The sequence below is a fragment of the Vulpes lagopus genome, chromosome X (assembly GCF_018345385.1).
Source record: "Vulpes lagopus strain Blue_001 chromosome X, ASM1834538v1, whole genome shotgun sequence".
NCBI classification, from domain to species: domain Eukaryota; kingdom Metazoa; phylum Chordata; class Mammalia; order Carnivora; family Canidae; genus Vulpes; species Vulpes lagopus.
This window is the reverse complement of record NC_054848.1, coordinates 57373044-57445132: the sequence shown is the minus strand read 5'-3', so window position 1 is coordinate 57445132 and position 72089 is coordinate 57373044. Positions and strand designations below refer to the sequence as shown.

Below are 72089 nucleotides of genomic sequence, written 5' to 3'. Positions count from 1 at the left end.
CAGCATCATACAGTATATGATCTTTGGGAATTGGCCTTTTTTCAGTCAATATTATTTCTCTGGAGATTCGTCTACATTTTTTTATGAATTGATAGTTTATTCTTTCTTATTTTGAGTAATAATGCATTATGGCTATACTACAATTTGACCATACACTCATTGAAGGGCAGCTGCATTGTTTCCATTTATTGGCAAATAAAGCTGCTATAAGCATTTGTGTACAGGTTTTTTTACGTGAAGTATTCATTATTCTGGTTACATGCCCAAGAGTACAATTGCTAGGTTGTATGGTGGTTGCATGTGTACTTTTTAAAGAAGCTGCCGAACTATTTTCAAGAGTGGCTGTACCATTTTATATTCCTACCAGCAACGTATAAATAATTCAATTTCTCTACATTCTTGCCAACATTTGATGTTGCCACTATTTTTTTTTTATTTTAGCAATCCTGATAAGTATGTTGTGATATCTTACTGTGGTTTTAGCTTGCATTTCCCTAGTGGATAATGATATTGAATATCTTAATGTTTCTTTATTTGACATCTGTATATTTTCTTTAGTGAGAAGTCTCTTCATGTGTTTTACCCATTTTGTAACTGGGTTGTTCAAATTTGCAACTGTTGAGTTTTAAGAGTTGTTTTATATATTCTAAATACTAGTCCTTTCTTGGATATGTGGTTTATAAATATTTTCTACAATTCTGCAGCTTGTCTTTTCATTCTGTCTGTTGGGTATTTCAGAGCAAAAGCTTCAAAATTTCATGTCCAATTTATCAATTTTTCCTTTGGTTGTGTTTTTGTTGTTATGCTTAGGAACTCATTACTTACCCATAGATCCCAAAAACTTTTTTTTTTCCTAAAAGTTTTATAGTTTACATTTTACAATTGAGTGTGTGGTTGCTTTTAATTGATTTTTGTGTAAGATTCCTTTTTCTTTACTCCATTAAACTGATTCTACACCTTTTTAAAAGATTTTATTTATTTGTTCATGAGAAACACACACACAGAGAGAGAGGCAGAGACACAGGAAGAGGGAGAAGCAGGCTCCATGCAAGGAGCCCAATGTGGGACTCGATCCTGGGACTCCAGGATTATGCCCTGGGCCAAAGACAGGCGCTAAACCACTGAGCCACCCAGGTATCCCCTGATTCTACACCTTTATCACAGTTCAGTTGGGCATATTTATAAGAATCGACTTCTGTGTTTTCTATTCTATTACATTGATCTACACATATCTATTTCTCCACCTATACCACTCAGTTTTGATTACTATGGCAATTAAATAAGTCTTGAAACTGGATAGACCAATTCCTCCCACTTTATTCTTGTTTTTCAAAATTGTTTTAGCTATTCTATTTCCTTTCCCTTTGCCTGTAAGTGAATAATCTATATATACAAAAAAAATCTTGCTGAGATTTCTATAGGATTTGCATCAACTTGTTTCTCCATTTATTTAGGCCTTTGATTTCTTTCATCAGCATTTGTACCTTTCAGCATACAATTGTTTTTTTTTTCAGCATACAATTATTGTACATGTTTATTAAATTGACAGATATTTCTCTCTTTTGAGTGATTAAAACTAGTATTCCTTTTTTTAGTTGCAGTATTTGTTGCTAGTATATGGAAATACAATAGATTTTTGTGTTTTTCTTCTATCTTGCAACTTTGTTGAAATTATTAGTTCTAGGAAGGGTCTTTTGGAGATTACTTGGGATTTTCTACATAGACAAGCATGTCACCTGCCAACAGGAAGAATTTTAGTTGTTTCTCTCCAATTTGTATGCCTTCCATTTCCCACTATTACCTTATTGCAGTAACTTGAACTACCCTCACTATGTTGAATAAGAGTCGTGAGAGTTGATATCCTTGCCTTTTTCTTGATCTCCAAAAAAAAGCATTCTGTCTTTCACTATTAAATATGTTAACTGTAGTTGTTTTGTAGATGTTCTTTATCATGTTGAGGAAGTTCCCCTATATTCCTATTTTTCTGAGAGCTTATATCATGAATGAATATTGGATTTTATCAAGTGCCTTTCCTGCATTAATTTACATGAGTATGTGGTTTTTTCTTTAGTTTATTTATACATTGGCTTATATTTATGGATTTTTGAGTCCTGAACCAATCTTGTGTCCTTGGGAAAAAATCTCATTTGGGTATGATATGTAATTCGTTTGATATATTGCTGAATTTTATTTGCTAATATTTTGTCAAGGGTTTTTGCATTATATTCATAAGAGATATTGATCTGTGGTTTTGTTTTTTGTTCTGTCATTGTCTAATTTTTTATTAAGGTAATTCTAGTTTTATAAAATGTATTGGGAAATGTTCCTTGCTCTTCTATTTACTATATTCCCAGGCTGTCTTCCCCTGGACCTTTGGCTAGTGAAAATGGACTTCTCTTGAGGCTTTTTATTGGTGTGAATTGGTATGAATTCTTTCTCAAAAATTTGATAGAATTTTACAGTGACATCATATGTGCCTGGAGATTTTTTTGAGGGGGAATATTTATTTACTAATTCAATTTCCTTAATAGCTGAAGAGCTAGTCACATTACCCATTTTATATTGGGTGAGTTGTGATAGCTTGTTTTTTTCAAAGAATTGGTCCATTTCATCTAAGTTGTACAATTTATGTGTGTATAGTTTCTTATCATAATCCTTTATTATTCCTTTGATGTCTGCAGGCTTGGTAGTGATATCCCCTATTTCATGCCCAATACTGATAATTTATCTCTCCTCTTTTTTTTCTTGGTTAGTTTTGCTGGAGCTTTTATCAATTTTTAAAATCTTTTCAAAAAGCCACTTCATTACTGATGGGCTTTCTCTGCACAGCACTCCAACTGAGGTGCTGGGGCACTTTGTTGCAGCATTATCAGGGTAAGCCTAGGCTCCCCATTAGGCTTTCGCTGGTGGGGGTTGGGGCCATAGTTTTACTTGTGATGTTCGGCTGAAGTAAAGCAATTATTGTATAAAAGTTTTCTATCTTTCTAGGCTGCCTCTCTCCTGGCCCTTTGGCTAGTGAAAGCAGGCTTTTGTTGGGCCTTTTTATTTCTGTGCCTGTTAAAATTTCTTCAGCTTCAAGTTCAGGATATATGAGGCAAAAAGAAAAAAAAAGAAAAGAAAAGAAAAGAAAACAGGGAACTCACTGCAATGTAGTTCCTTTGATCCAAAGGCCTTTACCCATCTTTTTCTATCTTTCAGAGTCTTCTCATGTTTGTTTTATAATGTTTGAGGTTTCTATTGCACTGAATGGGAATAGGTAAAAGTGCATCTATTCAATCTTCTTGGAAGAAGAAGCCCCATTAGCCCTATTTTAAGATTTATTTATTTATTTATTTATTTATTTATTTATTTATTTATTTAATGAGAGACACAGAGAGAGGCAGAGACATAGGCAGAGGGAGACATAGGCTCCCTGCAGGGAGCCTGATGCGGAACTTGATTCCAGCACCCTGGGATCATGACCTGAGCCAAAGGCAGACGCTCAACTCACTGAGGTGCCCCCTTATTTTAAGTTACAGAGATGTTCTGTTATTTTGTTTTTAAATTAGAAAGGAACTTGAATTTGATTAAAATTTTTTTGGCCTCTATTAAGATAATGTGCTTTCCAGTTTGTATCTACAAATATGAGAATATAAACAGCTTTAACTGAACTTCTGTGGTGAATGTTGTTTACACTGATCCCCAAGCATACAGCAAAGGTTATAGACTTAAGCAACTAGAGGAGCCTGGCAGATAAAGTTAATGAGAAAGGAACTGCTTGTTGGGTTTTTGCAAGATTATGGGGAAGAGTGGATGGGGACATGTGACCTGCCTATAGGGAGAAAATGCTACTCACCTTCAGCTGAAAGCTTCCACCCAGAAATGGGTGACTATTGCTTCCTGATCTTTATGTTCTAGAGAGATCAAAAATGAGAATTTCTACAGAAAATGTTGCAATTTTTAAATGTTGGCATCTAATTCATGAATATTGTTAAACAACATGTAGGTCAGACTAAACATAGTATGGATCTGATTTAGTAAAAGGGCTACCATTTTGTAACTTCTGACACCGGGATACTAATGAGTCAAAGTAAGGCTTCCTTTCCTCCTAAAATAGAAAAAAATGCCCAGAAGGAATGTAAAGAAGACTTCAATGTTAAATGTGTTCTTTAAAAGCAACATAGTGTATTTTCCCCCTCCAACTCTGGGCCAATCTCCTGAGGACATGGGAAATGAAACTCCAGATTGTTTGGGGGGATTCAAATGCAGAGATCTGTGTTTCTCCTTTCCTAGAGCTCAGCATGAGTCTCAGTGATAAGACTGGAGAATTGTTTGGCTCAGAGTGATGTAGGGGTTTCATGTTGCGTCTTGGAAGATTGAATGGAGGATTGCCTCACTTAGGGGCTGAGAGTGTGAGTGTGCCGGAGTTTATCTTGTTGCAACAGCACACAAAGATGGAATCAATTTCTAGGAACCCAATACAGTCACAGAAGTTGAAACTCAGCTGCATTGAAGGGATCTTTTAGATGGGAATGAAAGATTACACATGAAGTTTTATGGAGATTCATAAAAGAAATTGGCTTCAGTTATAAAATCAGTTAAATTTCCTTGACCTCATGAGTTTATAGACCAAAAATTGTACCCTGTACACTATCTTTTCTAATATAAATTCTATCATATCCTAGGCATGACATGAAGTTATTATTTTACAAATAATTTTTCCATTACAACTTCAATTATAGTTACTTCCCCATCCCAGGTTTTATTTAGAATTTAAAAGTACCTTTTCTACGTTATAGATTCTCAATTGTTTTTCAGATTTGATTTTTTTAAAGATTTTATTTATTCATGACAGACACACAGAGAGAAGCGGCTCCACGCAGGGAGCCCGATGCGGGACTGGATCCCGGGACTCCAGGATTACACCCTGGGCTGAAGGCAGACGCTTAACCACTGAACCACCCAGGCATCTCTCAGATTTGATTTTTTTAAGAATAGATTCCAGCATTTGAAACATTTTTATATCTGTGACAACACACTTTTCAGAAACTCCTAAATATAAATATAATTTTCCTATCTATGCAAATGGGTATTTTTTAATCGTCAAAGTCCCAATCAATGTTTAATGTCAATGTTTATATTTGTTTTCTTAGATTTGAAAAATATGTAAGTCCAAACTTTGTCATAAATATGTTTATGTCAACCACTTGCTGTTAAGGTTTTTTTTTCATTTCTCATTGCTCTCTCTCTCTTTCAAAACTACTTACATATATTATACACATTTTCTGGTTTATTTTCATTAAAGTGTATACTCTATGTAGGGCCAGATAGAGATATCTTTCAACATTATTTAAAAGCTAATGAAATCAGATAATTCAAAGCAATCAATATATAGTAAAGTTAAAATTACTTTGGCAAGGTCATAGACATTTTTAGAATCAGCTTTATTTATCAATGAATCTCTGAAGAAATGTCATTTCCTCAGGGTGCCTTGTGCATCTAAGACAGAAACACATGTCCCCTCCCCAGCACATTATATCCTTCTACCTGGTGTTTTTTTTCTCTGTAGCAATTTATCTCCACTGACACTCTATATTATTTGTTAATAGATTCTAGGCCTATGTTCCCAAACTTGATCTGATTTGTTCACTGATATATCCCCAATTCCTCCATAGTGGCTGGCACACAGTAGCAGTTTGTTACATGTTAAATCAAAGTATGAAGACCCTAGAAGTTGCCTAATGCCTAGTATGACTGTCCAATAATCAGGTTCACCAGTGGCGCGGAAACACATTACAGTATAAGACATCTAAAAGTGAACAACTTTTTTTGAGATTTTTCCAGCCGTTTCCTCCTTCAACGTGGTAATTAAAGCTCACTGACCTGGGATTAGCCTCCATTTATCAACTTTTGGTCAGTGAAGAGGTTTCAGAGAAAATAATACAATTATCAATCAGTAAACGGAAGAGGGGGAAGACAAAGGGGAAATATTAAGCGGTGGCCTCAATGGGGCATTCCCGGGCCAGATGTCCCGACTCGCCACAGCGGTAACAGTTGACTTCACTCGTTTTGCTGCAGTTGATGGCCACGTGGCCTGTCTCGCCACAACGGTAACACTTAACTTGGGTGCAGTCTTTCTGAATGTGGCCATATTCACCACAAGAGTAGCACTTCTGCTCTTCCTGACGGTCACAATCACGAGCCAGATGGCCTGGTCGGCCGCAAGTGTAACAGCACTGCTCTCTCTCTCTTTTAGGCTCAATACAGTCTTTAGCAATGTGGCCACTTCTCCCACAGTTGTAGCAGATGTCCTCGAGAAGGTCACAATTCTTAGCATGATGACCAGACTTACCACAGCGGTAACAGATGTCAGGTAGGTTGGTGGAACTGCACGGAGAACCTCTGCCACGGCCTCTAGCTCCGCGCCCTCGACTCCCTCCTACTCTAGGGCATCCCCTGGCCCAGTGGCCAGAGCGTCCACACCTGAAACATTCCTTACTGCTCATGGTGGCAGTGAGATCTTAGGGTGAGCGGGCCCACCACTGCCCCGGAGGCTCAGAGGCAACTCCCCTTAGGGCGGCTTAGAAACAAGTGGCCGGTTTTCTCGAGGGGCCTCAGCAACGTCACACAAGGTTTGCGCATGGCCCCAATTATGTGTCACCGGCATTCCAGCTGCCCTTCCCCCCTGACTTTTTCTATCCTTGAAGCCAAAAGCAGGGCTGAGTGTTGGTGTGTTTTTTAAAATGATAAACACTTGGATCTTTAAGTTTGTTTGAATCCCTCCCAGTCCAGAAAATATACCCTGTACGGTTCCTTGTAATTAAGAGTTAGGTCTTCTTTGTGATCTAGCGGATGATGTTTTTGTATATTCCCTACGGACATAGGAAAAATCTGTATGAGATTAATCTAGTAAAGGAAAGAAACAAATTATAGCAAATTAGACTAACGTCCTTTTTGTTTTAAAAAATAAAATACAAATGTTCATAAAGATATAAGTAAGGTATGTAAGGTAGAAAAAATCTTTAATATGCCACGGTAAGGGGTACCTGGGTGGCTGAGTCAGTTAAGCGCCATAGGCTCAGGTCATTATCACTGGGTTCCTGGATCCAGCCCCCAGTCAGATTCCCTGCTTAACGGGGGATCTGCTTCTCACTCTGCCTCTCCCCCTGCTTCCTGCTCTCCCCCTCTCTCTCTGTCAAATAAATAAAATCTTTAAAAATAAATAAGGGACATCCCATGTGGCTCAGCGGTTTAGCTCCGACTTCAGTCCAGGGTGTGATCCTGGAGTCTCGGAATCAGTCCCATGTCAGACTTCCTGCGTGGAGCCTGTTTCTCCCTCTGCCTGTGTCTCTGCTTCTCTCTCTCTCTCTGTCTCTCATGAATAAATAAATAAAATATTTTTTAAAAATTAAAAATAAATAAATAAATAAATAAAATGCCACAGTGGGATTTACTCACAATCTTTCATATTTTATTGAAGGAATCCTAGTTTTCAACACAATCACCACCACTTAAGTTAAAAAACATAACAGGGGTGAAGCAGTCAGTATAAAGAACAGATTATTAATTGGAAAATAAGTTATACAACCATAATTTAAAATTGGACACATTTCCTCTTTATTGTTTTCTAAATTGTTTGTCTTATATAAACTATATCAAGATTTACGGACATGTTCATTTATATAGATATACAAATAAGTATGGAATTCTAGACACTGAAATATCAACCATAGCTATTTTGGGTTTATATGACTGAATACAGTTTTTTTCTTCTTATTTTCCTCCCCTGTACTTTACTATTTTTGAAATGAGTTTAGTTTGTTGGTAATTTAAAAAACTCACAATAAATATTTTTCTTTAAGTTACTAGTTAACTATATGCTTTGCATCTGAATTTTTATCAGACAGGCAATACAAACGTATTTGGTAAAACACAGACATAAGAATAGCATGTGTAGCCATTGGTCTTTATTTTCAAAATGACTTGGTTGGAATGTGCCACCAGTTCCATAAATGCAATGACAAAGATAAATATTTTCTTTTTTATTTATTTTTAGTTTTTAAATTTTTTTATTGGAGTTCAATTTGCCAACATATAGCGTAACACCCAGTGCTCATTCCGCCAAGTGCCCCCCTCAGTGCCCATCACCCAGTCACCACAAACCCCCACCCACTTCCCCTTCCACTGCCCCTTGTTGATTTCCCAGAGTTAGGTGTCTCTCATGTTTTGTCACCCTCACTGATATTTTCACTCATTTTCTCTCCTTTCCCTTTATTCCCTTTCACTATTTTTTATATTCCCCAAATGAATGAGACCATATAATGTTTGTCCTTCTCCGGTTGACTTATTTCACTCAGCATAATACCCTCCAGTTCCATCCATGTCGAAGCAAATGGTGGGTATTTGTCGTTTCTAATGGCTAAGGAATATTCCATTGTATACATAGACCACATCTTCTTTATCCATTCATCTTTCGATGGACACCGAGGCCCCTTCCACAGTTTGGCTGTTGTCGAGATTGCTGCTATAAACATTGGGGTGCAGGTGTCCCGGCGTTTCATTGCATCTGTATCTTTGGGGTAAATCCCCAGCTGTGCAATTGCTGGGTCATAGGGCAGATCTATTTTTAACTCTTTGAGGAACTTCCATACCATTTTCCAGAGTGGCTGTACCAGTTCACATTCCCACCAACAGTGCAAGAGGGTTCCCCTTTCTCCACATCCTCTCCAACATTTGTTGTTTCCTGCCTTAATTTTCCCCATTCTCACTGGTGTGAAGTGGTATCTCATTGTGGTTTTGATTTGTATTTCCCTGATGGCCACTGATAAGGAGCATTTTCTCATGTGCTTCTTGGCCATGTCTATGTCTTCCTCTGTGAAATTTCTGTTCATGTCTTTGGCCTATTTCATGATTGGATTGGTTGTTTCTTTGCTGTTGAGTTAATAAATTCTTTATAGATCTTGGATACTAGCCCTTTTTCTGATAGGTCATTTGCAAATATCTTCTCCCATTCTGTAGGATGTCTTTTAGTTTTATTGACTGTTTCTTTTGCTGTGAAGAAGTTTCTTATCTTGATGAAGTCCCAATAATTGATTTTTGCTTTTGTTTCTCTTGCCTTCATGGACGTATCTTGCAAGAAGTTGCTGTGGCCAAGTTCAAAAAGGGTGTTGCCTGTGTTCTCCTCTAGGATTTTGATGGAATCTTGTCTCACATTTAGATCTTTCATCCATTTTGAGTAAAGATAAATATTTTCAAAAATTAATGTTTACAGCCAAAAAGCATGAGCAGTTGCCATGTATACATAGTAATGAAAAGAGTTTTATTCCTAACAATTAAATGATGCTGCATAAATGGTTGCAAAAGGCAAAAATTCTCTCTGTGGTTCAAAACTTGATATATACTTATTAAATTAACCTTACTAATTATCACATTTATATCTCCCTTAAGGTTTATACTTTTATAGAAGTAATATATGTCCATAGTTTAAGTATTGATTTTCAAACAACTTTGAGACATGAAGATATGCATACTACATCACAATAGAAGATATGTGTGTTAGAACTCAAAAAATTTAAGAAAAAAAAATTTACTTTTAATGTGTGCAATGCACTTTGATGTTTTTTATTTTAGATATTAAAAGAATCATTTATTTATGTCAATAAATTTGATAACCTAATAAAATGGACAAATTTCTTATAATACACAAACTACCATAACTTGATACAACTAGAAAATCTAACAAGTTCTCTATCCATTAACTTTTTTTTAAATTTAGGGATGCCTGCATGGCTCAGCAGTTTGGGACCTGTCTTCGGCCCAGGGCATGATCCTGAAGACCTGGATCGAGTCCCATTCTGGGCTCCCTGCGTAAAGCCTGCTTCTCCCTCTGCCTATGTCTCTGCCTCTCTCTGTGTGTCTCTCTTGAATAAATACATAAGATCTTAAAATTTTTTTAATTTAGAAATTTCCAATATATTTAAAATAGACTCACCTAAAAATTAGGATCATATAATAATGTAATGTAGCATAATAATGCTACACACACTGGAATGTGTAATAGTGCATACGGCAAAAGGGAACTTAAAATGATGAAGTAATTGTGAAATTTATATGTCTATATCTGTATACCTTAGGTTCATTATACCACCAGCTGTGTTTCCTAGCCTAGGACTGTTGGGTAAAAAAAGAAGAAAGAGGAAATAATATTCATTCTATATGTATAGAACACTAGACACTATGACATAAAGTTTGAATTAGGAGAGCAAATTATTTCTTTTTTAAAAAAGATTTTATTTATTTATTTGAGAGGGAGAGCCAGAGCCGGGTGAGGAGCAGAGGGAAAAGTAGACTCCCTGCTGAACAGAGAGCCCAACTGATGTGTGGCTGGATCCCAGGACTCCTGGACCATGATCCAAGACAAAGGCAGACACTTAACCGACTGAACCACCCAAGGGCCCCACAAATGATTTCTATAAGGAAATATATTCTTTCCTGTTTTTCTTGAGACTTGAGATCCTGAAAATCTAATTCAGTTTAATATATGGGAAGACAACATGAAATTTTGGATTTAGGTGATGAATTTGTGTGCATCCGCAACTCTTTTCCCCCCTTGAGGCAAATACCTCTTTTTTTTTTTCTTTTTAAAGTTTTAATTAAATTCCGGTTAGTTAATATACAGTGTAATATTAGTTTCAGGTGAAGAATTTAGTGACTCTTCATTTACGTGCAACACCCAGTGCTCATCACTACAAGTGCCCTCCTTAATACCCATCATCTATTTAACCTGTACCTTGACCCACCTCCCCTTCAGTAACTCTCAGCTTGTTCTGCATAGTTAAGTCTGTTTCCTGGTTTGCCTCTCCCCCCCCCCCCACTATGTTCCTCTGTTTTGTTTCTTAAATTCTATATATGAGTGAAATCATATGGTGTTTGTGTTTCTCTGACTGACTTATTTCACTAGCATACTACTTTCTAGCTCCATCCACTTTGTTGCAAGTGGCAAGAATTCATTCTTCACACTGAAATATTTATATATATACCACATATTCTTTATCCATTCATCAGTTGATGGACATTTGGGTTCTTTCCATAATTTGTCTATGATATTTTCTATTCATGTTGTAGTAACTGCTGGTGGTGACCTATGAAACTGATCTCTCAAATACATTAAATGATTGTAACTCACAGTTTAAAACACACTGATTTAAAGAGTCATAACTAAAAAATAAATAAATAAAAAAATAAAGAGTCATAGCAATAAATACTACTTATGAGTTCTTGATGTTACAACTTTAGATGTTTCAATTTATATATGATTTTTCATTTCAGAGAATGAACATTTAGCCCTCTCTTACCTATACCATCTTTTGGTCTACCTTATACACTTATACATTTCAAATTCCCCACCCCTACCCCCTCCACCACCACTGCTTCACCTTTCTCTTTTTCGTGGCCAGTCCAGCTAAAGATTTTTTCAATTTTCCTGATCTTTGAAAAAGCCACTTTTGTCTTTGTCAATTTTCTCTAGCTTTTTTTTTCAACTCTTTATTTCATTTATTTTCACTCTAATCTTTATTCTTTCCTTCTGCTGCTTTAAACTTAGCTTGATCTTCTATGTTCAGTTTCTTAAGGTGGAGGATTAGGTTATTGACTTGAGATCTCTCCTGTTTTTATTTTTATTTATATATTTTTAAAGATTTTATTTATTTATTCATGAGAGAGAGAGAGAGAGGCAGAGACAGAGGGAGAAGCAGGCTCCACGCAGGGAGCCCTATGTTGGACTTGATCCAGGTCTTCAGGATCATGCCCTGGGCCAAAGGCGGCACTAAACCGCTGAGCCACCCTGGCTGCCCCTCTCCTGTTTTTGTATGGGTATTTACAGCTATATATATATCCCTCTGAGCACTACTCCCATATTTCACTGCTATGTCCTCTGAGCTGCATGCCACAAATTTTGGTATGTTGTGTTTTCTTTTCCATTTATCTCAAAGTGTTTATTAATTTTCTTTGTGATTACTTTTTTAAGCCATTGGATATTCAGGACTGCAATATTGAATTTCCACATTTCTGTAATTTCCCAAAGTTTCCTTCTATTATCGATTTGTAATTTTATTCTATTATGATTAGAGAATATATTTTGTATAATTTCAATCATTTTACATTTATTGAAGCTTGCTTTATGGTTTAGCATATGGTCTGTCTTAGAAAATGTTTCATGAGTGCTTGAGAAGAATGTTTGTTCTGCATTCCCTAGCATGTTATTTTGGAGTATTCTCTAGATGTCAATTAGATCAATTTGGCTGGTAGTATTGTTCCAGTTTTCTATATCATTGCTGATTTTCCGTCTACTTGTAGGATCCATTATTGAGAATAGAATATTAAAGTCTCCCATTATTAGTGTTGGATTATTCATTCATCTATTCAATGTTGTCTGTTTCTTCCCATTTGGGGGATCTTTTGTTAGGTTCATATATGTTTTTAGTTGTCATAGTTTCTTGATAAATCACCCCCTTTATCATTACAAAATGCTTTAACATTTTAAATATTTCTCTAAGGCATAACATTTCTCTCATCCCACAACTCCTCTAAAGCAGGTCTACATTATCTCTTGACCAAGTGATTTTCTAAAATGCAAAGCTGACCACATCATTCTCTTGCTTAAAATCTTTCTCTTCAATAATTACTAGATAAACTCTGTTAAGCCCAAAAGAAGAAGTAATCTTCCCAAGATCAAGTTAAGACAGTGACAGAGCTAGGACTACATCTCTTGTTTCCCAACTCCTGGTTGAATAATCCCTTTATTGTATGTACCACTGAGCTGGGTACTCTGAACTGGCTTACTCAATCTTCATTTAATTATCCTTCTTTTTTTAAGATTTTATTTATTTATTCATGAGAGACACAGAAAGAGAAGCAGAGACATAGGCAAAGGGAGAAGCAGGCTCCCTGTGGGGAGCCCAATGTGGGACTTGATCCCAGAACCCTGGTATCATGCCTTGAGCTGAAGGCAGACTCTCACCCAATGCCACCCAGGCGTTCCTTAATTATCCTTCTTGTTTGAGAAGTTGGAAAGTCAAAAAGTCCACTTTCTGTACTCATTTGTAGCCATAGTTCTGGAAGTAAAATAGGGTTTATCAATTAGAAGAATTGATGTTGCAGTTCAAGCCTAAAGGCTACGTGCTGGCAGAATTCTCTCTTGCTTGGGGAAGGTTAGTCTTTTCTTCTATTCAGGCCTTCAACTAATGGATAAGGCCACCCACCTTATGGAAGGTAATCTGCTTCACTCAAAGTCCACAGATTTAAATGTTAATCTCATCCAAAACCACCCTCACAGAAACATCCAGAATAATATTTGACCACATATCTGGGCACCATGGCCCAGCCAAGTTGGCATATAAAATTAACCATCACATCCTCTAAAAGAGGGTATAAGGTGAGTGAAAAGAGGGAAATAGAGCCTCAGAATGTTAGCCTAAAATGGGCAGATACACCAGAGGTCTCCAAATTTCTCCTTTACCACTTCTGAGGAACTGCTTATGAACTGGAAAGTTCAGACAAATAGGTAGGCCCAAGACTCTATTTTATAGGGTTCAAAATTTACAGCTTATGCCTCCTTTTTGAATTTCTTTTCAGATGGGACCATTGTAGATTAGGGAAATTTTATCAAAAGGAAGAGAAGTGGAAAGAGCAAGTAACTACATCTGCAAGAATTATTATATGCTGACTTCAATTTTACAATACTTAAAAAATGCCCATTTATTTAAAAAGATAAATATGAGAATTAGAAACATGGAAAAATAGTTAGAATGACACATTGTTACAGCTATAAAAACAAAAATGTCGATGTTAAAACATTACATGTTTAAATAAAAATGTAAAGAACACAAAGGTATGTTAATAGTGTGAGGTTTCTTTTTCTAAAGGAAATTCTAAAGTGGTGGGGATGGCTGTACAACTATGTCAATATACTAAAATCCATTGCATTGTACACCTTAAGGTGGGGCATTGTATGACACAAAATTATATCTCAATAAAACTTACAACGAAAAGAATACAAAGAGCAAATAAAAACAGCCAACAGGGGACTTAGCAATGAAACGCTGAGCTAAGAATAGGAGAGGGATTGACAAAGGAAAAATGGGCTAAAGAAGGGATGGTGATGGAGGCCGGTGAGACCAAGGAAAGGAAAAGAAGAAGCAGGATAGGCTAGGGTCCTGGGCCCTGGGGAAAAGGTGAAGCGGGCTAAAAGGTTAACCTCGGAAAAGCGGTAGTGGGTGGAGGTGGAGAGAAGAGGGTGTACTCAGCGCATGCGCCAGACGCAAACTGCGGCGACCCTGGAGAGGCAGTCCTTTAACTGGCATCAGCGCTGCGGCCGGAGGCGCGGGTGTCGCTTAGTTGACTGTCCAGTTCTACCTTGGTCTGTGCAGCCGCCCTAGATCTGCGAACTCTGTGCCGCCGCTCCCTGTACCCTGTCTTGCGGCAGCAAGCGCTAAGAATTCATGCTACGACACTCGATTCTGCCAGGAGGTAGGAAAAGAACATGGAGGGCGGCGGAGGGAACTCTTAGCAGGGAGATCCTTGATCTGTGTGTTCTTCCGGTTCACAGGAGGAAAAAGTGGGGGAGAGCATGGGTTTCAGACCTACAAAAGGATGTTGAGCGTTTCCACTGTGAAAGGCTATATAGACTCCTCTCTAATTAGGGTTGAGGTACATGAGCGTCGGTATTTTTCATAATGTTCTGTTTTAAAATTTGGGGTTCCTCGTATGTAGCAGAAAGTGTATTTAAAGGATTGGCTTTAGGACTAGGCCCATCCAATTATGAGAGCTTTCTCTGCCTTTGTTCTGGGTGTTGGATCTAATTAGGGAGTCTGAGGATACTCCAGCTCCTCCCTGGGGGCCGGGGCGGATTCCATCTAGATTTGCTCTCTGTGGTTACCAGCAATGCCGTCTTTCCAGTATTCCACTTCCCTAGTTTATCACACCTACCCCAATGAGGAAATGCTGGTAGTGTCTCTCCTTGAGTAGTGAGGCACAACTATGGCGAGAAATACGTCCAGATAGCATCAGGCGTGTATATCTAAGAAACGTAGGAGGGAGGGCAGGGAATAGGAAAGGCTCGTGTTGCTGCGCATGTGTATTTGAGAGGTTGGGAGAGGCGCGGGATCAAGCTCGTATATTTGAGAAGGCCTGATGTGAGAGGGAAGGGGCCCCAGTTGGGGAGAGTGGGAGGTAAGCACGCCCAAGCTTGGGGCGTTGGGGGCGGGGGGACGTCAAATGCATATCTAAGAAAGCAAAGTTTCTAGTACGCAGTTGGCAGCCGCAGTTGGGAAAGTGAAGTAGCGCATGCGTGTTTGAGAAGACATTGTGACGGTTGGCTTTGGAAGGAGAGAGTAGCGCAGGCGTGTTTCAGACGGAATGACGCGGAGGGGAGGCACGCATCCTCGTGTAATTAAGATTGCAAAATGGCGAGGGGGGAGGTAAGTTGTCTTTGCTTGGCCATCTTGGGCTAGGGAGCCCTGCAGAGAAATAGAATCTACCTTTCTGGTTGGGTGATCTACCGAGTGGGAGTTGTCCTAGGCTGTGGCCAGATCCACTAGAAATTAACCCAGAATCTAAGCCTTTCGCTGGCCCATTGATAACTCTGGGTTTGAAAATGCAGAGGCGATGATGACTCTCAAAGGTTTCGGCAGCTGGCTGTGTGTGGAAAACGGAAGCATTGGAGACAGGCCACATTCCAGCAATACACATTTGGAGGGCTCTGTCAGACTTTGGGCCGCTGTACTTAGCTCTGGACACGTTCTCTCATCCCATCAGAGTAGCAGAACACAGTGATTGCAGTACCGTGAGAATTCTGTTATGTTGGTCAGAAGCCCTTGATTTCCACCCCCTGCAGAATATAGGGGTGAGGATTTGGCTGTGTTTAAACCTAGGATTTGGGTAAATGGTAATGATGGTATGAAGGTGACCAGGGTTCATATCCTTTCCTCTAAATTATTTTTTTCTCTAAAACTTTAGCCTAGGGGGAAGATTTTTTTTTTTTTTAGGTTGCTGTACCGTTGTGGATCTCAGAGGGCTGTCAGTGAGGATCTACTGTAAATCGCTAAAAATAATAGTTTAGCACTTAAATATGTAGCACAAAGATTCAAAATTGAAGAGACAGTTCTTTCCCAGTAATCCTGGCTGTGATCTCATATTGGTTCTTTTCCTTCCCTGGGTCTATTTCTCTGCTTATAGTAATAATTATATTTAAACGTCTATAGCACTTAAAACTATGTGCCAGGTACTGATCTACGTGCTTTTTACACATGCCTTACCTCATTTAGTACCCTTGACAATCTTATGAAGTAGCAGTGCTATTATTTATATTTTACAAATGAGAAATATGGGGGACACAAGATCAAGTAACTTGTCCAAGGCTTTACATCCATTTGGATGGCTGAAACTGGATTTTTATCCAGGTTGTATGACTCCATAATGCTGTGCTCTTAATTATGCTTTAATCGCCTGAGATGAGGGTTCACATTTAAAGGACCCTTTAATGATTTCAAATTTTGTTTGCAATTTACCTATGCTTTTTAAGCTAGGAGACTTGTTTGCACTTGGCTACTTTTTACTCAGTGCCTCATACAGGGTTACATATGTAGAAGACAAAAAGTAACGAATTGTTGGTTGGGAGCCTACTGGGGTGGCTATCTTTATCTACCCTTGTCTTCTATGCTTTTTGTTCTGCAGAGGGTTTAAAATGGCCGACTGCCGCAGACTGGACACACCCTTCTTGTTTTGCCTGATTTGAGATCTGGTCAAATGCTTTGACACAGCAGTCTTTTGCTGCAGTAGAGATTTTTTTCTTACACATTATTAATATTTTGGTGTGGTAATACAAATGTCCAATAATAAAGGAAAGGTTATTGCTTTTTTTCTTACAATAAAATACTGAAAATACATGCATTTCTTTTATTATTGGTTGGAATAGATTCACTGAAGTGGAATTACTATGTCTACACCTTTAACAGTATGTATTGATAGATTTCATTCTGTAAAGGTCGTACCAATTTTTACTTAAACAAGCATTGAGTGGTGTTTATTTTAAAAAATATATATATGTTATGGACAAAAACTAGTATTATTTTAATTTTGCATTTCTTTGGTTACTAGTGAGTTTGGATTCCTTTTTCCTCCACGTATTTCTTAGCAGTTTAATTTTGTTTCATGTGATGTTAGTTCAGATCTTGTACTGATTTATCTGTTGAAGTTTTAGTTTAGTGTTATTATTATCTGTTTGAAAGTGTTCTTCAAATAAAGGGTATTACTCAGATTTCTGCAATGTTACATACATACTATTGTTTGCCTTTTAATTGTTGTATTTAAATTTTGGATTAGGAGAGATTCAAGCAAGTGGTCAAATCTTTTTCCTATTTTGTGATTTTTCCTATTTTGTGATTTTTCTTCCATTGTTTAAGTTTGAATAGTTCCCTCAATCTAGAAATTGATAGATAGTCATTGCAGCTTTGTCTGAGGATAACCATCAAGTTTGGGGGAAAAGGATCTGTACTTTGACCTCCTAGAGATAACCCTGTGTTTATAAATGTGTTCACATCTTTTCATTCCCTGCATTTTTCTACAGTTGATCATAAATTTGTACTATTTTATGTTGTGTTTTGTTTAACATTATAACATACATTTTTCCACGTTAAACATTCTTTGCAATTGTCATCTAATGGTTTCATGATATCTTGTTGTATGGAAATATTTTTAAATTTTCAGTATTTTAAATGATGTGATGAATGTCTTTTCATTTTCATTTAGTTTTTATTATTTACCTATTTTGAGTTATTTCTTTATAGGATGGAGTTCCAGAATTAGAATTGTTCATCAAAAAGTTTGAACATTATTAAGACTTGCTATAGTAACATTCCAGAATACTATGTCATTTTTTGTACCTGGTTATTTAGAAGAATTTTTTTGCTACCCTGTATGTAAGAGAATGGTATCTTTGTTTTATTGTCCACTTCTCTGATTCCTGGTGAGACTGGATTCTCAAATGTTAATTATTAGTTCTTCCCTTTGTGAACTATTCAATTTGGGTCTGAATGTATGTATTTGTAAGAGCTGTATATTGTGTGTTCTGTATAAGGATTTATTATCCCTTGTCATTTATTGCAAATGACAAAAGCGGTTTGTTGCACATATACTTCTGGCATGTATTGCCATTGAGTCTTAAGAAATGATGTGATTCCAAAGACAACTGCTCTGTGGTATACATGTCAGATTCTTGCTATCCACTTTGTGATAACATTTGTCTTCCTTTAAACAGATAGCTATGTCTTTGGCTATGGGTGTGGGAAGAAGACATGGCAACGTCTTGTCTTTAAAAAGAAACCAACTTAGACAAGACACAAAACAGAACCTTCTCCCCCATCTGATCTGGGACTGATCTTCCTTTGAATACTTCTGAGTGATCTGAAGGAGGATGTGGACATAGTGTAACATCCACATTTATAGGTAACATTAAGCTCTGGGGGTGTAAAATGCTAGTAGGAACAAACCAACACATGAGAAGGCATTGTGAGTGTGGGCTGACAGTGGCAGAATGGAACAGTGTAGGCAAGAGCAATATAATGACTTTGGGGGGGGAAATAGTATATTAAGCATATAAAATAGTGGCCTCAGAGACAGGGATCTCAGTGTAAATGGCAACAATCTGTTGATGTCATCAGCTCAATTTGCTGGCAAAGGGACAAAAGAGCCATTAAAACCCTAGGCCTTATTAAGAATAGTATGGGACACAAAAATTCCATCCTTTGTATAAAACCATCTGAACCAAATGACTAGTTAACACCAGTAATCTCTCCTCAAGGAGTCTCTTACTATTATCACTCAATGTTGAAAAGCAGTTGGGAAGAGTGTATTGCCTCCTTGTTTTATTTCTCATTTATTTTCTTATTATATATGTAATTTAGAATAGATATTCTTAAAGGTTTTGGGGTGGGGTGTCTTAGAAGGTTTCCTGAAACTGGGTCTGTTATTTGTGGTTCAGAGAATCTGTTTAATTATATTTATTAAGTAAACCTTTCTAAATTATCATTCCCAAAACATGAGCTATGTACTATCTTATATATTTAATAACATTCTAATTTTCACTTTTTCAAAAGTGAGGGGTGGGAATTATAGGATTTAGAAGTGCCAAGTGATTTGTTACTTATTGCTCCTTGCCATCCAGTTACACTGGGTTATTCCAGTTATACATAAGCTCCATTTTTCAGCATTTTGTTAGTTGCAGATGTTAAATGAGGCTTACATGTATGGGGGTGGTCAAGGAATGTATAATAAGCAAAACAAAACAGCAGAGTTTATACTGTAGAGGAGGTGGTTGAGAAGATTCTTTAATGGATGTCTTTACTTATTTTAAGCGTAGGAGTCCCATTTTACAACAAGCCAGTGTCCAGTTCCCAAACCCATCTCTGATCAGGAGTTAGGGAGAGCCTGAATATTTGAAATAGCCTAAAAGCCTTTAACTTTTGATATTTATAATTTGTTCCTCCCTTCTCTTGATGTTACAGCCAGCAGCAGCCTGGAGCAGCGCCCTCTGGGAAGAAATTTTACATCGGCCATTATAATACAACCTGATAAGTGTTGTAGCACTTACCAGGTTGTATTGTAATTGTCTGTGTATATGCCTGTCTCCCTTCCTGTGTTCTCAACTAGACTGTAAGCTCCTTGAGGGCAGGGACAATGTCTTCTTCTCCAGAGCCCAGCCTGGCACATTAGTAGGCCTCAGTAAATGTTTATTGGATGAATAAATGAATGACTCATCAATAAACATTTATCGTGTGCCTGCTAAGGTGATCTCCACAGGCTCTGGACTGTCAACTGTTTAATCAAAATGCATGTGGTCAGAAGCTTGCTATTTCTTTCTAGTTCTGTATCTGTCTTAGGAGTTTTTCTGAGATGATGCTATTTTTGTGTTTGAATTTCAGTCCTTGGTATTTACTATTGCTATTGTTGCTATTGTTGCTGCTGCTGACCATCTCTTCCTTGGTGGGGCCTGGGTAACAGATCAGGAGCCTCATCCTCACTGCCCAGTGTTTGCTAAATGGTTCCTATCTGTAGATTCATCTCCTTTTCACTCCTCCTCATGTCATCCTTCAAATGGTGTTCCTAGGTAGAGCTGCACATTCTAGATCAGGGGTAGGTAAATACAACCCATGGACTGCTTGGTTTTGCAAATACAGTTATACTGGAACACATGTTATTTGTTGAAATTTTTCTGTGGCTTTTTAAAAATTTTATTTATTCATAAGAGACAGAGAGAGAGAGAGGCAGAGAGAGATGCAGGGAGCCCAATGCAGGACTCAATCCCAGGACCCCAGGATCATGCCCTGGGCCGAAGGCAGACCCCCAACCGCTGAGCCCCAGGCATCCGTCTTTGTGGCCTTTTTTGGCCTGCGACAGCAAAGTTGAGTAACTACATCAGACCTGGTGGCACATAAAACCTGTCCTTTACAGAAAAAGAATGCCTCCCTGATGGTTTCATGTTCCTCTGCATTCACCAAAGATATTTTTAGCATCTCAGAAACTCATTTATTTATTTACCTCATTTGTTATTGCTTATAACAGGTCTTTTTCCTATTTTGCAGGTGGGCCTGCTAGAACACACTTCAAACTAGATTGATTATAAGGCCTTCACCAGGGTCCTACAGTTAGTCAGTTATACCATGTACTTCAACATCAAGTTTGGAGCTTCATTTCTAGAAATTCCTTTTGTTATATCCTAACCTGAAGAATTCACTTCGTTCCCCATATCATACCTTGGTGCCTTATCTCTTGACACCCCCCCTTCCTACACAGCTCTTTGCCATGAGAATATGGAAAGTAACAAACTGATGTGAGATAAGGCAGAATGGTAGGCCAAGGCAAATGTTTACAGGGTCTGAATGCTAATACACAAAGAAATTGAGTTTCTGAAATATTCAGTTACTTAGACTTCTTAATACAGTTAGGAAGCCTGGACTTCCAAGAGCTTAGGGCCTTCCCCATTACCCTCCCTAACCTCCCACACATTGTCTTGGGAACCTGCCTGTGGGTATATTGTGATTCATTTCATGTCATTAAAAAGTTGAGAGCTCCCAAGTCCCAAGTCAAGAAAGCTAGATCTAAAACAAAACAAAAAGGAAAGAATATAGTCTCATTCTAGGAGTAAAATAGGGCAAAAGGCCCTTACAGCCTTGTTTTTCAAGCTGCTTGTTGGATTTTCCCCTGTATTGTCTTATGAAAAAAAATCAAATATACATATAAAGAAGTTGAAAAATTGTACATTGAAACCTATCTACCTACCAACTGGATGTTACAATGAACAATTTGCTATATTTGCTTTATTGCATACCCATCCATCTTTGTTGGATAGGCTTTTAAAATGCTTGTGGTAGTGTCCAATTTGAGCTCATCTGTATCTGACTCGTGATACTGAAAAACAGTTTCTTTTTATTCTTATCTGTATTTTTCAAGTTGGAATGGATACTGCAGCCTAACAGTGCATAAGCAGATCTGCCTGGCAGTGAGATTGCAGGAAGAGAAGCCTTTTGGTGTCTGAAAGAAAGTGATTACAGCTCACCGTTTACTGGAAACGGTAGGAAAAGGAAAGATGGAAGTCCAGGCCCAGAGTCAAGTGAAACTTTCGCATAATACATTGCCCTATTTCATTCACTTCACTGCCTGGGCGGAGGGATGACAGGTCATTTTCTGAGCAGCTTCTACTTGGTGCTTAACTTTTAGACTTGATGAAGGAAAACAACAAAGTCACATCAAAATACCACTGAGGTGATTTAGCATTAGTACAACTCCTTGGAATTTTAGCAGATAGATTTTTAACTTGGAGTACTTTCAAATAATATATTTTTTAGATCTTTTCTATTAGCAATAGATGCAGAGTCAATTTAGGAAGCACCATGAACTGAAATTTTAATTTATCTCCATCATGAACATGACAATGGTAAATGTTACCTGTTTGTGTCTGTCTCCCTTCATTTAAGCTCAAGGGCAGAGACTGTATCTTACTCGTCTTTGTAATTCTCTTAAGTAATAAATGTTTGTACTCATAAAAAATGCATTATGGCATTTGATATCTATCACATGGGCAATTATTAAAAAATGCTATACTAGTGTTGGTGAGGTTATCCAGTTTGAGTGTAATCCTTCGTAGGGGCAGTTTGGCAATATGTGTTGTAGCAGAATAAATATTGTATGTCTTTTGACCATGCAATTTCATTTCTAGGGGTATACCCTGAAATATGCTAAAATCCTAAGGAACTATTCTAAGGATATTCTAAAAGATGTAGGTTTGGGAATGTTTACAACATTCATAGCAATAAAAATGGAAAGAAAACAGTTATTCATGAATAATAATTTGGGTAGATAAATTTTGATGTATTCATGTGATATTACAATATGGCGTTAAAAATAAAAAGTAGTCTTGTAGATGAATATTTTACTTGGAATATTTTCAAATATATTAATTGAAAAAGAGCTAGAGAGCAGTAGTATGGTTTTCAGCCAATTTTTGTAAAATAAAAATCAGTGTTTGTGTTCATGAAAGTAATTGGAAGAACATACTCTGAGTGTTAAACATTCTGGGATTCTGGATTTTTTTTCACAGTGTGCATTTAGGACTTTCAAAGTTAGATAAACATTGAAAGTATTTCTATTTTGAAATTTGTTGACTTAAACAGAAGTGAAATAAATTGGGCAGCAAGGGGGCTGGAAACCAGAGAAGTTAGTTTAGTTTAGAAAAGAGCCAGGTGGGGATCCCTGAGTGGCGCAGCGGTTTGGCGCCTGCCTTTGGCCCAGGGCGCGATCCTGGAGACCCGGGATCGAATCCCACGTCAGGCTCCCGGTGCATGGAGCCTGCTTCTCCCTCCGCCTGTGTCTCTGCCTCTCTCTCTCCTTCTCTCTGTGTGTGTGACTATCATAAATAAATAAAATTTAAAAAAAAAAAAAAAGAAAAGAGCCAGGTGGAGTGGGAGAAAGGAGTGGTGGAAATCAGATCTCTGTCTTCAGAAAAAGGCACTAACTAACTATTCTTGGCTTCTTTGTGCAGGCATTTCACGGTAGTGAGTCCACATTTACATTTACAGTTACCATTTCTTTCCCAAGTATGCCCTCCACAAATTTCTTTCCCATTCTTGTCCCCATGGGCTTTAATAAGCTAAATAATTGCTAGTGGCAGCTGCCACTTTGTAGGTGTGCAGATCCTGCTCTAGTAATGGCTGCTTTACTTTATCCAACAAAGAGATGGCTCAAACTCCTCAAGGCTTCTGCTCCCCTTCCCCAATGCTTGGCAGCATGAAATCTTCCCCCACTTAATGGCAGGAGAGCTTTCTGCCTGGCCCTTGTGATTAGTAGATTCTAAGACAGTTTGCTGATGGGAAATGAAACAGTTAAAAATGAGCCCTGAGAAACGGCTCCTTGAATTTTCCTGGGCCTCGAGGGTTGTCTGCCTCACTGGGTAACAGGAAACGAAGTTTGCATTAGCTGGTGTTGTCAGCATCTAATGATTTTTTAAAAGATTTTATTTATTTATTCATGAGAGACACAGAGAGAGGGAGAGGCAGGCTCCCTGCATGGAGCCTGCTTCAGGACTCGATCTTGGGAGTCCAGGATCATGCCCTGAGCTGAAGGCAGACACTTTTAACTGCTGAGCCACCCAGCTGTTCCGCATCTACTGATTTTCATAGCCATTGCTGGATTGCCAGATTTCTGTGTTGCTTTTCATGCTAAGCAGCTAGGGACTGGGAAACTTAGAGGCAGTAGGTTGCTTTCTTAGAAAGAAAGGACCCTTGGGGATCTTTGACTTATCCTGTGTGGGTCTTAGGTCTTAGAGTCCCATTCCTCCTAGTTGTTGAATCTTAGGGGAGTAGCCATTGGTCTACCTAGGGCCCTTTGATCATTTTTGTAACCCAGGCAGCTCATAAGGCAATAGATATGTTCAGTTCCTTTTAACATACAGGGAAAGTGAGTCCTGGTGGGATTTGAGATTGTGAATGGCAGGCCTTGGCCCATAGCCCAGGGTTTTGTTATCTTTCCTCATTAGTGTGAACCAAATGCCATCCACTGGCTAGATAGATGGAGGTTTCATCCACTTTAAGGGAACTCTTTAAGCCAGGATTATAGAACGGAGGGTCATTCATAATTGCCAGATGCAGAAGGGTCCCTAAGAAATCAAGTTTATCCTCCCTCAGAGGAGGGATATTGAAGTCTAAAGAGGGGAAAGACTTGCAGGCAGCTAGGAAGATCAGCATTAGAATAGATGAGTTCTAACCCTTTGAGACAGCCAGTTACTTGGTGCCTCTGTACCCAAGTTATCTCATTTAAAATGAATATGAGAATCCTTATTAAAAAATAGTTGTAGGAAAAAAAATAGTTGTGGGTATTGCAGCAGTCTGCCAGATAAAAACAAAGTCTGAGGTCCATGGTATGGGCTGGGTTACTTGACTAAGGTGGTAAAAGTAAATCGAAGCTATATCTCAAACCTTGGCTATTCTGCCTTACATTTGTTTCTTCTTCCTTCTTTCTTATCCTATAGGTGACACCAGATGTGATCAGAAGCCATGCCATTGGTGAAGAGGTATATTGAGCCCCGTCTAGCCCAGTGAGGTTACTAGAAAATTGGGAGAGACTTAAACCAACATCCTGTACATGGTTATCAAATCGTTGTGAAGTCTGGTAAGTGGCTTTGGCAGGCTAGCCCAGTTAGTGGAAAGGTGCAGGGAAGGTAATTTTAGTAGGTATTAGGCAATTAATTGATATTTTCCCCATTGTGGTATGAATAAAAAAGGTCTTAAAATGTTTAGACTACACTAGAAAGTAATGTATCTAACCTTTCATTTTTTTCATTCTCCCATTTTTGCTGATTGCTTATCTTGCCTAAGATTATAACTAGTGTAGGAAGTGGATTTATTTATTTATTTATTTATTTTTTTAGGAAGTGGATTTAAATATAAGCCAGGTACTGTGTCTTCTACACAGTGCTTCCTTTAGGTTCCATTTGAGTCCAGGGAAGCCATGTGAGACAGAAATGTTTTCATTCCAGGATGCTTGGATGGCTCAGCTGTTGGGCATCTGTCTTTGGCTTGGGACGTGATCCTGGGGTTCCGGGATTGAGTCCCACATCCGGCTCCCTGTGGGGAGCCTGCTTCTCCCTCTGCCTATGTCTCTGTCTTTCATGAATAAATAAATAAAATCTTTTTTTTTTAAGAAATGTTTTCATTCCACAGTGAAACATTTTTTTATAATAGCCTCTGAGATTGTTCCTGCCCAATGAAGGAAATGTTCATGGTGTAAAATTTGTTTATGCAGAAAATCACCTAGGATGCCTCTAAAAAATGCAGATTCCTGGGCAGCCAGAAACCTTGTCCTTGGTCAACACTACCACCTACCTGTCACTTACATTGCGGCTTCCTGCCCAGTGGGTTCATCAGCAAGCCAGAATGAATCTCCTCCATTGCCATAGATGTCCTTGTGAGGTGGAAGCCTTGGTAAGTTGCCAGTGGTTTGGGTGGGGGTTCCCTAGTTGGTGGTAGAGAAGAGATGGTTGTGATGTGGCACTTTTTCCCTTCTTTCAACAGATAGTTATTAAGTGCTCACTAGGGGCCAGAGACCATTCTAAATATTAACAAAGTTCTGCCATCGTGGAACTTTTATTCTCATGAGAGTAGACAAAGGAATAACGAACTATTAAAAGCATAAAGTATCATAAATGTTACATCACAAGTTTTTCCATTACGGTATAAAAATTATGTTTAAAACGGGTGGTTTGGACTAAGGAACACCTGTGTTTTTTCTCTGCTTCTCATTCTCCCTTCTTTTTAAAAGATTTATTTATTTGAGAGAGAGAGCGAGTGAGTGAGCATGAGTTAGGGGAAGGGCTGAGAGAGAGAGAGAGAGAGAGAGAATCTCAAGCAGATGCCCCACTGAGCTCAGAGCTCCACATGGCGCTCAATTTCATGACCCTGAGATCATGACCTGAACCAAAATCAAGTGTCTCGAGTCAGACGCTTAACTCACTGAGCCACACAGAACACCTCCCTCCCCTCTCCATTCTTCCTTTTAATACTTGCTACTGTCTTTTAGTACAGTGGAGGCTGACCGAGCTGAGAATGTGAAGGTCATAGATGATGAAAGCAATCTTTTTCCTTCTTGTAACCCCTCACTAGACTGAATTCTGAAAGATGTCTTTTGGAAAGTGTTTTAGAAAGTCTACCAGCTCTTCTACATGAGTCCACATGTAGCAGAAGAGGGGATATTCTTGGTGAATAAGGTAACACAATGAATTAGGTAGATAGGGGAAGAAAGGATGACTGCCTTGACTCCTGTCAGGGAAACTCGTAGAAATGTCATTTTCAGGAGCCAATACCTTTAAAGCCTATAGTTTATTCTGTAGTATATCCTCCTCAAAACAATTGGGGGTTACACAGTCTGTGATCACCCCTACAAAGGATTGGAACTAAAAGGGTTCCCAAGTATAATACTAATAATACTAATTATACTCTTCTTATGGGGAGAGTCTATTCTTTTTAACCAGACTTGTTGGGAGTTTATATTGAGAGTGGAACTTTATACATCTTGTCAAAATTCTGGCCATAGCAGAGGCTCATTATTTCAGCATCAGTGAAGTATATAGCACTTTGGATTACTAATTTCAGAGGCAGCAGGGTCTTCTGGATTGCACTCAAACCATTTGGACTGGTATTCATTTTTGGCTCCTAAGGGGTCAGTCCCCTGATAGGCTTCAGGGAGCACTTAAATGATCCAGAGTTAAAATAGGCAGCATATATAATATGACCATTCCTGTGATATCTCTGCAGAGGCCACCACTACTTTAAGCTTTTTTAAGGAATGCCAGATCATTCCTTGGTGTCTGCCATTTTTCATAAAAGTAATAAGGGTCATCTTTTCCTATGAGCATGGTCTTGAGATGGTGCCTTCATAGCATAAGTTCCTTATAAACTCTCTGTAGTATTTGGATAATTTCTACTGACAGAGTTAGATCATTAGCCTGCACAGGGAACCTGAATGATAGGAAAATGGTCTTTTCCCTAAGGAGAAGCCTGAGATAGTCTTTGTTTTTTTTTAAGATTTTATTTATTAATGAGAGACACAGACAGACAGAGAGGCAGAGACACAGGCAGAGGGAGAAGCAGGCTCCATGCAGGGAGCCCGACATGGCACTTGATCTGGTGTCTCCAGGATCATGCCTCGGGCTGAAGGCGCTAAACCACTGAGCCACCCGGGCTGCCCGATAGTCTTTGATATAAAGGGAGTTTCCACGTTCTATGTCCATCACAACTTATATTAAAATGATGTTGGTTTTGTATAAGGATATGAATGTTAGCATGCTGTCAAAAAACAAGTCTTCCGTCTTTCTCTATATGGGCCAAAATCGGTTGTATAAATCTGGCTTCTATCTGAACTCCAGTTCTTTCCCTGGGGTTTCCCTGTCACCATTATCTGCTCTTTATTTTTTTTAAGATTTTTATTTATTGGACAGAGTGCACAAGGAGGGGAAGCTGCTAAGGGAGAGGAGAAGCAGGCGCCCCACCGTTGCAGGGGAGCCACCAGGACCATGGGATCATGACCCAAGCTAGAGGCAGATGTTTAACCGACTGAGCCACCCAGGTGCCTCTGCTCTATATTTTTGCGACAGCAAGTCTGTTGTGGTTCTTTTTTTCTTTTGCCTCTCTCTTTAGATTAGCCATCACCCCTGTAGTAGCACTCATGCACAACTTCTGAAAATTTTCTGCCTGAGGTCATAATAACAACAGTGATTATCAGTTAGTTATAAATGCCTTTTAATGTTCTAAGCGAGAACTTTACACATATTTGTTGTCTCATTTTAACTTAACAGTAACTCTGGGAAGTATGATCTGTTCCTACTTTACAAATAATAAAACTGAGAATTGGAAAGGTGATGTCACCAACATGCTTCAGGGAGCCAGTGGTGGAGCTGTATGTGTCACGCTCCAAAGATCTTAACTACCTTACTATACTTGAAGCACTAGAATGTGGCTAGCATATTTCTTCGTTGTTGAGAATGCCTGCCTCCTCATGGGTCCCTTATCACTGTCTTCTTCCAGTACATAGGGGCACATGTGAAGAGTTTGTTTTCAAAGGTGGATTCAGATGTGTAAGAGAGATGGCACGAGGGATGTGTAGGTCCCTTTAGTTTCTAGGAATAACCACTTTGGATGAACTAGTATTTATTTTTTCCCACAGCTATGCACTGTGTGCTTATCTTTGTCTTTTCACCTTTTATTATTACCCCCATCCTCTTGCATGATGTTTATGTCAGACAATTTCTATGAGGTTATGTTTTCCTCTATACCAAACAAAAAGGAATAGCAAGAGTTGGAGTCACAACTGAAAATCCATTGCTTATAGAATGTTAACTCAGGTGCAGGTGCATCAAGAGCTAGAGCAGCTTGCTGTGCAGATCAGTATGTCCCAGTTGGAATTCAACATAAACATTGCATTCTGCCAGCAAACAGTGCTGATAAAATTACTCTGTATGTATCAAGTGGAAAATAACAGGGATACCTATCAATTAATACTTAGGTAAATTTTGTTGCTAGTAAAGTGATAGTGTCCAGATAGTTGGCATAGACTAAGGTCTAGCATTCTATAGCCCACATGGCAGCAACTTGTTTTTGTAAATACAGTTTCATTGGAACATAGGATCATGCTTGTTCTCTATTGTCTGTGGTTGCCTTTTGTGTTACAGTAGTGTTGAGTAGTTGTGATGGGCTGTATGGGCCACAGCCTGAATTATTATCATCTGGCCCTTCACAGAAAGTTTGCCAACTCCTGGCATAGGTTAAATGTACTGTGTCTACAAATCTTTGTCTTCCCCCCCACTCACCCCCAGCCATTTTCTCTTCTGTGGGACTTGAATTTAGAACTAGCTAATCCTAGAAAGTACAGAATTTCATAATGGTCAGTTTGCCTCTGGATTTCTTCCCACTCAGATTAAGTTCACCAAAAACAGCACATTCCCAATTGGTCTGTGTATACAGAAAGAACTGTTTTTATATGCCTCATTGTAGTTAATAATTTATCATACATGGTTCCCCCAGTTTTTCCCTTTCAGGAATAACCATTTTAAAACTTAGCCATTCTCAGGTATCCAAAAAGTTATAACTCATGTTTCCTAATTATGACTTTATCTAATTTTAATACATCTCCCCACTCCATAGCATGAAAGCAGATGTAGACAGTATGGAAACAAATGGGCAGGGCTGCATTCCAAGAAAAATGTCATTTACAAAAACAGCCTGGATTCAGCCCATGGGTATGCTATCCCCACTCTACATGATACATATGAGAAGAACAAGAAGATTTGAGGTGATACATTAAGGCAAACACTGAGGGTGATTTTTATTCATAACTCCTGTGATACAGTAACACAACTGCACTTGCATCAGCACTGGAAAGTGTCTTGTGATCTATGCATGATGCACATGACTTAAAAGTCATCTAAATATTGGCTTGATTTCTTGGTAAAGTAATAGCATTTTCATGGGGCATGTTATTACCATCCCTTAGAGGATCCTCTTCCTTGCCATGGAATTTCCTTTATATATTTTTTGATGAAGTATAGTTGACACAATGTTACATTAGTCTCAGGTATACAACATAGTGATTTGGCAAGCCTATATGTTACACTGTGTTCACCACAGGCGTAGCTACCTTCTGTCACTATACAATGCCGTTACAGTACCATTGACTGTATTCCCTATACTGTACCTTTTATCCCTCTGACTTACTCCTTCCATAACTGGAAGCCTGTATCTCCCACTCCCCTGCACCCATTCTGCCTGTCCCTCTACTCTCCTCCCTGCTGGCAAACACTAGTTTGTTCTCTGTATTTATAGGTCCTTTTCTGCTTTTTGTTCATTTGTTTGTTTTTAGATTCCACATGTAAGTGGAATCATATGGTATTTGTCTTTGTCTGACTTATTCTGCTTAGTGTCATACCCTCTAGGTCCGAGTTGTTGCAAATGCCAGGATCCCATTCTTTTCTATGGCTGAGTAATATTTGTGTGTGTGTTGTGTGTGTGTGTGTGCGTGTGCACACACACACCCTGAGATCACGACCTGAGCTGAAACCAAGAGTCAAACAATTAACTGACTGTGCCTCTCAGGCACCCCCCCCCATGTAAATTTTAGTATTATTTGTTCTAGTTCTATAAAAATTACTGTTGCTATTTTGTTAGGAATTACATTGAATCTGTAGATTGCTTTGGGTAGCATGGACCTTTGAACTATTAATTCTCTCACTACATGAGAATGGGATGTGCTTCCATTTGTGTCATCTTCAGTTGTTTTTTTTTTTTTTTTATCAACATTTTATAGTTTCCAAAGTACAGGTCTTTCATCTCCTTGGTTACGTTTATTTGTATGTATTATTTTTGGCATAGTTGTAAATGGGATTGTTTTCTTAATTTCTCTTTCTGCTACTTCATAATTAGTGTTTAGAAACAGAACCAATTTCTGTGTTGCTAGGGCTTTCACTACTATGTCGAATAAAAGTGGTAAGAGTGGACGTCCTTATCCTGTTCCTGCTTTCAGTGGAAAAGCTCTCAGGTTTTCACAATTGAGTATGATGTTAGGGTTTTTCATATATGGCTTTATTTATGTTGAGATATGTTCTCTCTAAACCCACTTCATTGAGAGTTCATATCATGAATGGATGTTGAATTTTGTCAAGTGCTTTTTCTGCATTTATTGAGACAGTCTTATGATTTTTAGCCTTCGTTTAGTTAATGGTGATGTATCACATTGACTTTGCAAATATTGAACCATCCTTGCACCCTGGAATAAATCCCACTTGATCATGGTTAATGATCCTTTATTGTTGAGTGTGATTTGCTATTCGCCTGAAGTTTTCTTTTTTTGTAGCATCTTTGTCTGGTTTTAATACAGTAGGTTTTTCTTTGCATGACTCGGAATATATATGCCATTTTTTTTCTTATCCTTACATTATCAACTCTATAGTGTTTGTTTACCTTTTTCACCAACCTATATATTCTACACTACTTAGGCCCATAAGTGAGTCTAACACAGAAATTACATTAGACGTATCACTATCCTAAGTCAAGGTAGGAGGCTGTGATTTGGGTAATTTGCTGTGTCAAAACCTAAATTTCTCATTCGGGATAGGAGGAATTAATCCTTCCAGTGATATCCAAAAATGTGATCTGGACAAAGGAACAGATATCTCAGTCACGTAAGTGATTATTTTGACATGGAAGTGAATTTTTTTACTTTTTGTTGTATTATATTTAATAGCTTTCTTAATAATGAACCTACCTTGCATTTCTAGAAGAAAAGCTTTTACTTTTCAAGGATTTTTTTTTTAATTTTTTTTTTATTTATTTATGATAGTCACACAGAGAGAGAGAGAGAGAGAGGCAGAGACATAGGCAGAGGGAGAAGCAGGCTCCATACAACGGGAGCCCGACGTGGGATTCGATCCCGGGTCTCCAGGATTGCGCCCTGGGCCAAAGGCAGGCGCCAAACCGCTGCGCCACCCAGGGATCCCCTTTTCAAGGATTTTTAAGTAAGTTTCCTAAATTTGCTATTCTTAATGTTATTTTTTATTTTTATGTATTTTTTACTATTTTGTTTCTGTTTTGGTTGGAGCAGCAATCTTTTTCATTCAGATTTTTTGTAGAATTTAGGATCATTAATGAAATCTTGTTGCCTGATCTTTTCAACTTAGCAGATCTCAAACATGTGCCGTGCCATTAAATATACTTTAATAACATTTTTTAAATAACACATAATATACTACTACATTAATGAAAAATTTTAATTTTTATTGGATTCTTGTTCAATTACTGCTCTTTTATTTTTATTTTTTTTTTTAATTTTTTTTTTAATTTTTTTAATTTATTATTTATGATAGTCACACACAGAGAGAGAGGCAGAGACACAGGCAGAGGGAGAACCAGGCTCCATGCACCGGGAGCCCGACGTGGGATTCGATCCCGGGTTTCCAAGATCGCGCCCTGGGCCAAAGGCAGGCGCCAAACCGCCGCGCCACCCAGGGATCCCAATTACTGCTCTTTTAATATGCAAATGATACTGATGTGAATCTCTCTGTACACAAATCTCTGCACATATCTATATTTGTTTCCTAAGGTTTAATTACATGTACACTCCCTCTAATAACGTAGGAAAATGCCTATTTTTTTCATATCCTCCCCAATACACTGTATTAGAGTTTTGTAAAAAATCTGCCAATTGCAAAGGTGATGTCTTAGTTTTTATTTCTTTTATTCTGAATGAGAGAAAAATTTAAAAACTTCCTTGGGACTTCTTTTTGAGTTTCTTTTTCATTCAGATTTTTTTAAAGATTTTATTTATTTATTTATTCATAGAGACAGACAGAGAGGCAGAGGGAGATGCAGGCACCATACAGAGAGCCTGACGTGGGACTCGATCCGGGGTCTCCAGGATCATGCCCTGGGCTACAGGCGGCGCTAAACCGCTGTGCCACCAGGGCTGCCCTTCATTCAGATTTTGAATCTGCTATATGTTGCAAATATTTTCCCCAATTTGGTATAGAAATTGTTTTTTATTTTATTTGTTTTTATTCAAGTATAATTAAACATACAGTGTTATTAGTTTCAGGTATACAATGTAATGATTCAGCGATTCTGTATATTACTCCGTGCTCATCATGGTAAGTGTTCTTTTAATCTCCTTCACCCATTTCTCCCATATCCCCACCCACCTCCCCTTTGTCAATCACCAGTTTGTTCTCTATATTTTTAAGAGTGTTTAGTGATTTGTTTGTCCACTCTTACTACTCTGCTTGTTTTTGGCCCTGCTTCATTTCTTCTGGCTTCTAATGCATCCATTAACAACTGGCTTCTCCACCTTCTGGGGTTTCAGTTGCAGATGCCTATGGGGTCAATGTGTAACATGGTTCTGATCTTTATTTTCTTTTTTCTTCAAATGCTGCTTAAGGGTTTTTGGGGGGGGTGCGGGGGAGCTTTTCTTTTGTTATCTACTTTTGATAGAGACCTTGGAAAGGGATTTCTCTACTCTTAAAAACAAGAGTACAAATTGGATGGTAAAGAGCAGCTGATACTTCTGAGAGGATTAGTAGGGAGTGTTTGGGATTGTGGGTCCATGGAACAGGCACCTTTGATACAAAGGAGGTCATTATTCCTTGGCTTGATTGTTGTTGCCTAGTGGGAAAACAGCCCAATATTGACAGGATTTTCAGCTCTCTACAAGGAGCCTGACTTTGAGCTATTAGTCTGTTTTAAAAAAAAATCCATAGGCTAACACAGCATGTTTATAAATGCTTTTATGACCTCATAGCTTCTGCTGCTTCATAATTTTGGCTTATTCATAGTGTTACCTTTTTCACATATGGTGTGAAAAATGGGCATGTCACACTACCCGTTCAACTTCACCTGGGGGTTGGCAGTTTCCCTTAGGTAGTGTTCTTTAAAACTAGGTCACGGGCACCTGGGAGACACAGTAGCTGAGCATCTGCCTTCAGCTCAGGTCGTGATCCTGGGGTCCTGGGATTGAGTTCTGCATCAGGCTCCCCACAGGGAGCCTGCTTCTCCCTCTGCCTAGGTCTCTACCCTCTCTGTGTCTCTCATGAATAAATAAATAAAATCTTTAAAACTAAATAAATAAAATAACTAGCCTTTCCATTTGACAAGATTTAAAAACAGATTAACTGTGCTATCTTGACATAATTCACTTTAGGAGGTAATCCTCTTTGCCCATTATCAGAAATTAAAGGACTTGCTGTAACCTCTTTGATGCACTTTCCTGGTAAAGTTTAAAATGTTGAGGAACCTGGGTGGCTCAGTTGGTTAAACATCCAACTCTTGGTTTTGATTCGGATCATGATCTTGGGGTCCTGGGATCAAGCCCTGGGTCAGGCTCCCGCTCATCAGGGAGTCTGCTTGTCTCTCCTCCTCTCTGCCCCTCCCCTGGTTCATGTTTTCTCTCTTTCTCAAATAAATAAGTAAATCTTTAAAAAAAATGTTGATATCTGCACACCAAAATGTTCACATTGCTTATCTTTTGATATGGGATTAGATAATTAATTGTTATTTTGGGGAGAGTGTTTTGGTTTCCTTGATTCTCTTTTTCTTAGTGAAAATACACTATATTGAGAGAAAGTGAATAATGTACTTATTTGGTAGTTTAACAATGAGAAATTGATAGTGTTCTGACACCATCTGACTGTCCTGCAATTAGTTCATTTCTGAGGCTAACTACCCCAAGTTAATGCCACATCCTATAGTTAAGGGCAGAACCTTCCTGAAGACTGCCTTCCCTTCAGCAAGTCTTAGGTCCACGTATTTCTGACCAACTGGCCAAATTCAGAGGTTCCCATGATCATCTCAGGTTTGTTAATTTGCTAGGACAATTTTCAGAACTCTCTCAAAGCTCTATACTTAAACAGTTTTATTATAAAGGATACAGCTCAGGAATAGCCAAATGAAAGAGATAACACAGAACAGGGTCTCAGGGGCATCATAGATAAGGAGCTTCTGTGCTCTCTTGCTTTGGACTCTAGTACCATCGCCTTTTTGGCACATCAGTATGTTTACCAATCAGGAAGCTCCTTGAGATCTGGGTGTCCAGAGACTTATTGCGTCTTATTATGTCCTTGACCACTTCATTAAGTGCAGTCTCCAGCCCTTCTCTCCTTAGAGGTCTAGGTGGCGGGGTTGAAAGTTCCAGCCTGTGCTTGGTCTTTCTGGCGTGGCCATCCCTTCTCTCTGGAAACTATCCTAGGGCCCATCTTCAGTCATCTCATAAGCATAAACTCAGGTGTGGTCAAAAGGGGCTTCTGATTAATAACAAAAGAATATTCCTTTTCTCTAAAGTTTTTTTGGAGCTCTGAGCTACCAAAAGGGGACAAAAACCAGACTTATTATACAGTTTCATCCAACCGGAGGTGGGGGAGGGGGTGTCATAATTTGCAAGGCTACCAGGGGATAACGGGAGGTAGGGATTTTAGTGGAAATCCATGAAATGAACTGGTGAGTAGGTTATACCTCTCTGAGATGAGAACTAGAAAACCATCAGGAAATGGAGACATTTGGAAAACCCCTCTATATTTCTTTATTGGCCATATTTGGTCTGCATTTCTGCTCTGTCATCACCTTGCCTCTGATTGTTTTTGTTCCCTCCCCCATGTCCTTCTTTACCATAGAGCTTTTGCTACCTCACAGTTTCTTTTTTTAATTATATTTTTTACATTTTAATTCCAGAATAATTAACATATAGTGTTATTAGTTTCAAATATACCATAGAGTGATTCAACAACTATATATTTAGTACTCAGTGCTCATCAAGATAAATGTACTCTTAATCTTTTTAACCTATTTCACCCATCCCCTACCCACCTTCCATCTGGTAACCAATTTGTTATCTATAGTTAAGAGTCTCTTTTTGGCTCTCTTTTTTTTTCATTTGCTTTGTTTCTTAAATTGCACATATGAGTGAGATCATATGGTGTTTGTCTTTCTCTGACTCATTTTACTTAGTATTATACTCTCTAGCTCCATCCGTGTTGTTGCAAATAGCCAGCTTACATTTTTTTTCTTCTTTTTTCTTTTTTTCAGTTTTTTATTGGAGTTCAATTTGCCAACATAGAACATAACACCCAGTGCTCATCCTGCCAAGTGCCCCCCTCATTGCCCATCACCCAGTACCCCAACCCCCCGCCCACTTCCCCTTTCACTACCCCTCGTTCATTTCCGAGTTAGGTGTCTCTCATGTTTTGTCATCCTCACTGATATTTTCACTCATTTTCTCTCCTTTCCCCTTTATTCGCTTTCACTAATTTTTATATTCCCCAAATGAATGAGACCATATGGTCATCAGAGAGGGAGACAGAACATGAGAGACTTTTAACTCTGGGAAACGAACTTGGGTGGTAGAAAGGGAGGTGGGCGGGGGATGGGGGTGACTGGGTGACAGGCACTGAGGGGGGCACTTGATGGGATGAGCACTGGGTGTTATTCTATATGTTGGCAGATTGAACACCAATAAAAAATAAATTTATAAAAAAGAAAAAAGAAGCCAAAAAAGTAACTGATGTTAATCAGCATCAATTTAGCAGTATCTATTACTATTTTTAGATACTCATGTCCTTGACCTAAATAATTTCACTTCTCAGTACCCATAGAAATAGTTATACATGCACAAAAATATTTCTAAAGGTGGTCACTTATTCTGCATTTTTTAAATACTAAAGAAATGGAAATGCCTTTAACATTGACCAATAGATGGGAATCTAAAAATACAATAATCTATCTATGGAATGAAACACAACATCTACAAGAGGATTTTCTAGGGCGCTGTTAAGTGAATAATTTATTATGTAAAAATCATATAAGTGATATATGTATGCAAATGCATAGAAAACAGCCTGTTGACATACACACATTGTTCTGCATTAAATAGTGTCCCACAAAAATTCATGTCTTTCTGGAACCCTAAAATGTGAACTTATATAGAAACAGAGTCTTCACCGATAGAATCAGCTAAGTAAAAATGAGGTCACAGTGGATTAGGGTGGGCCCTCAACCCAATGATTGGTATACAAAGGTCATATGAAGACCTACAGGAAAAAGGCCATGTGAAGATGGAGACATGGTGTGACATTAGCTACCAGTCAATGAATGGCAAGGCCTAATGGCAACCACCAGAAATTAGGAGAGAAGCATGGAACAGATTCTCCCTCAGAGGCGCCGGAAGGAACCAACTTTGCCAATTCTTTACTTTGAACTTCTAGCCTCCTGAACTGTGAGAGAGAAAAAATCCTGTGTTTTTTAAGCCACTCATTTTGTGGTAACTTGTTATGGTAGTTCTAGGAAGCTAATTATATACCTGTTTAACAATGGTTTGCTCTAAGGAAGAGATTCTATGTATTTCTATATGCTTGAACATTTTACATTGAGAGTTTATTATTGCATTGCTGACTTTTTGCCAATAAAAATAAATTATCCACAAAAAAAAATGTCTTTTTCCGATTGAATTATTTTACTCAGCATAATACCCTCCAGGTCCCTCCACGTCGAAGCAAATAGTGGGTATTTGTCGTTTCTAATGGCTGAGTAATATTCCATTGTATACATAGACCACATCTTCTTTATCCATTCATCGTTCGATGGACACCGAGGCCCCTTCCACAGTTTGGCTGTTGTCGAGATTGCTGCTATAAACATTGGGGTGCAGGTGTCCTGACATTTCACTGCATCTGTATCTTTGGGGTAAATCCCCAGCAGTGCAATTGCTGGGTCCTAGGGAAGATCTATTTTGAACTCTTTGAGGAACCTCCATACCATTTTCCAGAGTGGCTGTACCAGTTCACATTCCCACCAACAGTGCAAGAGGGTTCCCCTTTCTCCACATCCTCTCCAACATTTGTTGTTTTCTGTCTTGTTAATTTTCCCCATTCTCACTGGTGTGAGGTGTTATCTCATTGTGGTTTGGATTTGTATTTCCCTGATGGCCAGTGATGTGGAGCATTTTCTCATGTGCTTCTTGGCCATGTCTATGGCTTCCCCTGTGATACTTCTGTTCATGTCTTTGGCCCATTTCATGATTGGATTGTTTGTTTCTTTGCTGTTGAGTTAATAAATTCTTTATAGATCTTGGATACTAGCCCTTTATCTGATAGGTCATTTGCAAATATCTTCTTCCATTCTGTAGGTTGTCTTTTAGTTTTGTGGACTCTTTCTTTTGCTGTGCAGAAGCTTTTTCTCTTGATAAAGTCCCAATAATTGATTTTTGCTTTTGTTTCTCTTGCCTTCATGGATGTATCTTGCAAGAAGTTGCTGTGGCCAAGTTCAAAAAGGGTGTTGCCTGTGTTCTCCTCTAGGATTTTTTTTTTTCCTCTAGGATTTTGATGGAATCTTGTCTCACAGTTAGATCTTTCATCCATTTTGAGTTTATCTTGTGAAAATGTCCACGCTACCCAGGGCAATGTACACATTTAATGCAGTCCCTATCAAAATACCATGGACTTTCTTCAGAGAGTTGGAACACATCATCTTAAGATTTGTGTGGAGTCAGAAAAGACCCTGAATAGCCAGGGGAATATTGAAAAAGAAAACCAGAGCCGCGGGCATCACAATGCCAGATTTCAGGTTGTACTACAAAGCTGTGGTCATCAAGACAGTGTGGTACTGGCACAAAAACAGACATATAGATCAATGGAACAGAATAGAGAATCCAGAAGTGGACCCTCAACTTTATGGTCAACTAATATTCGACAAAGCAGGAACGACTATACACTGGAAAAAAGACAGTCTCTTCAATCAATGGTGCTGGGAAAATTGGACATCCACATGCAGAAGAATGAAACTAGACCATTCTCTTACATCATTTTTTATGGCTGAATAATATTCCTTTGTTTATATATACAAGATCTTCTTTATCCATTCATCTATAGATAGATAATTGGGCTGCTTCCATAATTTGGCTACTGTAAATAATGCTGCAGTTGGGGATCCCTAGGTGGCTCAGCGGTTTAGCACGTGCCTTCGGCCCAGAGCGTGATCCTGGAGTTCCAGGATCGAGTCTTTTTCTCCCCGTCTTTGGCAACACTTGTTTCTTATGTTGTTGATTTTAGCCATTCTTACAGGTGTGAAGTGGTACCTCATTGTGGTTTTGACTTGTATTTCCCTAATGATGAATGATGTTGAGCATCTTTTCATGTGTCTGTTGGTCATCTGTATATCTTTGAAGAAATGTCTGTTCATGTCTTCTGCCCATTTTTGATTGGATTATTTGGGGGCTTTTGTGTTGAGTTGTGTAAGTTCTTAATATATTTTTATTCTAACCCTTTATCAGATGCATTTCTATACACTAATAATGAAGCAGCAGAAGGAGGAATTAAGAAAACAGTCCCATTAACAACTGCACCAAAAATAATAAAATACATAGGAATAAACTTCAAGCGGTTAGAGACCTATACTCTGAAAACTATAAGACATTGATAAAAGAAATTGAAGATAACACAAATGGAAAGATACTCCATACTCATGGATTGGAAGAACAGGAATCGTTAAAATGCCCGTACTGCCCAAAGCAATCCACAGATTCAGTCCTTTTTTAAAAAAATTGATTCAGAGAGAGAGAGAGAGAGGCAGAGACACAGACAGAGAAGACAGAGACACAGGCAGAGGGAGAAGCAGGGAGCCCGACGTGGGACTTGATCCCGGGCCTCCAGGATCACACCCCGGGCTGCAGGCGGCGCTAAACCACTGCGCCACCGGGGCTGCCCCACAGATTCAGTCCTTATCAGAATGCCACAGCATTTTTCACAGAGCTAGAACAAACAATCCTAAAATTTGTGTGGGACACAAGAGTCTGAATAGCCAAAGTGCTTTAATCTTGAAAAAGCTGGAAGTATCACAATTCCAGAGTTTCAGGTTATACTACAAGCTGTAGTAATCAAAACCATATGGTGCTGATACAAAATAAACACACAGTTCAATGGACAGGATATAAAGCCCAGAAACAAACCCATGATTATATGGTCAATTAATTTTCAACAAAATAGGCAAGAATATACAATGGGGAAAAGATAGTCTCTTCAACAAATGGTGCTGGGAAAACTGGACAGCTACATGCAAAAGAATGAAACTGGACCACTTTCTTATACCATACACAAAATAAACTCAACTGGATTAAGGCCCTAAATGTGAAACCTCAAACCATAAAAATCCTGGAATAGAGCTCAAGCAGTAATTTCTCTGACATTGGCCATAGCAACATTTTTCTAGATAGGTCTCCTGGACAAGGAAAACAAAAGCAAAAATAAATGATTGAGACTACATCACAATAAAAAGCCTCTGTACAGCAAAGGAAACAACAAAACTAAAAGACAACCCACTGAATGGGAGAAGATTAATTTGCAAATGGCGTATCCAATGAAGGGTTAGTATCCAGAACGCTTATTCATGATTTCTCTTCCTCATCAAGTAGATCCAGTTCTAGTTCTTACTTGGCTATGCATATTAAAACTTGAGTGCTTATCAATTGTAAGCCTTTCATCGTGACCCTTTCTCCTAGGCTAGTCAGCCAGGAATTGGGAATACTAGTCTTGGGCTCGGGAGACAGAAACTTCCCATAGAAGCCAAGGGAAGACAGGCTTATTACAATGGAAATCACTTCTAAAACAACATTAAAATATTATTCTTTAAAGAGTACCTAAAATATTAAGGATATTAAGGTTGTCCATCATTTCATAATACCAAAAGCCAAATTCTTAATATAAAGGATTGATAAATGTCATGACATAAAATTTAATCAACTTTGAAATATTACGTGTTTGACTTTGTATTTTTTTTAAGATTTTATTTGAGAGAGAGAGCAGATGCGGGGACAAGGGGCAGAAGGAGAGGGAGAAGCAGACTCCTGGCCAAGCAGGGAGCCTGATATGGGACTTGATTCCAGGACTCTGGGATCATGACCTGACCCAAAGGCAGATGCTTAACTGACTGAACCATCCAGGAGCCCCTGGATGTATTTTTAGAAACAAATTCTAAATGCCAAAACCAAGTCATACTTGCGAAACCATAGTTTAAAATGAACAATGAGCATGAACAGACAATTCATAGAAAAACAAACGACAATGAAACCTATGAAAGAAAGTTCAATCTCATTTATAAGAGGAATGTAAAATAAAACTAAAGAAATTTAACATTTGAGAACTTTATTGGAAGGAATTATGGGAAAAATGGCATTCATGGAATGTTTGTTGTAGAGCAAAATTGTATAATTCTTATAGAGGGCACGTCCGGAGATATTTATCAAAATTGTAGTTGCCCCTCTTCTAGAAATTATCCTACATATCTGAAAATGTGAAACAAATTGCCTGTGTAATATTAAAGAATGTTTTATAATAGCAAAAGATTGGAAACAATCCAGGGGCCCATCCATGTGGGACTAGATAAACTAGTACATTAACACAGTGGAATAGGTAAAAATGAATGAGGAAGCTGTCTGGCAGTGGAATGTCTTTAAGTGAAACTAGTGAAATATACATGCTTATGTATGAAAAAAACAGATTATATAAAAGTGGTTACCTGTTGCTGCTGGGGGAATGGGGTGGGTGCATCCAAGGATAATGGCAAGGATTTTCTATATATAATTTTTTGGAGGGGGAAGGTAGCAGAATTGATAGTTTAGAAGTTTCCAGTGACAAAATACACCTTTAATTTTTGCTCTAACTTTCATATATTTGTGTATATTTCTAAGTGGATTGCATTCACTGACCTATTGATTTCTTTTACCTACTGGTCTTTAATATGTGTTGTTTTTTTTTTAAAGATTGATTCATTTATTCATTAGAGACACAGAAAGAGAGAAGCAGAGACACAGGAAGAGGGAGAAGCAGGCCTTCCGCAGGGAGCCTGATGTGGGACTTGATCCTGGATCCCGGGACCATTCCCTGAGCTGAAGGCAGATGCCCAACCACTGAGCCACCCAGGTGTCCCTAATATGTGTGTTTTTTTTTAATTGTAGGTACGGTCTCATTTACTTGACTAGCTTTTTGTTCACCTTGTATAAATTCAGTGCCTCCCATGCCATGGCTACTGGACATACACCTGTGCATGTAGTAATTTCTAAGTTTTCTCAGAGTTCAGTAAGCTAGGGGAAGTATAATAGAGTTAAGTGTAAGGTATGTAGGAAGGTTGCCTAACAGTATAGAAGATATAAAGCCAAGGTAGAAAGGACAGGAAGACTTTGTAACATTGTATCTCGGGAATTTTTACCAAAGTGACATACTAAGGTAGAATTCCACTTTGGAAACAACTAAGCAGGCTAACATTGGTAGATCTGATTATTCTCTAAAGAACTTCTGGTATTGTCACAATGGACTTTGCAATATATATGTAGTATATATATATTTCACTATATATGTAGTATATATATATTTCAACTTTTAGAGGTTCCACTATATATATAGTGTGTGTGTGTGTGTGTGTGTGTGTATATATATATTTCAACTTTTAGAGGTTCCAGAAGACCTGATTTTGTACATTAGGTGTTCTGCTAAAATTACTGTAATTTTGCATAAGCAATCATGTCCTATCGTAAGTGAAGCCTTCGTGATGTCCCTAGATAAAATTTTGTCCATTTTCTGTCCTTCTTCGTGATGTCCCTAGATAAAATTTTGTCCATTTTTATTTCATGTTAAGCTGTTGGTGGTCATCATCCATTCCTTTCTCTCGGAGTCATGGTACTTTGGTAACCTGGAGTAATTTCCAGATTATTTTCATTTTGTAGAAACTTAAAAACCTGTTGAAGTAATGTTAAGTGTCTGACTTAAGTTCTGCTTGGGCATTTCTTTGACCCAGAATGGTCCTTCTGACATTAGGCCAAATAAAGATCCCAAGGGGTCAAGTAGTAATTTTAGGGACTGATCTTTAATTGGTAATTTGATACTTTGGGATTATTTTCTAATTAAGAGACTACATAATATGTCTGTCAGTACCTGGGATCGAATAATTGTTATATTATCTAAGCATTATAGCCTGAATCTGAAATTACATCGTTGTAATGTAAGCTATAGACTTCACCACTTTCAGTAGGTCATATGAATCTCTTAAAACCAATGAATTTCTACCAGAGTCCTGGAGGTCAAAGGTATTTTAGAATTTGTAGAAGTCTACTAAGCATTAACACTTGAGACTGGTTAGGTTGGAATTATATAAGGTGGCCTGCCATGTTTGGTGTATTTTTGTAGAACACCTGATTGATTTGGTAGCCTAGTGGCTATTTGGTTGCTGTTGCTGATATATAAGCTTCTTGATGATATATACAAGGATTTGTGCATTTGTAGACAGAGGATTTTTGTCCTTTTAGAATGCTGTGATTCTCACTCTTAAAACTGCCCAGCATGTAGTAGATGCTCATTAAATGTTGAATAAACATTAATATGGCTATAATACATATATATAGGTATTGTGTATATTAGTATCATACATATATATATATATATGATACTATGTGTATCATCCCTTAAATGCAAACAATGTGTTACACATTTATATTTTTACATATCTTATATAGTTGTTTTTGGGTAGTTGCACTAGTAATTCCATATCATGATTTATGAGTAAAGAGTATGTAGTTTTAATAATTTGATTCATTAGGTTGCTGGATATCCTTTGAAATGTTCCAGTTATACTCTCATAGATTATTAGTGTTTTCAAAAACAATAGTACATGCACATGGTAAATAATATAAAATTAAATTTGCACTAGAGTTAATATAGTTAAAAGTTTCCTTTCCACTTCTGGTTTTCTAGTCCTCAATCTTCCTTCTTCTTTTTTTTTCTCAATCTTCCTTCTTTCCAGATACAAGTATTGTTACTAATTTCAGAGATAGTCTCTGCATGTATAAGTCAATAGTCGTTATAAAGTCAGCATATTGTAGAAAAATACCCTGATAAAAACTGAAAAATAAATCTGTAGACCAACTTCTGATAGTGATATACAAGCAAAGAACCCAAATATAAATTTGGTGAGAAGAATCCACAAGCAAATTCATGAGTAGTATACAGGAAAGTGATATTCATGCCAGCAGTGCAAGGATGGTTCAGTTTTAGGAAATCTGTGAATATAATATAGGACATTGTAGGTCAAAGGAAAACCCATCATATGAGTAGCTCTACAAGTTGAACTTCTTTTTAGTATTTTTATGGTTTAATTAAAATTACAGCTCCATTTGTATCATATTTTGATGTCAGTCATCATATATAGTCTCACATTTGATTTCAAAGGGCCAGCCATTTATCCAGTACTATGTATTGAAAACCTATCCTTTGCTTACTCATTTAAAATTATATGTTAAAAAAAGTAAATAAAATTATATATGTTAAATACTAAATTCTCATAATTTGAGTCTCCTTTGGGGCTCACTGGTTTCTGTCGTTAACTCTTTTCCTGTGACAGTTATGGAATTATTTTGATTTATAAGTATTATAAATGTTACTAATAGCTGTGTCCATTTGCTGCCTGTCCATATTTAGATTCATTTGTGATGCCATTTCGTATATTCCAAATTTCTTGGTTCTACACAATAATGACTATGCATTGTGATCCCTGACTTCCTCACTTCAGCAATTTACTAAAATAGGCTCCATCTTGACCTTTTTCATTATTCTGTTTTGTGTCAGTTCTGCCAGGGTTTTGTTTTTTTTTTTAAGGATTTTATTTATTTATTCATGATAGAGAGAGAGAAGCAGACACAGGCAGAGGGAGAAGCAGGCTCCATCCAGGGAGCCTGACATGGGACTCGATCCCATGTCTCCAGGATCAGGCCCTGGGCTGAAGGCGGTTCTAAACCGCTAAGCCACCCAGGCTGCCCCTGTTCCTTTCTCTTTCACAGAATGATATGCTTCTAATGATCATAAGATTATTTTACCCTTTTAGTTAGTTTTTCCAGCACTTCCTACCAAATTCAACTGTTCTTTTTCTCATTTCAGTACTTCTTAATTACTTCTTATCTATTTGTTCTATTTCAGAAAGGCAGCATTCCATTTTTTAAAAAGATTTTATTGTATTACTTATTCATGAGAGATACAGAGAGAGAGGGAGGCAGAGATACAGGCAGAGGGAGAAGCAGGCTCCATGCAGGGAGCCTGACACAGGACTCAATCCCGGGACTCCAGGATCATGCCCTGGGCCGAAGGCAGGCGTCAAACCACTGAGCCACCCAGGGATTCCAGCAGCATTCCATTTTATGCAGTATTCTTTTTCTATAGTAGTCTTTGGTAACAACAGTTCACCTTAACTGAGCACATGTGATAAGCGTTACACACTGTTGTATGTGGCATTAACTCAGTTTTAATGCTCAGGAAGTACATTCTAATAATTATCTCATATTTCTTCATATAAGGTAATTGAGGTCAGTTACACTTAGTAACATTGCCCCCAAATGTCACAGAGTCAGGCACTTTGGCCTCAAAGTCTCTGTTCTTGTAGGCTCTCTTTTTTAACAATGATGCTTCAGTTGTGAGTTTAAAAAAAAAAGGTCCTTTTCAGTATCTGGTGGTGACTGTGCTCCTAGGAAGATCAGTAACTCTTTTTAAGAATTGCCTTTTAAAAATATATATACTTATTTATTTTAGAGCAAGCGAGTGTGGGGGAGAGAGAGAATCTCAAGTAGACTCCCCGGTGAGCATGGAACCCAACACAGGGCTCAATCCCACAACCCTGAGATCATGACCTGAGCCAAAATCAAGAGCTTAGATGCTTAACCAGACTGAGCCACCAAGGCAACCCAAGAATTGCCTTTTTTTTTTAAGTGTAAATGCTGGGCCAGTGTAATAGTTACAGTCAGAGGAGTTTATAAGATAGGTGTACATATCAGAAGATGATTGAAATTGGTCCAAAGTCCTTTTAGGTCACTGTCACTACCAGAGCTGTTTTGGTTTGGACAGTGCTCCTCCCAAGCCTCAAGGTAGAGGTGTGCAGTTTGAGAGAAGGAATACAAGTCCATAGTCTATAGAGTATTACATCTAAATAGATGATTGCGTGATTAGGCCTCAGCAGTTTTTATGTGTGAACGCTGAGGTTTGGGGTAGCTTGTCCAGCCTTCCTTGGGCTCAGTTAAAAACTGAAGCAAACCATGTGAGCCCTTCCAGTATTTTTGCTTTTGATGCTTAAGGGGTTTTTAGAATCTTGGCTTCCCATCTAATAAAAAACAGGAGGGAAATAGGGAGTAAATGTGGCATAGTGAATAGCTGGTCAACATTTCCAGTCATGCAGGTTGATGCTATTAGGACTTTTTATTTGAGTTACTGGGTAGGAAAGATGCCTAGGGGTGAGGGCCTGAGGGTTTGAGACAAGAGGGAAAGAAGAGGAGGGGATGGAGGATCCAGATGGATCTTGTTTCAAAGAAGAGAGGCAGTGTTCTAAAGAAATCAAGCATCAGTCCAAGAAGAAATGTGATCCCAGCAGCCATCTTCACATCACCCCATTTCCTTGTCAAGGCCCAGCTTCACCTCTGTCTCCTTAATGGTTCTATGTTATTTGTGGGACAGTGATGTTCTATAACTGGGTGAATTCAAGGACTGGGACAGGAACCACTTCTGGTGGTCACTTAGGCCCCTCGAGTAGTAGGGGAGAAGTGGTTTCCTGTGGGATGGGGATGTGATATCAGTGTGATGGGGAGCAGCAGAGATGTTTGGGGCAGCATGGAAGAAAGGGTGCATATCCTGTAGGAATCAGGGGGCACAGGTTTTTGTCACCTAATATGTGCCCCCAAAGTCAAAGATGGTTGCAGCTCTGTTACCCAGCTCTATCTAGTAGACACTGTAGTTATGAACAGTGACTTATGAAAAAAACTATTCCTTTGCCACGTCACAGTTTATAACTCCAAAACTTCTCAGTATTTTGAAAAGTTTGTGGACCATCATCTTGGAATAGTCAAGTCCCAACTTGAGAATCCTCCATTATATCTGAGCATCCTCCCCTCCCTTTCCCTGTCTTGTGCATTATGAGATTGATGGGCCAGGCTGTGTCCTACCACAGTGTTGAATTTGGAGTTTGATGGGAGAGGAGTTGAGGACTACAATGGGGAATTCAGTGTGATAAGATCTTAACATTATTTTGTGGACTTCTCATGCTTCAAAAAATCTTACTGGATATTTAAGCAACAAATAGAACTACAGACATTAGATTGTGGGCCATCTGCTTCAGTAACTTGACTTTAAGCACTTCTTGGTTCCTACGATTTATACTGGAGGATAAGGTTAAGAGAAGTAAACTTACTGAGAAGTTTGAATTGAAGCTGGAACTGTATTTACCTGAGATAGGAAGCCAGTATTCTTCAAAGATAAGAATGCCTCTACAAGGTAGTGGGAACCACCACCCAATGTTTGTTCCCTTGGGAGTGGTAATACTATGTAAACAAGGCCCTAGGTCTTCTAAGGGTTCTCTTAGATATTGATGAAATTCCAACTGTCTTTTGGAATGGACGTCCTTGGCTTAGCTGTACTTTGACTGGCTTCTACTTATCAGGACCAGAAGGTTGTCCAGATAGATGCTAAAGAATGTAGTGAGGTGGCTTTTAGCCAGCAGGATGTTGTGGGCAATGACCTCAAGAATAATCCAGAACAGTTTTGCAATAAAATGAACAAAAACTAGCCCTGCTTTCATCGGGAGGAGGGATAAGCCTGGTGCCTTTTGTTTGTGGTACACTTAGCACAAAATGCTTTTTAATGCCCACAAACATTGGTAAAGGTAATTTTTGATAACTGCCAGCCAGAATGGCCAGTTCACTTTTACCTTCCCTATATTGAGTTGTCTGCCCCTTGGATGAGGTACTTTTACTGTGCTTGGTTTTGTTTTGTTTGTTTGTTTTTAAATTTTTATTTATTTATGATAGTCACAGAGAGAGAGAGAGAGAGGCAGAGACACAGGCAGAGGGAGAAGCAGGCTCCATGCACCGGGAGCCCGATGTGGGATTCGATCCCGGGTCTCCAGGATCGCGCCCTGGGCCAAAGGCAGGCGCCAAACCGCTGCGCCACCCAGGGATCCCTGTGCTTGGTTTTTAAAAGGGCCCTGAAAGGTTCCCTTTCATTTCCTGGCTCACATCTCGCCATCAATTACCTGTCAAAAAGATTTGGTTTATTTTAAGCTTTAAAAGTGATAGTGGCAGAGATGGGAATAAAACCAGCTTCTGAGTTGTCAGTTTTAGACTCCACAAAATAGAGAAGGAAAAAAACAGGCATTTTTAAATGAAAAGCATCTGGTTTTATGCATGGGTTAACTATAAACTGTGTAAGCTTTCCAAAAGAAGGGAGGAATATATACTTTTTACCATGTCCTTGGAGTGTGGGTGGGATTCATGAATACACTTCCGCTACTTGGCCATTTTAATGATTAAAAGAAGCCCCCCCCCCCCCCCCGTGCTGTGCCTGAAGATTTCATGCTCGGAAATTAAGGTTAGTTTACCTTCATTGCTCCCTTCCTATTTTTTACTAGAGTATGTGAATCCGAAACACATAGGTTGGGGTGCCTAGATGGCTCAGTCAGTTGAATGTCTGCTTTTGGCTCAGGTCATGATCTCAGAGTCTTGGGATCAAGCCCCTCCACAGGCTCCCTCCTCAGCGGGGAGTCTGCTTCTCCCTCTCCCCCCTATAAGTTCTCTTGCTCTCTCTCTCAAGTAAGTAAAAATCTTTTTTTTTTTAATCTATTTTTTTAGTGGCGCCTAGAAGGTTCAGTGGTTGAGCATCTGCCTTCGGTTCGGGGTGTGATCCCAGGGTCCTGGGATCAAGTCCCATATTGGGCTTCCCGTGGGGAGCCTGCTTCTCCCTTTGCCTATGTCTCTGCCTCTCTCTCTCTGTGTTTCTCATGAATAAGTAAATCTTTAAAAAAATAAAATCTATTTTTTTAAAAAAAGGTAGGTCTCCCAGTAGTCTGGGACCCATCCATACAACGGTTCTTTCTAGGACCCCTCGGCATATTGTGAAGTACCTCCCATCACACCTCAATACTAATAAGAAATTAGAATTGCCTAATGACAGCATTGATAAAATGTCTCCTCAAGCGAGCTAGAAAGCAAAACTTTGGGTGAGAGTTTGCCATCAACAAATATAGGGAACAATCTTTTAGGTAGTGAAATTCTTTAAGGCCTAATTAGAATTAGTTCCTATCTTCAACATGTTTGCTATCTGAAAAGGTTCTAATATAATTTTGTCACCTGTAGTGCCCCTGCTCTTTGAAGGAACCATATGATTGCAATAGCATCTCCACCCATTGGCTTTAAGGACAATTTTCCTGCAAGTAAACAAGAAGATGTTTTAGTATAAATGCTAACACTTTGGGTCGTAGCCAACTGGGGTTCTTCTAAACACCGTGGCTCTCAACTATCACCTGATGGGACTGGGTTGTGTTTTTCTAGTAAGTTAACATCTCTTACTATTAATAGCCATTGTTCCTTTCAAGCATTCTCCTGCCTAAGACATATTACTTAAATTTTCATAAAGTTAAGATTTTATAGTCAATTCCCTACATTGGTAGTACAACTAAGCCTAGCAATTTTTTAATAAATGCTTTTGGAACATTTTGTTTTCTTGAAAGTGTGCTACTGCCATACCTCTTTTCTGATTATCCATCTGTCCTTCCTAAGTATGCTCTTGTAGACACTGCTTTGTTGTATTGCCAACAGCCACCTCTGGAGAATTGCTGTCCTGAAATAGGATGCCCATCTCAGACATGGTGTGGCTTTTATTTTTCTAGCTTAATTCATTCTTCAGACAGGATTTAACACCTGGTCAGCAGCTATAAACTCAGCAAATAATTATCTTGCCATGTATGTAGTTGTAATGAATTTCCAGTTTTGGTGTCTTTGTGGACAAATGAGAAGCAAATAAATATTTTATATGTAATTGTGACCTTGTCCTTTGGAAATTTCTAGTGCGCAGCTCTGTTCCAAAGTTTAGACCTAGTAAACATTTTTTTCCTAGTAAAATTTTATTTTTTTTTATTTTTTTTATTTTTAATTTTTATTTATTTATGATAGTCACAGAGAGAGAGAGAGAGAGGCAGAGACACAAGCGGAGGGAGAAGCAGGCTCCATGCACCGGGAGCCCGATGTGGGATTCGATCCCGGGTCTCCAGGATCGCGCCCTGGGCCAAAGGCAGGCGCCAAACCGCTGCGCCACCCAGGGATCCCTCCTAGTAAAATTTTAGTAAAAATTTGCTGCTTCTTAAAAAAAGACTGTTGGATCTTAAGGGCTTTTGATTTTTCATTCATATACATATAAACACATAGCAATACACCAGTCACTATATTTTTAGGTGCAGTGTTTAATTTTACTTAGAAAACCTATTACCTAGTTGGGCTGTTTCCATCCTGGGCAAATAGTACAGTCATGTTGCCCAATAAGATTACAGATTGGACACCCATTTTCAAAATATTGAGACATTAACTGGATTTTATAGTGCAATAATACAGTTTTGCTATCAGATACCAGTATTCTGTGGGAAATTTGGCATTCTCATCAGACACTATGATAGATAATATCAAAAACCTAGATAGCTATACTTTTACATATTTATGTATTTACACGAACTCGTATTACTAATGTCCTATACTATGACTTCAGTCCTCTTTCCTTTATTTGACGATGTTGTCTCAAGACTTACAAATAGCAGTATGGCTTTATGGAGTTCTCATGGTCCACTCTGCCTTCTCTCTCTATGGGTGGCATTACATGTCAACTTTTCTGGGTATTTTCCAGTTGCATTTCCTTAGAATCCCTCAATTCTAACAAACAAACAAAAAAAGAATCCCTCAATTCTATGCCAATACAATGAGGCTTTTAAAGAATTTGCTGCAAATTATTGTGCTTTAATGTTGTCACCTATGTTGCTCAGCACATTATAATGTGTCATGTATATAACTGTTCATGGTTTACTTTTAGTTCAGTGTTGCTATTCTAACAGTATTAACTATTTAGCTGCCCTTTGCCCCTTCAGTTGACTGCCTGGGATTTTGTCTATTAGTAAAACATTAAGTATTAGGTAGGATCTGCCACCTATGGGTTGAGTGGTTCTGGAAGTACTGCTATTTGCTGTTTTATGAAACCATAGGTCCATAAGTTGTTAATACTGCTGCCATTGTTCACTTAATCAAAAAATGTACCCAGAATTTTATCATGGTGAGCCATCATTTGTTGAATAGTATTAATCTAAACCATAGTCACCAAGATGATTCAAATATATTTGGTAAGTCTCAGACTTTTTCCACATTAAGAAGATTTTGGTATTCTGTTGTCTTGTTTGGTTGTGAGTTGTCATATTTTCCTATCTGTTGCCAGAAATATATGCTGTCTAGTTATTGATTCAGCAGTTCCTCTGTATTATAGATATGGTCCTGCTGAGATTTTTCTTTTTACCACCTGTGGTCAAATGTAGGCATACCTTCTGTTTTTGAGGTTCTTTTAGTGACTGTTCTTTGTCAAGTCTTGACTCTGCTACTTCACTACTAGATCGTTATTTAGCCCAATTATAATATGGGATCATCTTTTGACTTTATGATGTTAAAACTTACATCATGGAAAACTGTCATGGAAAACCTACATCTCCTAGTGGATGAAAACATTTCAATGATAGGGCTGATCTCCATGTGGTATTTATCTCTAATCTTTGCTTACATGTTTACATGTTATGCCTATTACCGGGCAGTTTGATGCTTAATACTTTACTTTCACTCATGGCCAGGATACTGGTAACCACTATTTGGAGGCAACCAGTCAATGGAGTTATAGCTAACAAGTGTCCTCTCAATTTTGTAATAAGATTAAATGTCTATCTTAGCAACCCTGCTAATCAGTGTGACTCTGAATATGGCAACTAATTTCTTGTAAAGAATTATTATTATTGTGATATAATTCATATACTATGAGATTACTCTCCACATTTCAGTGGCTTTTAGTATATTCACAGAATTGTTGCAATCATCATTTCTATGTTACTGTAAAACATTTTTATCACCTCAGAAAGAAGCCCCATTAGTGGTAATTCCTCATTTTCTTCTTTCACAATCCCTGCAACCGCTAATCTAACTTCTGTCCCTATGGATTGGTCTATTCTAGACATTCATTTGAATGGAATATATGGCCTTTATATCTGGCTTCTATCATTTAGCATGTTTTGGTGGTTTATCCATATTATAGTATATATATATTCATACTTCATCTGTTTTATGTCTGAATAAATTCTACTTTATGGATTTAACTTCATTTCATTTATTCATCTGTTGAAGGACATTTGGGTTTCCACCTTTTGTCTGTTACAGATAGCAGCACTGTAAACATTCACATACAAGTTTTTATGTGGACATATTTTCATTTCCCTTGGTATACATACACTTAGTGGAATTTCTTTGTAATAGGGCAACTATGTTTTAATGTTGTAATTTTGACAAACCTTATTAAAGTGGCTGCACCATTTTACAGTATCACCAGCAGTGTATGAGGATTTCAACTTAACTCCCTTCTCCCTTGTTAACTTTCTTTTATCATAGCCACCCTAGTGGATGTGAAGTATATCTTTGTGGTTTTGACTAGTATTTCTGTGTTGAGCAACTTTTTATCTGCTTATTGGCCATTTGTATTTCTTTGCAGAAATGTTTATTCAAATCCTTTGTTCATTAGAATTGGGTTATAGGTCTTTTTGTTCATTGTTGTGAGAATTCTTTATATAACTGGATAATAGATTCCTCTTGGGTTTGTGATTTGCAAATATTTTCCCCATTTTCTATGTTGTCTTTTAACTTTGTTTACAGAATGTAAATTTTTAATATTGATGAAATCCATTTTACCTATTTTTTGGTCGCTTTTGATTTTGGTGTCATAACAAAGAAACAAACCATTATCTTACATTGAAGTCTAATCCATTTGGCATTTATTTTTATAAGTGGTGTGAGGTAGAAGTTCAACTTTATCCTTTTGCATGTAGATATTTAATTGTCCTACCACCACTAATTGAAAAGACTATCCTATTGAATTATCTTGACACCTGTATTGAAAATTCATTGATTTGAAATTCAGAGGTTTATTTTGGGCCTGTAAGTTCTTTTTCATTTGTCTCTATATCCTTATACCCAGATCACACAGTTTTGATTATTTTAGTTTTGTAGTAAGTTTTGAAATCTGGAAGTATGAATCCTCCAGCTTGGTTCATGATTGTTGGATGCTGAGTTTCCATATGAATTTTAGGATCATTTTGCCACTTGCTATAAAATATCTGGAATTTTGATGAAGGTCGCGTTAAACTTGTAGATTGCTTTGTGGAATATTGCCATGTTAACTCTCTCAGTCTGTTAACATGGGATGTCTTTCCATTCATTTAGTCTTTAATTTCCTTTAAAATTGTAATATTTAGGATAAGAAGTATTGCATTTCTGTTTTAAAAAGTATTCTAAATGTTCTGCTTTTATGATATTGAAAATAGAATTGTTCTCATTTCATTTTGATTGTTCATTGCTAGTATATAGAAGTAAAAATATTTTTAATTGATATTGTGTGTTCTAAGCTTTTTGAACTGCTTAGAGTTGCTTCTTTTTATTCTAATAGTTTTAATATTAGGTGGGGTATGGTTTTTTTGGTAGATTCCTTAGGATTTTTATGTATAAGATTATATCCCCTACAAATACAGATCATTGTACTTCTTTCTTTCTTTCTTTCTTTTTTTTAATTTTTATTTATTTATGATAGGAACACAGTGAGAGAGAGAGAGGCAGAGACACAGGCAGAGGGAGAAGCAGGCTCCAAGCACCGGGAGCCTGACGTGGGATTCGATCCCGGATCTCCAGGATCGCGCCCTGGGCCAAAGGCAGGCGCCAAACCGCTGCGCCACCCAGGGATCCCTACTTCTTTCTTTCTAATCTCATTGAGTTTTATTTCTTTTTTCTGCCTAATTATTCTGGCTAAAAATCTCCTGTACAGTATTGGCAAGAGCAGTCTTCCTGGTCTTGGTGGAAATACACTTACTTTCTCCCATAAATCACAATGATGGCTATACGTTTTTTGTAGATGTCCTTTGTCAAGTATAGAAAGTTCCCTTCTGTTGTTTGCTGAGGTTTTCATTTTTTAAATCAAGAGTGGTTGTCATGAAATTTGTCAAATGCTTTTTTTCTACATTTGTTGATATGATCATGAGATTTCTTCTTTATTCTGTAACTACAGTGTATTTGATTCATTGGTTTTCAGATATTAAACCAACTTTGCTTTACTGAGGTAAATCTGACTTGGTCATGGTATATAATCATTTTCGTTTCTAGATCTAGTGTGCTAGTGTTATACTGGACATTTTTGGAAATCTGTACTCAAAAGGTAGCTTGCTCTGTAGTTTTCTCATTTTATCTTTGGCTTTGGTATCAGACTAATACTGACCTCATAGAATGAGTTGGAAAGTTTCCTTCTCAAAATGTTTTTGAACTTTAAGCAAGGGATTGGTATTAAATCTTTAAACGTTTCACTGAATTTACCATTAAAGCCATCTGTTCAAGGACTCTTCTTTTGGGAACTTTATGGATTGATTATCTAATGTATTTTTATAGTCTATTCAAATTTTTCTTCTTGAGTCAGATTCAGTTGTTTGTGTCTTTCAAGGAATGTGCCCATTTCATCTAAGATATCTAATTGGCATACACTTTTTTATAGTATTTCCTTGTGATTCTTTTATTCCTGTAAGGTTGGTAATGTCTCCTCTCTTATTCCTGGTCATATTTATTTGAGCTTTTCCTCTCTTTTTCATGAACAACCATGAAAAAAAATGTTAAAAAACACAGTAAAAGAAACAAAGGGGAAAAAAAAGAAACAAAGGAATTAAAATGGTAAAGAAACTACTTAACATAAAAGGCAGTACTAGATGAACAGAGAAACAAAAAGACATAAGACACGTGGAAAACAAATAGGAAAACAGCAAACATCAGTCCTACTTTATCAGTATGTTTAACTATATTAAACATAAATCTGCCCCACCCGTGTGTCTCTCATGAATAAATAAGTAAAATCTTTAAAAAATTAAAAAGGGGGATCCCTGGGTGGTGCAGCGGTTCGGCGCCTGCCTTTGGCCCAGGGCGCGATCCTGGAGACCCGGGATCGAATCCCACATCGGGCTCCCGGTGCATGGAGCCTGCTTCTCCCTCTGCCTGTGTCTCTGCCTCCCCCTCTCTCTCTCTCTGTGACTATCATAAATAAATAATAATAAAAAATAATTAAAAAAAAATTAAAAAGGATATTTTATTAAAATGGAAGGATCAATCCCATCCAAAAATATAAGCACCATAAACATATATATATACAAACAGTATGTAATTGTATATACTGTAGCTGTAACTACCTGTAGTAAAATGAAGATCTCCAATCAATAAGCAAACTTCCTTAAGAAATTTAAAAAGAACACTAAACCAAGTGAATCAGGAAGACGGAAATAATACAGTTGGAATAGAAATAAACGAAAGAAAGAATAGGAAAAAAAAAACAAAATCGGGGGAACTAAATTTGGTTTTTTGAAACCATAACAATAAAAGACAAACCTGTAGCTAGTCTCCCATTGCTGAATTATCTATTTTTTCTTGTTTCCATCTTTTTTTTTCTTACTTTAGTTGCTCTTTTGTTAGGGGTGTGTGTGTGTGTATGTGTGTGTGTGTGTGTGTGTGTGTGTGTGTGGTGCTTATATTTTTTGATGGATTGATCCTTCCATTTTAATAAAATCCCTTTTTAATTTTTTTTTGGTTCCTTTTTAATTTTTTAAAGATTTTACTTATTTATTCATGAGAGACACACGGGTGGGGCAGATTTATGTTTTTTGGGTTTTTAAAAAGATTTTATTTATTCATGAGAGACAGAGAGAGAGAAGCAGAGACACAGGCAGAGGGAGAAGCAGGCTCCATGTGGGGAGCTCGATGTGAGACTCGATCCCGGGTCTCCAGGATCACGCCCTGGGGCAAAGGCAGATGCCAAACCACTGAGCCACCCAGGCTGCCCAGATTTATGTTTAATATAATTAAATACACCAATAAGGTAGGACTGATATCTGCTGTTTTCTTATTTGTTTTCCACATGCCTTATGTCTTTTTGTTTCCCTGTTCATCTACTACTGCCTTTTATGTTAAGAAGCTTCTTTACCATTTTAATTCCTTTGTTTCTTTTACTGTGTTTTTTAACATTTTTTTCATGGTTGCTCTGGTATTTCAATTAGCATCTTACCTTAAAATAATTATTTTCAGATTAACACCAAGTTAATTTCAATTGTGTACAAAATTTGCCCCACCTATATCTTTGTTCCCTTCCCTCTTTGTGCTGTTATTATTATACAAGTTACATTTGTATGCAATGTAAACACATGAACATAAATCTCTTGTAGGACATGTCTGTTAGCACTGAATGTTTTTAATTTTGGTTTATCTGGGAATGTCATAATTTCTCCCTCATTTCTCAAGATTAGTTTTGCTGGATACAGAATTCTTGGTCAGCATTCTTTTCTTTTTCCTTCAGTAGTTTGAATATAATCATCCCACTATTTTCTGGTCTCTATGGTTTATGAAAATTTATGTAGTATCCATTATATATGATGAGTAGTTCTGTTGCATTCAAGACTCTGAAGTCACTTTGACCATTTGATTATTATGAGTCTATATTTGATTTGAATGTCTTTGAATTTATCCTTTTGGTATACATTGATCTTCTTACATGATGTATATAGATTAATACTTTTCATCAGATCTGGCAAGTTTTGGCTGTTATTTATTCACATATTCTTTCTGTCCTCTTTTCACCTTTAACTCCCATTACGCTTGTCATCTTTACTGAGTAATTCTTTTTCATTATTTTTTAATAAATAAGGGAACATAAGGCTCTATGTAGTACTGGCTGAATCTCAAAAGTGGTGTTTTTGTTTTGTTGTTTGTTAAGTGTGTTTGATCATAATTTACATTTCTTTTCTGACCCAATAGTTATTTACTATGATTCTTCATGTTAAGAATTTCATTACTGGTCTGAACTACCTCATAGATACATGACATATGTGTTATATAATTATGTATGTATTATATATAAGCATATAATATGTAAGCTTATATATCTTTATAATTACATATAAAATTATATTTAAGGTATATTTTATCACATTGTGATTAGTATGGTACACTAATTTTTTTAAAAATTGTCTTTATCTTCATGTGCTTATTCTTCCAGGAGACCTTTAGAAACAACTTGTCAAGTCCTCACCATGAATACCATTAGAATTGCAGTTGGAATGGCACAGATTAATTTTTGAAGAGCTGTCATCTTTATAATCTTCTAATACATGAATGTGGTATATTTCTCCTTTTATTCAGGTCTTAAATAATTAATGTGTGTCTATTACACTTATTATCTTCAATATTTTTCCTAGTTTCTGAAAGAAATAGGCAGATGTCCTAGGAACTGAGGTTCTTTTGAGAAAAGTACAGAAGATGTCATCTGCATAGACTAGATTCTTCAGTATAAAAGGTCATACAAAATGTAGTTTTTGATATGATGGTAACATTTCTTCCATGTGGCCCTAGGAGTCTGAATTATTGATAATGTTCCATATCCTGGTTTTGTATTAATTACAGAGGTGATTTCTAATAATAGGGAAATGATGTAGTAAGCCATTTATTTTTAGTGCTGTCAGCATCCCTTTGACCCTCTTCTTTCCCATTTAGAAGTGCTTCCTCCATCCTGCAAGCTTCTGGGAACTCAGTGTCCATTGTATACAGGATATGTATCCACTGAAGACCATTATGCCCTCCAGTATAAGGCTAACTTGTGTTCTCACTACAAAAGTTTAGAATCAGAGAGGTAAGAGTCCTATTCCACTTGATGGTTCTGTTTCAATTTTAATAGCACCCTCCAAAAGGGAGCTAGAGAACATCTGGAATTCTGAGAGGGATTTGAGCTTGGATAATATCCATGAGAAGCATTATAGGAATTAGTGCTATTTAGATTGTGGGAGACAATACGTCCAAAATAAAGACTTTGGGCATCTGTTTTCAGATCTTTTATAGAGTCAGGAATAGTTGATTTTGGCTGCTTTTGAAGGCAGTACTAGTTAATGGATAATCAGATTTAGGAGCCATCCAAAGATGAAAATATTCTTGGAAGTGATATCTAGTGGTTTCTATGACGACTTGGAATGGAATTTGAGAATCTTCCTGCATTGTAATGAGAGGTTGGATTGCATGCACTAAAGGTCACATTTATTTCTGGCATTCTGACTATTTCAATAAGGACAATTGAAACTGAGTATTATTGTGTGCCTACTTTACATGTTCCCATTTAATCATCACTACAAGTCTCTGAGGTATCCCAGAGAGGTAGAATAAATTTGTTAAGATAACTCATTAAATGAATGGCAGAGTTTACTTCTCTAGTACATCTTAATTTACAATATATCTCCTCCAGTATATCTTAATTTACAGGAGTAATTCCTTAAATTTGTATAGGACCTAGAAACCTTTCAGAAATATGGTTTTATTTGGCCCTTATAAAAATTTTGTGAATTTGGAAGAACAGACTTCACGTGTTTATTTTATAAGTGGAAAAACATAGGTTTAGAAACTCTTTGAGTTTCTTTGGGGTAAGAAGGATCTGGGAGACCATTCAATACAATCTCCATATTTTGCAGTTGAGGAAACTGAGAACAAGAATTAAAAATCAGTGTATTTTGTGCGTATTCTTTGATTTGTGTTGGAGGAAGGAAAAGGTCAGGCTAGATGATTTCTGGGGGTGGGAGTACAGAAGGGATTGTGTTGCTATTATCTGTCGTTTAGTATACACATGATGAATGCCAACTCACCACATTAGATTAAATGGCATTTTAACAAACATTAATCAAAGGCACTAAGGTTTAAGGAGAAAACGTAAGGCTTTAGAGAGCAGGTTGTGGAAGATACTTTGGGTCATGAGATCCTTCTTGCTAGGCCTGCTCCAGGTTCAATGGACACCTGGGAAGCAGGGCACGAGAGAATGTGTTATGTTGTTAGTTTGCAATCAGTCTAGTATGGATGGGAATGAAGCCTCAGCCCTTGCCATGATTCTGGGAGCCACCAGTCCCCCTTGGGTCTATGAGGTAGGCTCAGCGTAATGGCTCTCTTCAATATGGTATAAGGTTGCAGATTTAGAACCTCAGGAATGGAAGGACCTTAAAAGCCTCAGAACCAAACCGGCTTATTTCACTTTGATCCTAATTCAAATTCTTTTAAAATATGCCCCAAAATGGCCTTAAATTTCGCCTGTGGGTCAGCACAGTTAGCAATGGGGAACTTCTTCCTAAGTCAGCTTGTTTCTTCTTTGAAGAGCTCTGTGCAGTATTGAGCTGAAATATGTTTTTTTACAGCTTCAACTTAATCAGTTTATTTGTATTGTACCCCAACTCAAAAAAATAATTGTTTTATTGTTCTCTCTCCTGCATCTTCAGTTTCTTCTCTCTGCTGCATTTTGAGCTGCCAGGCACTGTGCTAGATGATGGGGATATGGAGACGGACTTAGACACAGTCCCTGCCCTCAGGAGTTCTTAGTCTAGTGAGAGAGTTCGACGTGTGCACAGATAATTACAACAGTATGGTATGCTCTGCAATGGAGGTATGTACAAGATACTATGGGGTTGAGAAGAGAAATCATTTGATTTAGTTTGGAGATGCCAGAGGTTGAAGGAAATAATTAGCTTAAGTGGGTACTTAAAAGAAGTAAAGCTTGACCAGGAAGAAAACAGGGAAGGAAGGTCCTTTTAAGCAAAGTCGTGGACATTGGAAATAGAATGATGAACTGGGGGAACTACAAGTAGTTCTTGAAATTAGGTTAGAAATGTAGGCTGACAATAGATCCTTACGTAGTATTCCATGAAATGCAGATCCCATTTTGAGTGTTTAAGTAGGAGATGCTTTTGATGGTCACTCTGGAAGTGCTATATAGTGTGTTCTGGAAGATTTTCAGATCTGGACAGGGAGCTTAGTTAGAAGGATACCGTAGTAGGGTTAAGATGATACATGATCTAAGGCCAGAAGGAATGGGAGTGGAGAAAAGGATATAACCTCTTAATGAGAGGCTATAAAAATGTGGACATAATAGAACATGAGAAAATTAATAGAGGGGGAAATTAAGCCTCTCAGACTCTGGAGAATGTGCATTCACCTACCTCCATCCCTGGCCTTGATGAGAAATCCTTTCATGTTTTTTAGATAGGCATCGCTATTGATTTCTTTTGGACCAGGGCTTAACTACCATTTTTGCAACTTTCCTTTTGGGATGGTAGCTATATATGAAAAGTTGATTCTCAGACATCTGAATAGCTGCAGACTTCTAATAGGATCACTTAGTTCCTGGTCCTTCTCATCAGTAGCAGCCCTCTCTATCACATGTTACCCAAAGTCAAAGTGGAGGCTTTTATCTCTAAAACCCACTCAAGGGAAGAAATGGCCCTCATTGTTACTGTCTCAATTGTTTTATTTTGCTTAGGGGATTTCACAGTACTTATGGTTACACCTCTAAGCAAAATCTATTCACTGATCAAAAATCTGTACATGTTGTGTTTATTTCCTCTTTTTTCAAAGCAGTATGAACATGTCCTTTGGAAAATTCTCCACCTAGGTTCAGAATAGTGGCCTTGGGGATTCAGAGAATGGATTTCTGATTAGAATGATTAATAGGAGACTATATTTGAGTAGACCTTATGTATTTTCAGTCGACCTTGTGTAAGTAGCCATCACAGAGGGCAGTCAGGGAAGAAGGGTTGGGAGAGGAAGCTCTGAGTAGGACAGCAAAGCAGGACAGTAAGAGTTTGGGCCTTGGGACTTAAATAGCCTAGACTCAGATTTGCTCTTACATTCACCAGTGTGGTGTCAAGCATGGTTTTTCACCACTCTGGAACTGTCCTTTGTCTTATTTAAATAGGAGTAATAATCATTTTTTGCGATGATTTGAGGGGGTGGGTATAAAGATTTAATGGGATTACTTGTGTAAATTGCTTTGAACAAGTCTGAAATATGCTAAATGCTCTATCAACTATAGTTGCTGCTGATAATGATGTTGACCATGACAAGGATTAAAAGAAGATAGTTAACTAGAGGTGCTTATATTTTACATTGTCAACAAAGCTCCTGGGGTTTGAGAAAGAAAGGAAAACTAACTGACATGAAGGTTTTCAATGGTATGCTAGTATGAAGTCAATTCTCTGCCTTCTTTTTCTCCTCTGCCAAATAGGTTGGAAAACCAGATGAATTTTGTCCATGCCCTGATCACTAATCTATTGCCTTTGCTCTTATTTCCAAATAGAAACCTGTTGAAAAGTTGTGTTACACCTGAATAAAGGTTATCCTAAAAATGTAGAAAAATGCTTTGGAGTTGGTCAAAACTGGACTTGAAACCCGACTCAACTACTTACTAGCTGTGTGATCTAAGGCATGTTACTTAACCTCATTGAACCTCAGTTTCTTTATCTAATAAAATAATTAATTTGCAGGGTTTCTTTGAGGATATTAGTAAAGTGTATGTCGTAAGCACTCTATAAATTATAGCTATCATTGTTAGTTCTTGGGATACTCACCATGTGACAGAAACAACAGCAGGCCCTGGTGGCTGGGAGGACTGCATGGATCCAACCTCAACCTGGAGTTGTGCTCTTCTGAAGAAATCCTACTCGGATGGATATAATACAACCTGCTAAGTGTCCTAGCACTTATCAGGTTGTATTATCATTGTCCGTGGCTATGGCTCTCGTCTACCAGACTCTAAATTCCTTACAGGCAAGGACAGTGCCTTATTCATCTTTGTATTCGGTGCCTAATCCCGTGCACATTGTAGGCCTCATTAAATGTTTGTTGAATGAAAAAATGAATCATCAACAGACATTAATTGGGCGCCTGCTCTGTGATCTCCATGGGCTCAGCTTTTCCCCGCCAGTTGCCTACAACGTCCAAGCTGTCTTCAGTATGCTTTCTCCTGAAGCTTCATTACTCCTATCTTCTAATCCTTTTGCTGAGGACTTTTCTGTGTAGTGTAAGGATAGCAAATATACTTCTTCTCAAGTACCATCTCCAATCGATTGGTATCACCTGCCTTGATTATGTTTTATAAAAAGGATTCTGAAGCCAGGTGTCAGTTCAGTGTGAAAGAGAGTTATAACTGATCAATGATGTTTGCTGAGGGTGGGAGGAGGGGGAGTAGCTGCACAAGTGCCACATATATGTCATATTTGATATTATGTTTTCCATGAAATACTCTGTTTCTATGCCTGCATTTTAGTCTTGGCTACTTGCAGACGTTGCATGGCTGCTGCTACTACTACTACTACTACTACTACTACTACTACTACTACAGTTGCTGCTGGTTGCTCCTTGGGTAGGACCAAAATGATCATTGATCAGAAACTTCATCCTCACAGTCTGGGGTTTGCTCCTGTGGCTGGTATTCACAGTTTCCCCTTTCAACTTTACCTCAGCTATCCCCTTACCTACACTGACAGGTAGGCCTCCCCTTTCCGTTCACCACCCAACAGGCTCATATTTCTTTTCTTATTTCATATGATTAATTATTCTTATTCCATGAGAAGCCTTCTTTCTGTTAGAAGAAGTGACAACTAGAATACAAGTTAAATGATTCCATCAGGGTGCTACAGTGAGTCATATAAGTTTCCCCTTTACTGTGGGAGAAAATTGCAGACTTTGGGGCAGGAAGAACTGAGAAAGGGAGTCCTCGTAGATGTGGGAGAGAAAGCTGGTAACAAATGGAATAAGATCCTGAGAGGTGATGTGGGTTGGGAGGGTGAAACCTATGGCTCTAAAATATGGGTAGAGAGGAATAATAGCCTTAGTTGAAAGAAATTACCTCCTCACTGGAGCATAGGGATAGGAGTTAGGAAGAGTACCTAATAAGGGTGTTAAAGATTTGTAATTGTGGAGGTGAATGATGGAGAGAAAGCTGACCAGCGACAGGATTTTGGAGACAAACCAGAGTCTAAGGAATATTCGGACCAAAAGGCTGGAGTTGGGCCTTTTGGTATGTTAAAGTGAGGTACTATTATATCAACTTATATATTCAGTTTAAGTGAGAAACTAGCTTGAAACTTGATTAGAAACTCAAGAAATTATAATAAAGTGGTTTTAGGCCATTGTCACAAGTAAACTTGTTTGCCTAGGACTGACCTATACTGTTTGAGGAGTAGACAGCTAGCGAGAGAGGGATTACACAGAAATGAATTTGAAAATCCAGACTATATGTGTAAGGCAATTAGGTCAGAAGTGAGCTCAAAGTCTGTGAATAAAAAGAGGACTTAATGTGATCAAGATGGGTGTTGAATGGTTGGAAAATTGGAATAATAGGACCTACGATCAGAGAGTGGATTTTGAAACCTTGAGATCTCAAAATGGGAATGGTCAAGACACTTGCAAAGCTAGGATGTCAGATGGTCAGTTATATAAATATTGAAGTGACCTAGGATTATAGCAGAAGCTGGGCTGGGAATGGATGCTGTGGGCCAGATATAATAGGCTTCAGTGACTGAGGAATGATTAGAGGTTGGCTCATGGCAGCTGTGCAGATGCAAAAGAAGAAAGGGTGTAGTGAGATATTAGTGTGAGCCACAGAAGGGTGGTAGGGATTACTAGAAGTTACAAAAATTATGATTTGCACATTGCATTGCAGTGTGGGCTTGCAGAATGCCCAGCTAAAATGATCCCCTCCTTTACTGAGTGAGTGCCTGCTGTATCCTCAGCACCTTGCCCTGTGCTAATCCATTTACCCCTTTTGGGTCTGTCACCTAGCAGGTGTGAGAGAATGAGCAGCAGTCCCAAGCAGGGACAGCTAGGGGAGCTGCTGGCCCTTAGAACTGATGGAATGCTGTGGTCATATCTCAGCAGACTAGTCAGCTTGATGTGACCCAAAAAGGTTTCTTTAGGATCAAAATTTTCCCTGACCTTGACCTTACTTTATTACATGGTACAAGCTTGTGTTGGCCGTTCCATAATGAACTTTGGCTTCTGAGTCGCTGAGTTGAGGAGGATGCTGGTACTGTCCTTTAGGAAAAAACAGGCACAACACTTTAAAAACACACATATTGATGAAGTAGGACAAGACCGTCTGGTTATCTAATTGAGCTTTTAAGATAAAGGATAGATGAAAGAAAGCTCGCATCGATGGGGGAAAAACAAAACCACTTGGTGAAAGCCACTCTAAAGTCAGGATACATCCAGTTTTGTGGACATACTGTAGATATCAGCTGTGCCTTTGCAAAGGAGGGCTGGAGATTGATGCAGAGAGATGTCCCTTAGGACTTTGAAGGCCAAGTGTAGGAGAAGAGAGTCCTATGAACCCTGTGACATTTCATGTAGTCATTGTTCTTTAGTTATAGTCTTCATGAGTCAATATTTCAATGAAGGTTTAGAGCCACTGTGATAGAATGACCAGGCAGGCCCTCAGACAGCCCATCCCCTCCTGTGGGGTCTGCTTTATATTTATTCCTTAGGAGGATCTGGTAGAAGACTTTGTGCGAGGCAGAAGAAAAGGAAGGACGTGGAGAATGACTACCGCCTGTCTTCATCTCAGCTTCACAAAGCATGACTCAACAGAAGGATCATTCTCTTGAGACTCTCCAGACCACAGGTCGCTCCTTTCACTTTCACTTGCTTGGCCCCCTCAGCTACTTTCTCTGTTCAGCAATTGTACTGTGTGTGCATATATGAACTGTCCCTTCCCATAAAGAGTACTCCATTTTCACAGGAAAAAAATACCTAAAATAAGATATGAGGCTTGCTTTGTTAGGTTTCAGTAGTCAAAAATGGTTGGATCTCCATTGCTAGAATATAGGCCACCAGGGAGGAGTTTGGGTTTCAGCAATAAGACCCCAGCTTCATGGACTAAAGACAGTCGATTGACTTGAAAGTAACCCCTATGCATGCACTCATATTATTTCTTTTTCCTTCAGCTCCTTGACTAAGAGATCACTGATGACAGCAAACCAAGCCATACTCTGTCCTTCCACTGGCACTTTTCTGGCCTCCGTATATGCTATTAGGAATCACTCTCTTTCATTAGCACTTCCTTCTTCCATCTCTTAAGACCCAGAGAGTCATGAATACTAGAATTGGGATTGAATTTGTCATACTTGCCTCTGCAGTTGGGGAATACTAATGTTAATCAGCCTAATACCCACTCCCACCTGCTATCATGGCAGCTACTGGAGAAGCTGTAGCCAAGGCCAGTAACCCTATGGACCCCAGGACTTAATCCTGATGTCTCAGCTGATTACAAAATACTAGTAGATGGGCCTACTCTTCTGCCCCCCTTCTGCACACTCCTTGCTCTCATTAACCACATTATATTCCCTGCCCACCCTGATGATTTCAGCAGGTGTTTTTTTTTTTCTTTTCCTTTCCTCAGGCCATCTGTAGCAGCCATCATCTGGGAGGAGCCTTGTTGTGAAAGAGTAAATGAAGCCTCAGTGAGTGTTTGGAGTGGCACCCATGTTTTTCTCTGGATATAAGGAGAGAGAAGAAGGCTGTGAAATACCATACTGGAGTAATAGAAATTTGACATTTTAGTAGATAACTGAACCTAGAAACCTACATTAATGAAGGAAGCAAACCTGAGATCTCTGATGTTTGTGAGTGAAGATAGGAATGAACTCCTTATTACCCTTAGTAATGGAGAGAGGGGAGAAAAGTGAGGGAGGTCATAAAATCCTTTATGTCCCTGGAGGAGGCCCTGAGATTTGCTTCATAAACCAGTTTTTAAGGTTGATTAAAGATGAGTTGTTGCACTACTTCCATTGCTCTTGGTGTGAGAGTCTCTGCCAAGCTCTCTTCTCAGGTACAGCTGCCTTTGTGAAGATTTCTGTTGTGACCCCTATTAAGAAATAACCCAGAACAAGGTTTGCAACTTAGAAATCTCTGGATCAGTGACAGAGTTTTAAAGGAGTTGAGGACAGAGGACATAGCACAAATAGTATCAAATAGCTCGGATTTTTTCATCTAGGATGGATGGGGTAGGGGCAGAGGGCACAGTGGTTCTAGGCAACTCCAAACACCTGGTAAGGCAGCTATAAGGAAACAGTACAATGAAAGGTCAACCCTTAGACCTGTTATTTGTCAATCCCTAGAGCATGATAGAATATCTAACAAGAAGAGCTGCTTTGGAGACAAGTCATAAAAGATTCTTTCATAGAAGAGATTTAGAAGAGGGGAACTTGGGACTCCTGGGTGGCTCAGCAGTTGAGCATCTACCTTTGGCTCAGGGCGTGATCCTAGAGTTCTGGGATCGAGTCCCACATCAGGCTCCCTGCGAGGAGCCTGCTTCTCCCTCTCCCTATGTCTCTGCCTTCTCTGTGTCTCTCATGAATAAATAAATAAAATCTTTTTTTTTTTTTTAAAAAGGGGAACTTCCAGTTATGTCATATGGGCATCACAGCTTTTAAAAGCATCTGTTCCCTATATAGGTCATGGAGATTGACACTAATCTCAGCTTGTGTGCTGACTAGGCCAGTATTAACATAGAAGTTTCATGCTCTTGGAGAGATACTTCCACTCTCTTGCTTTGACAGGTGTTCATCTGTAGTATGAGTCCAGTACTTGAAGAAACAAGAGGACAACAAGCATCCAGGGGACAACAGTGTGGTCTTCTAAGTAAAGATGGCAACAGAAAAGATCATGGACTTGGCTAGATTGGACTGGGCTTGTTTGTTGTTTCAGAATTTTAAAAATACTTATTTTCTTGATGATAGAAGTAACATGATCATTGTTGAAAAATCAGAGGTGTAAATTAAAAAATAAAGAACACCTATAATCTTATAACCTAGAAAACAACTCAGCATTTGAGTATGTTTCCTTTTAAGTTTTTATTTTAATTCCAGTTCGTATACAGTGTTATATTAGTTTTAGGTGTATAATTTTAAAGCAAAATTGACATCATACTGTGTATGTTGTTCTCCATCTTTTTTCATTTGAAAATCAACAGTGTATTTCCATGTCATTAGCATCCTTTGAAAACACAGTATTAAGTGTTACATAACATTTCATATGGATCTAACAAAATTTAGGTAGATGATTACATGCTCCCGGACATTTTGCATATTACCAATTTTGCCTATAAAATGTAATAAACATTGTACATTAATCATTATGTACATTCTTAATTATTTCTTTGCAGTAAATTTCTAGAATTGGAATTACTGAGTTTCAGTGATGAGACCATTATTTGGGCATCTGAAAGATGTTGATTTGCCCCCAATATAGTTGTACAAATTATATTCCCATCAGTGGTGTATAAATGTGTGTATTTCTCTACACATTCATCAAAATATGACCTTTCTCTCTTTTCATAAATCTCTGCTCATTGAATAGGTAAAAATACATATCTGTTCTATTAGAGATCTTTATTTGTAATTTACATACAGTAAAATTCAGCCCTGATTCATAGTCCTATGGTTATTTTTTTTTTAAGATTTTACTTTTTTGAGAGCACGCAGGAGCAATGGGGAGGGGCAGAGGGAAAAGCAGACTCTCCACCGGGTAGGGGATGGGGTGAGAGAGGCTGGCTCCATCCCAGGACCCTTAGATCATGACCTGAACTGAAGACCTATGCTTAACCCATTGAGTCACCCAAGCACCCCATTTCTATGAGTTTTGACAAGTATAATCATGTATATATACTACTTTAGTATCATTCAAAAACCGTTTTATTACTAATACTTTCTCTCAATTTTTCTTTTTGTTGTAAACCTCTTTCCCCTTTACCAATCCCTGAAAACCACTGATTTGTTTTCCATCCCTATGGTTTTTCCCTTTCCAGAGGTCATGCAATATGTAGATATTTTGGTCTGGTTTCTTTCACTTAGTGAAATGCATTTAAGATCCATCCATGTTATGAGAATTATTAGTTTATTCCTTTTTATTGTTATATTTCATTGCATGAATGTACCACAGTTTTTTATCCATTCACTAATTGATGGACATGTGAGATGTTTCCAGTTTGGGCAATTATGAATAAAATTTCTATAAACTTACAAGTACTGGTGTGGTGTGAACATAAATATTCATTTCTATAGGGTAAATGCCTAGGAGTGGGAATGAGTACCAAGCTTTTCCAAACTTCCTGTGTCATTTTGCATTCCCACCAGTACAAGTTCCAGTTGCTCCACATCTTCCCCAGAACTTGGTATTATTATACATTTTTTAAATGTTTAGCCATTCTGCTAGGTATATAGTGTTATCTCATTGTAGATTTGATTTTCAGTTCTCTAATGGCTTAAGAGTTTGAGCATCTTTTCATATGCTTATTTGCCATATGAATATCTTTTTTGGTGAACTATCTGTTCAAATCTTTTACACCCCTCCCCACTTTCTATTGGGGTGTATTTTTCCTACTATTGAGTGTTTAGATTTCCTTATATATTCTTAATTTTTTTTAAAGATCTACCTGTTTATTTTAGAGGGGGGTAGGGGCAGAGGGAGAGGCAGAGAGAAACCCAAGCAGAATCCACACTGCATGTGGGCCTCTACACAGGGCTTGGTGCCATGACCCCAAGATCATGACCCGAGCTGAAACCAAGAGTCAGATGGCCAACCTACTGCACCATATTGGCACCCCTATTATTTTAAGTTTTTAAAATTCCAGTCAGTTAACACAGTGTTATATTAGTTTCAGGTGTACAATATAGTGATTTAACACTTTGTACAACACCCTGTGCTCATCAAAAGTGCCCTCCTTAATCCCCATCACCTGTTTCACCCAGCCCCTCTCCCCACCCCCACCCCCACCCCGCCCTCCTCCCCTCTGGTAACCATTAGCTTGTTCTCTATAATTAGAGTCTGTTTCTTGATTTGTCTCCCTCTCTTACTTTTTTCCCTTTGCTTGTTTGTTTTGTTTCTAAAATTCCACATGTGAGTGCAATCCTCATATATTCTTGATACAAGTCTCTTGCCAGATGTTATTTGGAAATGGGTTTTCTGAGTCTGGCTTGTCTTTCCATTAATAGTACTTTATTCAGAGCAAAAGTTTTTAAGTTAATGAAGTCTACCTTGTCAAATGTAGGACAATGTAAGTTGGGATGGGTATAAATGGAGTTGAAGTGTTCTAAGCCACTTATATTATCCAGGAGGTGTTTAATAGTAACAAATATTTATTGTAAAAGTATGACTCTAAAGGTAGATCTGAAAGATCTATCGTGATCCTTATACTGTGTGATCTCTTGTTCTAAACGTGGGCAGGATCTGTGTCTTGCTTCTAACCAACAGGGTATGGCAAAGTTGATGGGATGTTACTTCCTTGAAAATGTCATGTGATATTGCCTATACACTTAAAAATAGCCTGACAATATACAAAGCATTAATAGAAGTCTGAGGAGAACTTGAAAATCCACCAAGTGAACTAATTCAACACCTTTTCAATTATTGAGAACTCACATATACAAATCAATAGCATACAGAAGACTTACACAACCCAACTCACAAGCCTTACCAAATGGAAATGGAAATATATGCATTTCTGTTTTGAAGAATTCTAGAAATAATCCATTTGAAACATTTGCAACAGTTACAAGAACTGATTCTGCATTAGATCAGAAAAAATTATTTACTAATGTAAAGAATTGGCATAGGATTCATGCTGTCTTACACACTGCAATTAAGTTATATATTAATAAAGGTAAATAAAACATCTACATGTATTTCATAATTTAAAGCACATTTCTAAATACAGCATTTTTCTCTGTTGGGTTTATTTCACTTAGCATTATACTCTCTAGCTCCATCCATGTTGAAAAGGCAAGATTTCATGCTTTTTAATGTCTGAATAATATTCCATTGTGTATATATACCACATTTTCTTTATCCATTCATCTCTGGATGGACACTGGAGTTGCTTCTGTATCTTGGCTATTGTAAAGAATGCAATAAACGGGTTCACATACCTTTTTGAATTAGTGTTGCCATTTTCTGTGGGTAAATATCCAGGAGTAGAGGGTGCCCAGGTGGCTCAGTTAAGTGTCTGCTTTCAGCTCAAGTCGTGATCTCAGGGTCCTGAGATCAAGCCCCACACCAGGCTTCCTGCTCAGTGGGGAGTCTGATTCTCCCTCTCCTGTCTCCCCAAGCTTGTGCACTTGGCTCTCTCTCTCTCTCTGAAATAAGTAAATATTTAAAAATGTATATACCCAGTAGTGGAATTACTGGATCATGTGGTAATTCTATCTTTTTAATGTTTTTGAGGAACACCCATCCTGTTTTCACCAAGGCTGCAGGTTTTTTTCCCATCAACAGTGCATGAGGGTTCCTTCTATGGATCAAGTAAGAAATCATGAGGGACATCTTAAAATTTAATGATAATGAAAACACATTAAAAACCTGTGAGACATGGTGAAAGAATGTTTCAAGGGACATTTATTAGCCCTTAAATACTTAAAAAAAAAGGGGGGGGGTGAAAAATTAATGAGCCTAGTATCCAAGCTAAGAATATAGTAACTATAGGAAAAGGAAAAAGGAGGTATTAAAGGTAAAAGTAGGGATCCCTGGGTGGCGCAGCGGTTTGGCGCCTGCCTTTGGCCCAGGGCGCGATCCTGGAGACCGGGGATCGAATCCCACGTTGGGCTCCTGGTGCATGGAGCCTGCTTCTCTCTCCGCCTGTGTCTCTGCCTCTCTCTCTGTGTGACTCATAAATAAATAAAAATTAAAAAAAAAATAAAGGTAAAAGCATCAGTCCATGAAATATAAAACAGACACATTAGAGAAGATCAGCAAAACCATACCATACATTTAAAAAAAATAAGTGAGGCAGCCTGGGTGGCTCTGCGGTTTAGCGCCGCCTTCAGTCCAGGGCATGATACTGGAGACACAGGATCAAGTCCCACGTCAGGCTTCCTGCATGGAGCCTTCTTCTCCCTCTGCCTGTGTCTCTGCCTCTCTCTCTTTCTCTCTATGTTTCTCATGAGTAAATAAATAAAATCTTTTTAAAAAGTTTTTTTAAAAGTGAAATAAAACCCCACGTTTGTTTAAAATTAATAAGGAGTGCCTGGGTGGCTCAGTCGGTTAAGCATCTGCCTTTGGCTCAGGTCATGATCCCAGAATCCTGGGATTGAGCCCTCCCTCTCCTCCTTCTCCTACTCCTCCGAGTTGTGGTCTCTCTCAAAATCTTTTTTTTTATGAAGAAAAAAGAAAAGATTATTCAGGTTCATCATCCCCTTTACCTATCCACCCACCTCCCTTCTGGCAACCACCAGTTTGTTCTCTAAGAATCTGCTATTTTGTTTATTTTTTTCCTTTGTTAATTTGTTTTGTTTTTTAAATTCCACCTAGGAGTGAATTTGTCTTTCTCTGACTTACTTCACTTGGCATTATACCCTGTAGACCTATCCATGTTCCTACAAATGGCAAGATTTTATCCTTTCTTACAACTAAGTAATATTCCATGTGTGTGTGTATCTTTATTCAGTCATCTAGATGGACATAGTTTACTTCCATATTTGGCTATTGCAAATAATGCTTCAAGAAACATAGGAGTGCATGTGTCTTTTCAAATTAGGGTTTTTATAAATAAAATCTTTTTAAAAATTTGGAGGATCCCTGAGTGGCTCAGTGGTTTAGCACCTGCCTTTGGCCCAGGGCGTGATCCTAGAGTCTCGGGATCGAGTCCCACATCGGGCTCCCTGCAAGGAGCCTGCTTCTCTCTCTGCCTGTGTCTCTGCCTCTCTCTCTCTCTCTCTTTCTCTCTGTGTCTCATGAATAAATAAATAAATTAAAAAAAAACAAATTAGTGTTTTTATTTTCTTTAGGTACAATGTTTTCTACTCATAATTTTTAAAACGAGAACTATTCTAAACTGACCAAAAACAAGTTAATAATAATGTGCTCATTATCTTGAATGATGATAGTTTCACATATGTAAAAACTTATCAAATTGTACATTTTAGACATATGCACTTTATTATATGTACATAATTTTTTAGACATTTTATTTATTTAAGAGACAGAGCATGAGCAGGGAGGAAGGGTCCTAACTTGGGACTGGATCCCAGGACCCTGGGATCATGACCTGAGCCAAAGGCAGATGCTTAACCGACTGAGCTACCCAAGTGCCCCTATTATATGTCAAATATACCTAATGTCAATTCTGTTAATACCTTATATCAATTCTGACTTTAAAAAAAAACACCACTTAAAGGAAAAGAAATGTCAAGACAAAGGTTGGGAGAAAATAACAAAATTAAACATCTGATAAAGAACTTATATCCCAATTAAAATAACAGTTTATCAACATTGCTGCCTGAAATAACAGGGAAAGAAGAAAATGTGTAAGGTGTTAAAGTTGTTGCCTGGTTTTTTTGATGCTTATGATGAAATATGAAGGATGAAACTAAAAGGAGTATTAGTCACTAAGGAGTTTAGACCTAATGATTTGCACATTTTTTAGCATCCCCTGAAAGCCAAATATGTTAAAGTTAAGTAATGGCTTCTAAGTAATGATCAAATCCAGGGTTTTGCCAGGAAAATATGGTCTCAAGGTGAAGCTGAGGCTCTAAAATTTT

At 38.1% G+C, this 72089-nt stretch overlaps 1 protein-coding gene and 1 long non-coding RNA gene across 11 annotated transcripts; one reads left to right on the top strand and one right to left on the bottom strand.

Annotated features, from left to right (window-relative positions):
- Window positions 1-5969: 5969 nt before the first annotated feature.
- On the bottom strand, window positions 5970-6485 carry ZCCHC13 (zinc finger CCHC-type containing 13). Its single transcript, XM_041741928.1, has one exon. The coding sequence runs from the start codon at window positions 6483-6485 to the stop codon at window positions 5970-5972; it is 516 nt and encodes a 171-aa protein (XP_041597862.1).
- A 7801-nt stretch (window positions 6486-14286) lies between these two features.
- LOC121482777 lies at window positions 14287-67577 on the top strand. 10 transcript variants are annotated; one of them, XR_005985626.1, is made up of 9 exons: window positions 14287-14505; window positions 24557-24696; window positions 25330-25508; window positions 32659-32716; window positions 56756-56876; window positions 57250-57385; window positions 59004-64180; window positions 64958-65018; window positions 66117-67577. It is a non-coding gene; the product is annotated as an uncharacterized LOC121482777 (long non-coding RNA). The 10 variants fall into 10 exon arrangements; XR_005985629.1 differs by having other exon boundaries at window positions 59004-59167; window positions 60857-67577; XR_005985624.1 differs by having other exon boundaries at window positions 64958-67577.
- The last annotated feature ends 4512 nt before the right edge of the window (window positions 67578-72089 follow it).

Excerpts from the sequence above, each read along its gene's own strand:
- ZCCHC13 (XM_041741928.1), bottom strand. The coding sequence starts at position 6,485 with ATGAGCAGTAAGGAATGTTTCAGGTGTGGACGCTCTGGCCACTGGGCC.